The sequence below is a fragment of the Rana temporaria genome, chromosome 13 (genome assembly GCF_905171775.1).
Source record: "Rana temporaria chromosome 13, aRanTem1.1, whole genome shotgun sequence".
NCBI lineage: Eukaryota > Metazoa > Chordata > Amphibia > Anura > Ranidae > Rana > Rana temporaria.
Genome location: NC_053501.1, coordinates 82,383,925 through 82,456,013, shown reverse-complemented (window position 1 = coordinate 82,456,013; position 72,089 = coordinate 82,383,925). Strand labels below are relative to the sequence as shown.

The window sequence follows — 72,089 nt, the reverse complement described above, 5'->3', positions numbered from 1 at the left end:
ACCCGTTATGCCCAAGCATTTCCTACTAGAGACCAGCAAGCAACCACAGTAGCAAAGACTCTCGTAGAAAAGTTCTTCGTCCATTATGGCTTACCTCAACGGATACATTCGGACCAAGGAAGGGACTTTGAGAGCAAATTAATAAAAAGACTGTTGGATCTACTAGGCATACAAAAGTCCAGGACTACTCCTTATCACCCACAAGGGGACCCTCAACCGGAAAGGTTCAACAGGACTCTCCTGAATATGTTGGGGACATTGACTGCAGAACAGAAACCCCATTGGAGTAAACACATTACTGCACTGGTTCATGCCTACAACAGTACCAAAAGTGACGCCACTGGGTATTCACCTTACAGATTGATGTTCGGCCGTGAAGCCCGATTACCAGTGGACCTGGCTTTTGGTTCCTCCTTGGATCACACATCAGAGACCTCCCATAGAGGGTATGTGGACAGGCTGCGGAGGAGCCTGAAGATAGCTTACGAACAGGCTCAAGCCACCTCGAACTCCAGAGTCAACAGGAACAAGAGAAACTTTGACCTGAAAGTAAGAGTTCAGGATCTTCAACCAGGTGACCGGGTTTTGCTGAGGAATCTAGGCATCCCAGGCAAGCATAAGTTGGCTGATCGTTGGAGATCACAGCCTTATGTTGTGTGTAGGAAGCTTCCAGGGCTCCCAGTGTATGAAATCAAGCCAGAAGGAAACACTGGGCCAATAAAAACCTGGCATCGGAATCACCTTTTACCTCTCACTGAGGCAGTCAGGATAAGCACAGAGCAGGAATTCCCATCCACATCCACCGATGTGTGTAGACCAATAACCAGATCTCAGCTTGCACCCTCTATAGATGAAGATGAGGAAGTGGAGATGAGTTGGCTGTGGCCTCCGGAAACTTCAGAAACAGACGCTGATATCTCTTCAGAAGTAGAGGAGGATAATAACGGAACTCTCAGGGCAGAGGCCCCAGAATTTGTGCCGGCAACTCATCTTGCAGAAGAGCCCAGTACTCTTATTTACTCTCCATTTTTAGTCACTGAGAGGAGGGATGACGACATTTGTCAAAAAGGAATGGATACCCCGAAAGTGCAAAGAGCAAAGAGAGACATTCGCCCAATACGCAGACTGACTTATGATACATTGGGCGAATGCTCTGAAGCATCTCAGTTTGTCAGCAAATGAAACCTTGAACTGTCTGGTCCCTCTACTTTTGATTCAGTAAGCGACAACCCCACCTCACCCCTTGGCACATCTGTACCAGACACAGTAGTATCAGCTGTGAGTGCACAGGATAGCTCCCCATCATATGACAATTGGTGGGAAGCTCCTCTGTCTGTATTGTATAACCGTATAGAGGCTAAAATGCAGAATAGAGTTAGCAATTTGAACCTCTTTGGAGGACCAAAGAGATAAAGTAGGGGGAGTGTGTAGCGCTGAAATTCTTGTATATTGATGTGTGTTTGCATACTTTAATACAACGTCTATGGACATTGCTATGTTTAAGTATTTGGAGCCATCTAGTGACCAAATACTGGTAATGCAGAGAGATGTTTTGTTTAGGATTTTGGTTGCCTTGGAGACGAGGAGAGACCCAAATACTGGTAATGCAGAGAGATGTTTTGTGGAGGGTTTTTTGGTTGCCTTGGAGACGAGGGGAGACAGGAGTGTAAACAAAAAGGCTTCTGGATGCTGATGCCGAGCTGCTGGGGAGCGAAGGCTGAGCTCGGAGAGCTAGAGGACAGTGGCCGGATTGCAGAGACAGAGAGAGACTCATCCGAGCATCAGAAAACCGGATCCATCCAGCGGAGCTGAACAGAGCTGACGGAGAAGAAAGTTGCAGTCACAGGACCCTGAACAAAAGTTACTACCCGGAGCTCCGATCCAGTGGGTGAGCGGGTCACGACCCACAGTTTGCTAAGTTTACACGCAGGTAGACTCATATACAGGCCTCACTGGGATTTATAGTTCCACAGAGGAGCAGAGGAACTGAAACTGAGAAGGCTTGAAGCCTATCTAATTTGACGTTTCAAGCGATTTTAAAATAGTTGTTGCAGTTACACCAGGAGCATTTTCACTTCAATTTGACTCATCAAAACTGTGGATTACAAATCATTTTAGCTAGCGAAGAAAATAAGATCCAAGACCAAGTACTTTAAGTGAGATCTCACGCATAGCTAATAAAGTAGGGGGAGCTCCCAGGTATAAAATGTTTATGTATACTGTTTTCAAATAGCTTATGTTTAAATCAATTGTGCTGTCGTCTTACGTTGGGATGACAGCACAATTACTGTAATCACTTCTTTGCATATTTCACAGTAAAATATATCTCTGGTTAAGTATCCAGTTGTTGTGGCGTACTGTTTTTCTCACTCCAAGTGCAGTCAGTGGATCCTGGGGTTATAATACAGGTATTTTGTATTGTCTTACATTGTATTGTATTGCATTGCATCACAGCTGTGCCAAGGGGATTGAGCCAAGTTAGTGGGGTTTATTGGTAGAGTGCAGGCCCAAATTAAACCAGCAGCTCCTTCGGGGGTCAGTGCTACACTATTGTCGCCAGAAAGAGTCCCTGTGGGTTTTAAAATTCGCCTGCCCATTGAAGTCTATGGCGGTTCGCCCGGTTCGCGAACTTTTGCGGAAGTTCGCGTTCGCCGTTAGCGAACCGAAAATTTTAGGTTCGCGACATCACTAATCGTTACCTGTTTACCTGAACCTGATCCTGTCCCTCCTGTTACACTGTTATCCTGCATCCCTGCCCTGCAGCCTGATTCCATCCACCTTCTCCCTGTCCTGTCTTGTTCCTAGCCCCCATCTGCTGATCTCCTGTGTATGATCCCAGCCTGGCTACATTTTATGATTCCGGAACTCCCCATCTTCTGTATATAGTTATTTGTTATTTGTGGGTCACTGTTTGGTTTGTTGTCACTGTTTAGAATTGGAGGTTTTTGTGTATTTATATATCACTAATCTTAATAAACCTAAATATTCAATTACATACAGTTTGGTTTTCTCTGTTGCAGTCCACACGGTTCTGGTCACACCTGTTCGTGACAGTAAGTAAAGACTCCATCTTGAATTTTTCCTTTCGGGATGAAGTGGTTGAGATGTGCCGTTCTTTTTATGTACCATTAACAGAGGAGAATACATGCCCTTGCCTCGTTCGCCATCTGGAACAGGGATGGCTGCACCTTGCTCCGATAAAGAGTTTACATAAGCTAACAGGATCTGCTTTTTTTTTCTGAACATGGAAGAGTCGTAGGTATGAATCTGAGTTTGGGGATCTCGATGAAGACCCAAGTGTGACCTGATGGTCCAGAAGTCCTGGATTGAGGCCGCCCAGACATGCCTAAAGCAGAGAAGACAAGCTCCCACCTGGCATGCCTGAGCGGACCCAATCTCAAAAAGACTTAGTGGAATCCTGGTTGCCAATAACAGCTGATCACGTGATGTAAACAAAAGTATGGAAGAACCACTTTTCGTGGGTCTCTTAAATGAGGACTGCCTGGCTTTCCAGTATCTTGTTAACTCCCGGCCAGGCCTGTAACTGCGCACTTCTCTTGCGCAATCAGTTTTCTGTCTTCTCGGGAAAGTGCGTCTCTGGCTCTGTAAGCACTGAATCCGACGTACCACCCGTGGCCCAGTCTATGGCGATGTGAAGTTTATTGCTGAAAAGAGATGTGCCTTCAAAGCGAATTCTGCACCAAACTTGCTTGGAAACCGGAACCGACAACCACGGACGGAGCAATAAGGCACGACAGGCTGTGACTGCCGCCAGCATAATCCAAGCCACCAGATGGATGACATCAATGAAAGCCTCCCCCAGAAAGGCGGATGCCAGCCTGATTTCTTGAATAGGCGAGCTTTTGGCCACTTCACTGGAGATACCTCTGAAGGTCTCATCAAAGTTGTCCAACCAAAATTCCAAGGCTTTAGGTACTGCGGCTAAGGCCAGGGCTGGTTTACAGGCCATGCCCGCTGTTAAAGGGGTTGTAAAGGTTTGTTTTTTATTTTCTAAATAGGTTCATTTTAGCTAGTGCATTGTTGGTTCACTTACCTTTTCCTTTGATTTCCCTTCTAAATGTTTTTTTTTCTTTGTCTGAATTACTCAGTTGCTGTTTGTCATCAGTAAACTTGCCACCATCATCCGAGCGGTGGTTAGTCCGCCAGAACAGTTTACTGAACAGCTTACTGAGGAGTAACCTTTACAACCCCTTTAAGTAAATCCACTTCAGATCGTAATCGATTCATCTTTCCAAGGGATCTTTGAAGGAGACCATGTCTTCCAGAGGAAGAGTCACATACCTAACTAGTTTTATCAGTGTCCACCAAGGGAGCTGACTCAAGATGCTTAACCTCTTCCTCCCTGAACGGATATAGCTTTAGAATTTTAGACTGCATGGAACTCTTCTTGTCCATTTTGCCCCATTCGTCAGAGATGATGTCACCCACTTCAGTGAGGAAAGGAAAATATTGACCCTCCTTATTGAGCTGCTTGAAAAACTTCCTCTGCTTAGGAGGAGAAGTTATAGGATCCTCCCAATTCAGAGTTTCCCTTACCGCTCTCACCAATGAGGGAACCAGGGCGTACTCAAAGCTCATCCCTGGATCTTCTGCATCCAATTCGCTTTCCGAGGGAGGAAGGGATGGGTGGCTTGGCTGGGAAGACTCCCATGTCTCGTGGGCCTGCCCCTCTCCCGAAGGAGAGCATAGAGGCTCCGGAGGGGGTTCACGAGGCTTGCTAGCCTCTACCTCCTGCAGAGATTCTCTCACGACATGTTTGACTAATGATTTGAGGTGCTGGTCAGCACCCTCCCTCTCATAGTCTCCTTTGGAGAAACAGCGATCACAGGGAGACTTGCTGGCAGGGACCGGTGCCCTACATCCCCAACATGACTTCTCTGCCCCCTTGCTGGGATGAGATGAGGGAGGATCTCTACTGTGGTGTCTGAACTTAGAAGAAGATCCGGGGGGCGTGGTTTGGCGTGCAGTGTGAATGGCTGCTGTGTAAGAGAGCTCCGGCAACCAGGGAGATCTACACTGCAAAATGACCCATGCCCGTGACAATAATGCCTACACGTTCAAGAAGGGATCGCACAACAGATCGCTGCATTAAACGGGCACACCAAAGGCTAAAATATCGCCCGCTAACCTTAACAAATTCCGTTTCAACGGCGGGAGCGGGAGCGGGATCTCCAAGATGGCGCCGACCAGGAGAGCGGAGGTAGAGGATATAATTGAAGACGATGAGATCTCCCTCCCTGCCTCAGAGGACTCGTCTAGAGGTAATATACCTAACGATCTTCCCCTGACTTATGCGATGATGACTGACATTGCTGCTGACATTAAAAGCTCCTTTGCAGAAGCAATCACTGACATTAAATCGGAGCTCATGAGGCTTTGAGAGCAGATGGCGGTTACGGAGAGAGCAGGCAAAAGAAGAGATAGAGCCCTGATCAGATTGAATGACATTGTAATCGATCACTCTAATCACTTGATCGATATGAATAGACACTTGGAGTACCTCGATAACAGGGGACGGAGACACAATATCAGGGTACAGGGTATCCCAGAATCCGTCCACCCGGAGCAGATCAGGCCTACTCTAACCTCCATTTTCAATGGCCTAATGGATAGGCCTGAAGCCTCGCCTATCGAGTTTGACAGAGCTCACAGGGCTCTTAGACCCAAAGCCCCTGATAATACCCCTCCTAGGGACATCATCTGCTGTCTCCCTAATTTCACTCTCAAGGAAGAGATATTACAAAAAGCACGACTGGAAGATCGTATTACTTTTAATGAGGCTGAAGTACAGCTATATCAGGATCTTTCACCCATTACACTGAAAAATAGAAGGGCCCTGCGTCCACTCCTAGAGGCTCTAAAAAACAAAGGCATAACATACAGATGGAAGTTCCCATTTGCCTTGCAGGCATCTTTTAACAGCAGACAATTCACACTGAAAATACCTGAAGAGCTTTAGAAGTTCTGTGAATCTTTGCAGATAGCCCCGATATAACTACCGGAGTGGTATGCGGAATTCCGCCTTCCTCCTGAAGTGAATAATATGTAGACATGTGCAATTCGTTTTATTTCTAATTCGTTTTTTTAAGGAAAATTCGGAAATTCATTAATTACGAATTTTCGTATTTACGAATTTTTTTATTTACGAATTTTCAGACTTCCGAAAATTTAGAATTTATGAATCTTCGTATTTCCGAAAATTGGAATTTACGAATTTAAGAATTTTCGTTTTTCCGTTTTTTTTTACGAATTTCTGAAATTCGGATTTTCGGAAATTCGGAAATACAAAATTTTTCGGAAATTCGAAATTTTCGAATTTTTCCATTTTCGAATTTTTCCATTTTCGAATTTTTCAAGTTTCGAATTTTTCAGATTTTGAATTTTTCAAATTTAGAATTTTTCAATTTTCGAATTTTCGTATTTCCGAATTTTCGAAATTTGTAAATACGAAAATTCGGAAATACGAAAATTCGAAAATTGAAAAATTTTAAATTTGAAAAATTCAAAATCTGGGAAAATGGGAAAATTCGAAAATTGAACAATTCGAAGATTGAAAAATTCGAAATTCGAAAATTGAAAATTTTCGAAATTTCGAATTTTCGAAATTCGGAAATACGAAAAATCGAAATGTGAAAAATTCGAAATTTGAATATTGAAAAATTCGAAAATCGAAATGTCAAAAATTCGAAAATAGAAAAATTCGAATTTTCGAATTTTTCAATTTTCGAATTTTCGAATTTTTCACTTTTACAATTTCGAATTTTTCAGAAATTTCGAAATTTGAATTTTCGTATTTCCGAATTTCGAAAATTGAAAAATTCGAAAACTGAAAAAATCGAAAATTGAAAAAAATGTTTCAAATTTAGAATTTTTCAATTTCCGAATTTTCGTATTTACGAATTTAGAAAATTTCAATTTTCGAAATTTCGAATTTTGAATGTTTCAATTTTCGAAAATTTGAAATTTCGTATTTCCGAATTTTCGTATTTCCGAATATTTTCGTATTTCCGAATATTTTCGTTTTTCGAAATTGAAAAATTTGAAAATCGAAAATTCGAAAACTGAAAAAATCGAAAATTGAAAAATTCGAAAATTGAAAAATTCGAAAATTGAAAAATTCGAAAACTGAAAAATTCGAAAACTGAAAAATTCGAAATACAAAAACGAAAATGTAAAAATTCGAAATTCAAAAATTTAAAAATTCGAAATGTCAAAAATTCGAAATTTCGAAATTTGAAAAATTCAAAATTCGAAATTTCGAAAATTGAAAAATTCGAAATTCGAAAATTCGAAATTTCGAAAATTCCGAAAATTCTTTTTTTTTTATTTCATTCGTTTTTTTTTTAGTTTCATTCGTTTTTTGCTTTTTCGGAAATCCAAAAATTTCCCGAATTTACGAATTTACGAAAAAAGAAAAAAAAAAAAAATTCCGAAAAAATAAAAAAAAACAAATGAAACAAAAACGGGAAAAACTAATTTTTCTAATTTCCCGAATTTTCGAATTTACGAAAAAATTAAAAAAACGAAAATAACATAAACGAAAAAAACTTTTTTTGGCAGTGCACATGTCTAATGCCGACCAAACAAGGCCCATCGCCAGCAAAATCCCCTTTTCAGCAGAACCGTACCCACAGAAACAACTATGGGAGCAACTATAACTCTCCTGCTGCGAAAAACCCGAGGTTTGGAGACACAAGATAGATGATTCCTGTCCCAACCACATATGATCATACTCTGACATTTGCACTGCCCTTTCCTGATTACGGATTGTTCCTGCTATCGCTGACGCACAGTGCATTTTCATATTTTGATTGTTTTACATTTTATTTTACTATATTTTTTCTCCTTCTTGCCATCCGCTTCGCACCTCGATGATACGGGAGATACCAACGCAGTTTCTCTGCGCGCTCAGCAATATCTAGCTTCCTCTTACACCTGAACTCTCTACCAAGGTCCGCAGTAGAAGGGAAGGCAGTGACCAGGAAGTGGAGCAAGGAATCTTCGGATCGAATCTGTTTCACCCAAGGTACTGTTTTCTTTTTTTTTTTAAATGTTTATTTATACACAGCAAGAAACTGGTCCACATGGACCCCAACATTAACATTACAGTCATTGTATCATTACATTCAAAGATGTTGAATAACGTGGAAAAGAACAGAGATTTGGGATACAGGAAAGGACATCTTTGCTGGGTTAATACCTGGCGTAAATATCTAGGTCATCTTACCCGGTTATGTCCCCCCGGTCTCCCATCCCTATATCCCCATCCGCTCCACCCCCGCTCAGCTCCTGGCTAGAGTCCAGAGCCGATGGGGCGCAACAAGCCAGTGAGGTCCAGCGAACACAGCTCTCCCCATTTTCCGTTTTCTAAGTGTGAGTAAGTAAAAGAGAGCGAGAAAGTAGAGTGCAAAAGTCGCACAGAAAGCATCTAGAGCAGGGGTGGGCAATTATTTTTTCGATGGGGCCACATGAGAAACTAAAAATATTTTGGAGGGCCAGGCCAAAAGGCTAAACTCAATACTGCATAAAATCAATTGTATTTCTTTATAAAAAGCAGTAAATATCATTGTTGGAAAACTGGGGGACAGAGGCTGGGGACATGGCACAGGAGGGGGACAGAGGCTGGGGACATGGCACAGGAGGGGGACAGAGGCTGGGGACATGGCACAGGAGGGGGACAGAGGCTGGGGACATGACACAGGAGGGGGACAGAGGCTGGGGACATGACACAGGAGGGGGACAGAGGCTGGGGACATGACACAGGAGGGGGACAGAGGCTGGGGACATGGCACAGGAGGGGGACAGAGGCTGGGGACATGGCACAGGAGGGGGACAGAGTCTGGGGACATGACACAGGAGGGGGACAGAGGCTGGGGACATGGCACAGGAGGGGGACAGAGGCTGGGGACATGACACAGGAGGGGGATAGAGGCTGGGGACATGACACAGGAGGGGGACAGACGCTGGGGACATGACACAGGAGGGAGACAGACGCTGGGGACATGACACAGGAGGGGGACAGACGCTGGGGACATGACACAGGAGGGGGACAGACGCTGGGGACATGACACAGGAGGGGGAAAGACGCTGGGGACATGACACAGGAGGGGGACAGAGGCTGGGGACATGACACAGGAGGGGGACAGACGCTGGGGACATGACACAGGAGGGGGACAGAGGCTGGGGACAGGCAGCCACTGTTTAATCAATAACAATTGATTAAACAGTGGCTGCATGTGATGGCACAGTGGCTGCGTGTGATGGCACAGTGGTTGCGTTTGATGGGCACAGTGGTGACAATTGATGGCACAGTGGCTGCGTGTGATGGGCACAGTGGCAACAATTGATGGCACAGTGACTGCGTGTGTTGGCACAGTGGCTGCATGTGATGGCACAGTGGCTGCGTTTGATGGGCACAGTGGCTGCGTGTGATTGGCACAGTGGCTGCGTTTGATGGGCAGAGTGGATGCGTGTTATTGGCACAGTGGCTGCGTGTGATTGGCACAGTGGCTGCGTGTGATTGGCACAGTGGCTGCATGTGATTGGCACAGTGGCTGCATGTGATTGGCTCAGTGGCTGTGTTTGGGAACAGTGGCAACAATTGATTGCACAGTGGCTGCGTGTGATTGGCACAGTGGCTGCGTGTGATTGGCACAGTGGCTACGTGTGATTGGCACAGTGGCTGCGTGTGATTGGCACAGTGGCGACAATTTATGGTGGCGAAGTGGCTGCGTGTGTTGGCACAAGTGGCTGCGTGTGTTGGCACAAGTGGCTGCATGTGTTGGCACAAGTGGCTGCGTGTGATGGGCACAGTGACCCCTCCCGGCCCTGCCTACTGTTATCACCGCGGCGGGGAACATAACAGACAGCGTTCGTTTGAACAGCTGTTTTCCCCGCCGCGCATAGACACTCCCCCTTGGACGGATCTGTCCAATCGCGAGCAAGGGGGAGTCACATAGACACTCGCGATTGGACAGATCCGTCCAAGGGGGAGTGTCTATGGCATAGACACTTCCCCTTGGACGGATCTGTCCAATCGCGAGCAAGGGGGAGTCCCATAGACACTCCCCCTTGCTCGCGATTGGACAGATCCGTCCAAGGGGGAGTGTCTATGCGCGGGGAACATAACAGACAGCGTTCGTTTGAACAGCTGTTTTCCCCGCTGCGCATAGACACTCCCCCTTGGACGGATCTGTCCAATCGCGAGCAAGGGGGAGTGTCTATGCGACTCCCCCTTGCTCGCGATTGGACAGATCCGTCCAAGGGGGAGTGTCTATGCGCGGCGGGGAAAACAGCTGTTCAAACGAACGCTGTCTGTTATGTTCCCCGCCGCGGTGATAACAGTAGGCTGCGGAGGGAGCTGCGGTGGCTCAACGCGATTGGCACTGCGCTGACAAGTCATTCACCTCTGCAGCTAGAGGTTCGGATCCCGGTCTCGGCTTCATGTGAATTGAGTTTGGTGGTCTCAGCCCGGCTCCCGGTGGGTGTGCTATGCAAGGTAAGCCTGTGCTTAGTACGCCCACCCCCCTCCCACAAAAACCACCACACCTACACACGCACTCTAAATTGGGTTAACACACGCACATTGACCACGCGGTCTCTAAAGAGAGGCGAAGGACTAATGGGGCTGGTTGAGCGGGCTAATCCTCTCACTCCCTTATAGGGAGTCCCTCTGCCCCGTTGGGCTTCAAAGCGGAGCAGGTAGGGCGGGCTGTGTGGGAGGACCCCCTCACACACCCGCCATTGCCACCCGGGGCATGGAGAAAGGTGGCAGATTGCCTCTGGGGGAGGCCTGCCTACTCCCAACTCCTGCAGTCCGGCTCCTCTCTCGAGTACACGCACACAAAAAAAAAAAAAAAAAAAAATAAAATAACAGTAGGCTGCGGCGGCGGGGGTGGGCCGGATTAAAAGGTCCGCCGGGCCGTATGCGGCCCGCGGGCCGTAGTTTGCCCAGGTCTGATCTAGAGAGTGTAAAGATAAGGGTGTACAGCAAAGAAGCTGTACTGGAAAGGGGAGGGTAGGGTGGGAGGGGGGGAGTCACGAGCATGGCCTTCTCAATGTTGGGTTCCCACCGGGCTTCAGTGGCCCTCTCCAGGAGTTCATTCCAACCGTTCGCTTGTCATCCCGTCCGATTCTAGTCACCGATCGTCACCCTCTAGGGGTTCCCCCTGAGGGATTGGCCCTCTTCAGAGTACTTAAAAGAGTTCCACAGTCTCCACGTCTGAGTGTACAGTTCAGTCTTGTCTTGTTTTGTCAGTATCAAGTCTTCCATTGTGTTAATGTCGTCTACCTTCTGTATCCACATGGCAACCGACGGTGGGTATGGGGATCGCCAACAGAGTGGTATGCACGCCTTTGCTGCATTCAGTAGGTGGCGAACTATCGATTTTTTGTATATCCGAGTCGGGGTATCGTTCACGTGCAGGAGGAAATACGCCGGAGCATTCGGGACCGTACGATCCGAGAACATTTGCGTTATTCGCCTAATTTCGCTCCAGTATGTCTGTAGGCGTGGGCACGACCAAAATATGTGCAGTAAGGTGCCCCTGTCTGCCTGACACCTCCAACAGGTGTCCGGCACCGACGGAAACAGACGGTGTATTAGGTCTGGGGTCCTATACCATCTCGTCAGCAACTTAAAGTTAGTCTCCTGTGTTTTTGCACAGATCGACGACTTGTGTGTGAATCTAAGTATGCGTTGCGTCTGAGCCGGTGTAAAGTGGCATTCCAGATCCCTTTCCCATTTACCCAGGCTCGGGATCCGGTAGTCATCCGACGGTGTAATCAAAATCGTGTGCATCAACGATAAAGCGTGCGGTAGCGGCTCTGACTCCGAGCATATCTCCTCCAAGGACGTAAGTACACGTCCAACTTCGGAGGGTGGTGTTAGCGTTCGTAGGAAATGACTCAGCTGTTCAGTTCTCAGGAAGTCCAGTCCATACTGGCCCGTAGGGTCCATCAGCTCAGCCGTCGTTTTCCATCGGCCTGCGCCGCTAAAGTGTGAGGCCTGGAACAGGCCCGAGTCTCTCAGTTCGCGAAACCTGGGGTCTGTCAGGCCCGGAGTAAATGATGGGTTGCCCAAAATAGGGCGCAGGGGGGAGGCCTCCGATGATAGGCGGAACCGCGCCAGGAGCCCAGAACACACCGTGATAGTGTTACTAATAAGTGGGTGTCTGTTCACGTCGCTTGGTTTCATGTCTTGGCACCACGGGGCCGACCTCAGCTGTACGTCGCATTGCGCCTGCTCCAACCGCGGCCAGAGCTTAGTCTGTCCATGGCGGCACCAGTCCACCAGTCGGTTCAGCTGGGCCGCGTAGTAGTACATCCTAACATTGGGCGCTGCGAGGCCCCCGTAGTTCTTGGGCATGGCGAGTATAGTCCTGCTAATTCTGGGGTGTCTGCCCGCCCACAGGAATGTCCCAAACATAGACTGGACTCGTCTAAAATAGGCGGCCGGTATATGTATAGGGAGGGCCTGTAGGAGATACGTAAATTTAGGTAGTATTGTCATCTTAAGGATACTACACCTCCCGAACCATGAGTGAAGGCCCGTGGTCCATTGATCTAGCTGTTTCTGTACCTTTTGGAGTAGTGGGGGGAAGTTGAGCTTAAAGATGTCAGTTATTTTGGGCGGTATGCGGGTCCCGAGATATGTCAGGGCTGTGCTTGTCCATTTCAGACCAAAGCGTTGTTTAAGGGACTGTAAGTGCGCTTGGGGGATCCCCACCGCCCCAAGGTACTGTTTTCTAGTAGCACACCTGAGGTGTCATTCCCCTTGCGACTCTCCGAGGTCTAATATTGCCACAGCTCCCTGTTAGAGGATTGGAACGAGTTTGTTGACCTCATGGTCTATCCCAATCTCATCTCCCCCACTTCTCCTTTGGACCTGTCACAATTGTTCCTGATTGACAGGCGCTCTAACTGTGTCATACACGTGTAACCCCCCCTTCCACGCTGCACCCTTCCACGATCCCCCAAGAGTCGCACTGGGTGTTCAGACAAGAACACCTTTTAAGCTCTGCGCTTCTCATAGCGGTATCCAGAGCCTAGACTCATTTTTTTTTGTGCTCACGCATTACATTTCTTTTGCTATCTTCTGACTTTCCTATTCCTTTCTTCTGTCTACTGATACCCGTCCTTCTTCTCTTCCCTACCTTCCCCTCCCCTCCCCATCCACCACCCTACATCAACATGGCATACTCGCACCTAGGCAGTTCCCCAGCTGTAATTTCACACAATGTCAATGGACTTAACGTCCCTGAGAAAGAACCAAACTCCTGAGGGAACTCAAGAAAGTTAACCCTTCTGTGCTCTTCCTGCAGGAGACGCACTTTAAGGGCCAAAATATTCCTAAAATCACGGATAAGCATTTCACCAAAGCCTATCACGCTACAAACCCACTGGCAAAAACTAAAGGGACTTCTATCCTTCTTAATAAGCACGCCCCATTTGAACTCTTGCAGCAACTAGCAGACCCGGAAGGGCGTTATATTTTCCTTAAAGGCACTTGGGACGGCTCCCCTATTACGCTAGCTAATGTCTATTTCCCCAATAAATCCCACATTACGTTCTGCAACAAAATTATCTCGGAACTAAAATGGTTTGCTGAAGGCTGTGTAATACTAGGTGGGGATTTTAATATCCCTCTCTCCCCAACTCATGATACCTCTAATGGCCACTCGCACGTTTCATATAAAATTCTGAAACGCATCAAAGCCCTGTTGCACTCCATGTTGCTGGTAGACACCTGGAGAACCCTGCATACTTCTGGAAAAGACTATTCCTTCTTTTCCTCTCCCCACAAAAAGTACTCCAGAATAGATCTTATCTTCATTTCCTAAAGGAACCTCAAAGCCCTTTACCAAGCTGAGATTGGCATCATTGCTTTATCAGATCATGCTCCTGTGGCAGTGAAAGTATCGCTAGGTCCGTCCCAGAAGTCTTCCTTTAACTCAAGACTAAATTCAGCACTTCTAACTGATTCATGACGATATCCTTGACTCCATCAAGTCCTTTTTTTCACTGAACCTTGACGCTGATACTAACCCACTTAACAACTGGGAGGCCCACAAAAGTGTAGTACGAGGAGACCTGATAAAATGGGGGGCCAGAAGGAAGAAAGAGAGGGCTAAAGAGATCTCTGCCCTGTCCAATACCATAGCACAGTTATAGATGCAACACAAAAAATCCCTTTCCGACACAGTAGCTGATGACCTCTCCCGACATATGAAGTCTCTAAAACAAATGTTGGATTTTCAAACCCAGAAATCCCTGTTCTTCAAGAAAAGGTTTTTTTATGAGCAGGGAGACAAATGCGGCAAACAGCTAGCCAGAGCCCTAAAAGATGCCACTCTGGCAAACTTCCTGAAAGAGAGCAAACTGCCGTCTCTCCCCATGGAAGATCTGGCAGCTCTAGAAACTCCCATCACACCTGGAGAACTCCAATTAGCAATTAAAGACTTGAAAACTGGTAAAAGCCCTGGCCCAGACGGCTTTACATCACAATATTATAAGACTTTCACTTCCCTGTTGACAGACCCCCTACTTAAAGCCTTGAACTACCTTGCCAAAAATAGACATTGTTCTAAATCACTTCTGTCTGCACACATAGCTATAGTCCCTAAACCAGACAAGGATCCCCTAAATTGTGCGAATATCCGGCCCATTTCACTTCTGAACATTGACATAAAGCTCTTAGCGAAGATCCTGGAAATTAATTCTACCCTTTCATCTCCTATACCTATTTCAAACGGAACGCGCCAAGGTTGCCCGCTATCCCCTTTGCTTTTTATTCTATCCCTTGAACCCCTTATTAGATCTGTTAATTTATCCCGTGATGTCCGGGGCTTCAGGGTATCAGACAGGGAATACAAGATATTCGCATACGCGGACGATCTTTTGTTTTTCATTACTCAACCACATATCTCCATCCCCAACCTCACAATTTTTTTTAGGACATTCGGCTTCATCTCCAATTTTAAAGTCAATCATACCAAGTCTGAAGCTTTGAACCTCTCCCTTCCCCCGAATACATATGACTCCCTTAAAAATAACCACAGCTTCAAATGGGAACAGGTATCCCTAAAATATTTAGGAATCAAGCTGACAGCGGACACCGACTCCCTGTATAAGACCAATTTTATACCAATGTTAGATACTATTACTAAGGACATGAAGAAATGGACCCCCAAGCTTTTCTCCTGGTTTGGGAGGGCGGCTATCCTAAAAACGGAGACCCTTCCCAGACTTTTATATCTTTTTAATGCACGTCCAATACGGATTCCTAACTCATTTTTCTTTAAACTTCAATCCGCCATGCGAAAATTCCTTTGGGCAAACAAAAAACCCAGGATATCTCTAGAAACACTCTTTCTTCCTAAACGTCGAGGGGGTATTGGGATACCAAATTATAAAAAGTATTATCAGGCCTCACATATCACAAGAGTTATCGACTGGCACTGCCATGGCATAAATAAGGATTGGGTGTACCTGGAACTCAATGACCCCAAACAACAAATTCTATTCTACCCGTGGACCCAACACTCTAAATTCCCCAAACATATCTCTAATCCTTTAGTGGTTAACACCCTTGGGCCGTGTACACACGGGCAAACATGTACGATGAAACCGTCGTACAGAAATCGTACAGAAATCATCATCGTACAGAAATCCGCGCGTAAACAATACGCGGGGCGTGTCCGCGGTGTCGCCGCGACGATGACGCGGCAACGTAGGCGGGCCTGCTAGTTAAATGCTTCCACACATGCGTCGAAGTCATTCGACGCATGCGAGGGATGGCGGGCGCTCGGACATGTACGGTAGGTCTGTACAGACGACCGAACATGTCCGAGCGGGCAGAATTCCAGCGGACTGTTTTGAAACAAGTCCAGGAATATTTGCCCGCTGGGAAAAGGCCCGGCGGGCAAATGTTTGCTGGAATCCTGCACGCTCGGGCCTACACACGACCAAACATGTCTGCTGAAACTGGCACGCGGACCAGTTTCAGCAGACATGTTTGGTCGTGTGTACGGGGCCTTAGGGTTTGGCATTCAATTGCTCGTCACCACAATCTAGCCTCCATTCCGGGACCCCTAACCCCAATAGGTGGGAATCCCGATTCAAAGGAATCTTCAAGCCCCTGATCCTGCACTTAAACTTTTGGCTACTCATTACCTGGTGGGTGGCAGGATTAAACCCCTTGTTGTCCTCCAAAGTGAGCTGGGGGATTTATTTCCGGGATTTTGGTTCTATTTTCAGTTGCGTGATTTCCTTACCAATAGTAAGCACAAACATAGGTATTCTCAAAAATTGTCAAACCTAGAAAGCATTTGTTTAACCACTTGCTTACTGGGCACATAAACCCCCTTCATTCCCAGGCGAAATTTCAGCTTCCGGCACTGCGTCGCTTTAACTAACATTTGCGCGGTCGTGCGACGTGGCTCCCAAACAAAATTGACGCCCTTTTTTCCCCACAAATAGAGCTTTATTTTGGTGGTATTTGATCACCTCTGCGGTTTTTATTTTTTGCGCTATAAACAAAAAAAGAGCGTCAATTTAAAAAAAATATATATATTTTTTACTTGTTGCTATAATAAATATCCCAATTTAAAAAAAAAAAAAAAAAAAATTTCTCTCAGTTAAGGCCGATACGTATTTTGACGTATTTTTGTAAAAAAAAAAAAAAAAAAAACACGCAATAAGCGACTGGTTTGCGCAAAAGTTATAGCGCCTACAAAATAGGGGACAGAATTATTATTATTTTTTTATTATTTTTTTTTTACTAGTAATGGCGGCGATCTGCGATCTGCGATCGGACACTTTTGACACAAATTTGGGACCATTCACATTTATACAGCATTCAGTGCTATAAAAATGCACTAATTACTGTATAAATGTGACTGGCAGTGAAGGGGTTAACACTAGGGGGTGAGGAAGGGGTTAAATGTGTATCCTAGGTGTGTTCTAACTGTGTGGGGGGAGGGGGTGACTGGGGGAGGTGACCGATGCTGTGTCCCTATGTACAAGGGACACAGATCGGTCTCCTCTCCTCTGACAGCACGTGGAGCTCTGTGTTTACACACAGAGCTCCACGTCCCTGCTGTGTTACCGACGATCGCGTGTACCCGGCGGACATCGCGGCCACCAGGTACACGCATCAGGCTTCCCAGCGATGCGCCGGGACAGTGTTTACCCGCTGCACGCCCCCCAGAGGCGCGCGCGGGTAATGCACTTCAAAAGACGTCCAGTTGGCACCTGAGAGCCGCGCTGTTGACGTCTTTTGTCAATAGCGCGGGTCTCAAGTGGTTAAAGGGATCTGCAGTGTCAAAGACGACATCCTTGGCTTACACATGGCTGAATGCCCTGATTTCTGATAAAGAGACCCAACATAAATCCAGATGGGAAAAAGACCTGGGACACTCGATCAGTACCTCCCAATGGGAGAAAGCATGCATTCTCGCTCATAAGTGTTATTTAAGTACAAAATACCAAGAAACATCATACAAATTACTTACACAATGGTACATCACTCCACAGAAAGCAAAGAATTGGTCTTCCTCAGTCTCTGACGCTTGTTGGCGCTGTAATGCAGATATTGGTACATTCCTACACATTTGGTGGGAGTGTCCCTTGATTCATGTTTTTTGGGAGGAAGTCACTGTTAGATATAATCTTTCAGGGGCTAAACAAAGTACAAGCAGACAGTCTGGTGTTTCTCTGGTAAAACTGTGACACGAGCAGGAACTCTTTTATTACTTATAAGGCATAGACAAAACATGAACTCACAAACGTAACACTGCCATCTAGTGATCATACAATATAGTAGGCACACAGCAATGACATATAATGGTTGTTGCTCATTAAATACAAACCTTGTATGCTAACACCCCCACTCAACAACTACTATCTATGTCAATCCCATTTCTGATCTAAGATCAACAAATCTGTTTCTAGCTAGTGGCTTTGTCAAAGCATCAGCAATCATTTTTTCCGACTCACAATACACAAGTTCAATCACTTTCTGATCAACTAAGTCATGAATGTAATGATGTCTGACATCGATGTGCTTGGTTCTTCCATTAATCTTCTCACTTGTTGCAAGCTTAATGCAACCCCGATTGTCCTCAAATAAGACGGTAGGTTCTGATGTTGCTTCTCCAAGATCCTTGAGTAATTGCTGTAACCACACAACTTCTTGACTGGCATAAGCTGCAGATATGTATTCGGCTTCTGTAGAGGACAATGCCACTGACATCTGTTTCTTGCTGGACCATGATATAGGACTGTCTCCCAATTTAATAAGTAACCACTTGTGGATTTGCGTGTGCTGTGATCACCTGCCCAATCGGAGTCCACATATCCCACGAGGTTTAAATCACCACTTGCTGACAGTTTCAAATGTAAGTCTTTTGTCTGTTTCAGATATCTCATAACTCTTTTGATCGCATTCCAGTCTCTTTGACGTGGTTTATCAACTCGCCTGCAAAGAAGAGACATGCTGGCTGCAATGTCTGGATGTGTAGTGGTTGCAATGTAGAGAAGTGCCCCCACTGCTTGTCTGTATTGTTCATTGGATGTGAGAAGATCATCTTCTCCTTCTAACTTTGGATAGGCTGTATCCATAGGTGTGCTTGCTCCTTTTGCCTCTGTCATGTTGAATTGCTGAAGAATAGATTCAATTTTTGCACTCTGATTCAACAGGAAACTTCCATCTTTCTCACGCTGGATGTCAATTCCAAGATAATATGTCACTTCACCTAGGTCTTTAGTTTCAAAGTGCTCGTTGAGTACTCCTGTTAACTTTGCAATTTCATTGTTGTTTTTGTGAGCAATGATCAGGTCATCTACATAAATTAGCAGATACATCCACTCAGTGTCTACTTGTTTAGCATATAGGCACGGATCAGCTTTGCTTCTTGTAAATCCTTCATTTAGTAGAACTTGATTAATCTTCAGGTTCCATGCTCGAGCTGATTGTTTAAGGCCATAAAGAGATTTATTCAACTTGCAGACAAGATGCTCTTGTCCCTTTTTCAAATATCCTTCTGGCTGTGACATATAAATTTCTTCTTCAATATCACCATTAAGAAAAGCTGTCTTAATATCGTGATGTTTCACAATCATTGTACGCATGGCAGCCACTGTCATTAGTGTTCTGAAAGTACTTTGTTTAGCAACTGGAGCAAAAGTAGCATCATAGTCCTCACCGAACTTCTGTGAGTAACCTTTAGCAACCAGCCTTGCCTTGTACCGACAGACTTTCCCTTCAGAGTTACATTTGGTTTTAAAAACCCATTTACATCCTATGGCATGTTTACCTTGAGGTAGCTCTGAAAGTGTCCATGTCTGGAGATCTTCGAGTGATGTCATTTCTTCATCAGCGGCTTTATTCCATACTTGTTTCTCATGCATTGGCAGTTTCTGCATCTCTTTCCATGAACCTGGTTCAGTTTGAACAGCTCTGCGAGCTATGTAAGATAAACGTTCAGCTGGAACACCTTTATTGATTCTGGTTGATTTTCTGACTGAAGGTATTTCTGGTTCAGATTCAGGTTTTGATTCTTCTGCAGTAATTTCTATTTCTGTATCACTTTCCTTATTTTCTTGAGTGACTGATGTTGATTATTTCTCAGTTTGAATAGTTTGTGTCTGTTGTTCAAACTTTGAGCACATAGAAGTTTCATCAATAATCACACTTCTGCTGACTGTTACCTTGTTCGTGTCTTGATGTAAAATCCTGTATCCTTTTTGAGATTCACTGTACCCCACAAGTACACCTTCTTTTGCACATGCATCCCCATATTGTACGTTTTTCTTTTGGAATGTGTACATAAGCTTTACTTCCAAAAATTCTGATGTGTCTTAAATCTGGTTTCCTTTTGTTCCACAGTTCATATGGAGTTTTTGTTGTTGCTTTTCCCGGCAAGCGATTTTGAAGATAACATGCAGTTGTGATAGCTTCTCCCCAGTATGTAGTTGGCATATCAGCATCAAATAGCATGCTCCTCCCACTTTCACACAGTGTGCGGTTCATTATCTCTGCAACTCCATTTTGCTCCGGGTTATATGGAACTGTTGTCTGGAACATAATTCCATGCTTCCTGAGAATGGCTTGTGTTTTACCACTTGTATATTCTGAGCCATTATCTGTTCGTAGTACTCTGGGCATTCCGCCAAAAATATTATTTACTTGAGCGAGATACTCTTCTAATTTCTCTGGCACTTCATCCTTATTGTGAAGTAGAAATACTGTGGTATATCTGGAGTAATCATCAATGAAGGTCAGGAAGTACTTTTTCTTTCCTGGAGTCATAGTTTTCATTGGACCACAAAGATCTGAATGTATTAAGTCCAGAGGTTTTTGAGCTTTGCTGTTGGTCTGCTTGGGAAAAGGTGTCCTTGCCATTTTTCCTTTAATACAGCTGGTACAAATCATTATGTGATCACATCGATTAATCTTAATACCACTTGCATAGTTATTCTCAACTATTTTCTTTATTGTATCAGAATTTCTGTGCCCCAATCGTCTGTGCCAAGTGTGGATGCAGTTTGAATGTTTATCCTCTTTGGCTATTTTAACCATTTCACTGCAGTTCAGCTGATATAGTTCATCTATGATATTAGCCTTTGCAAGCAAGCAATCCCCTTTTGTTATGACACAACTGTCACCCTGAAATGTGACTACATTGCCTTGGTTAGTGAGTTTCTTTACTGACAAAAGGTTGCTTTCAAGATCTGGCACATACAGAACATTCCTCATATGGATCTTTTTAGTGATATCTGGAAAGATAGGACAGTATAGAAAGCCATCTCCTATTCCCACTGATTTCATGAATTGTCCATTAGCTGTAGTTATCCCTTCTGTTTTGCTTTCATCAAGCTGAGCGAAGAAACTTCGGTCATTTGTCATGTGACTTGTAGCACCTGAGTCCACACACCATGCTTGCACAGAGGTGACACCATTTTTGGATCCGAATGCATACTCCTTTGTTTCTATGACATTCTTAGCTTGTTGCAATGCACTTTGTTTTTGCATTCTAGCTTTCCAGATTCTACAATCTGCTTTTAGGTGTCCTGGTTTCTTGCACACAAAGCATTCCCGCTTTTCTAGCTGCACGTTACTGTGTTTATTTTTGTATTTCGTCTTTAAAGCCGTCTCTGAACACACACTCACATTACTCATGCTTTCAGTTTTGCGCTTGTATTCATCCACAAGCTTGCCTTTAACATATTCCAGTGTCAGATCATCATCTGAAAGTGCATCTAGTGCTGTTACAAGTGTTTCATAACTTTCAGGAAGTCCACTTAATAATAGCGCTGCAACATGGAAATCTTTTATCTCTTCTCCAATCCTTCGCAGTCTCTCCACCATCTCTAAGGTCTGTTTTATATAGTCCTGCATGTCCTGGTCTTTCTGTAGCTTAGTCTGATAGAGCTTTCTGATTAAATACAGTTTATTGCTGAGATTAACTCTTTCATGTGCTTTCTGTAACTCTTCCCACATGTCTTTTGCAGTCTGACAGTTACATATATGTATGATTTGATCATCATCTATGCAAAGGGAGATTGTGCTCTGCGTCTTCTGATCTCTGTCTAACCACTCCTCTGTGGGCTGTGCAGGTCTTGGTTCATTTATACATTTCCACGTACCTTCTCTTATAAGCAGCATTTTCATCTTGAATTTCCAAGATTGGTAGTTCTGATTCGTCAGATTTGCAATGGAGAACTTTGCTGAGGGGATGGCAGCAGCCATTTCTGCTGTTTGTCTTTCTGTTGCTGTCTCCTGCACTCAATTGCTCTAGCTCACTGTATCTGGCTATATCCAGGGGTAATCTGTATTATATCCTGGGCTTCTGTAACATGTCCTGGGCCCATAACCTGTTAGATATAATCTTTCAGGGGCTAAACAAAGTACAAGCAGACAGTCTGATGTTTCTCTGGTAAAACTGCGACACGAGCAGGAACTCTTTTATTACTTATAAGGCATAGACAAAACATGAACTCACAAACGTAACACTGCCATCTAGTGATCATACAATATAGTAGGCACACAGCAATGACATATAATGGTTGTTGCTCATTAAATACAAACCTTGTATGCTAACAGTCACCAAGTGGATTAAGCACATCACAGAGACGAAGATCACCCTGAATGCTGCTGCATGTTTGCTTCACATTAATTCCTTCCCACTTCATAAATACAAGAAAACTCTAACTAGACATCTGCTTAACGCGGCAAAAACGCTGATACTATTACACTGGAAAACCAGTAGGATACCAAGCGTCAGAGACTGGCTAGACAGAGTAGAGTTTATTTATAAAATGGAAGAACTAACTGCCATGAAAAATTAACATAGTGCTTGCTTTATTGAAACCTGGCGACCCTGGGTTATTTTCATTTACTCCACTAAATATAAATCTCTTGCTGTGTGATGATACCTTCTTTTCTAATGCTTGTATTTGTTCCAGGCCTTTTTGTCAGGTTCGCCTGCCAGAAAGAATCACTATATTGCTAACTGTATGCACTTGAGGTAAATTAATGTAAACCAAGGTAAATGCTTGATCTGAATCCTGTCCGTTCGGTCTATCCTTATTGCTGTGGTATGGGAAAGTAACTATGCCTGCACTCCTACCTTCCCCCTTCCTCCCCCCCTTTTTTCCCTATCCCACTCTCTTTCTCCTTTCCCTCCTTCTCACATTCCTTTCACATTTTCTCTTATTTCTTTATTATGACATTCATTTTATTTTTGTCTATATTGCAAACATGCGATGATTACCTAACTCTATCGTAAGATATATGTCTATTTCATTTTTCTTTTCTCCATATGAAAATTGATACATGTGTTTACTGTGCATATGATTTAGACTTTTGTTATTCATGTGTTTTAATTTTCTACCAATAAAACCTGGATTGTGAAAAAAAAAGAAAAAATAAGAAGATCCGTGGTGTCTGGAACCAGAGGAAGAGTGCCGGTGGTGTGATTGAGAAGACCCGCTCCTTCCGCGGGAACTGCGCTGTGGATCAGACCTGGAAGGGCTGTGGGAAAGAAAAAAGTAAGAGGAAAAAAAGACAAAATATTAAAGCTAATGCCCTGAATTAACCCCCCCTCCCCTGCAGGCAGAACACTGGAATAGTCCCATATTCATACCTGCTGCAAGAGGGATAGTCACCAGGAGGCAATGAAGGATCCATGATATTCCAGGTAGAACACTGCAGGTAGGAAATAAAAAAAAAACAGATAGGGTTTAGACAATCCCCTGAAGGACATGAATTTACCTGGGGTAGCTGCAACAGATGCCTGGGGAAGTCACCGCAAGAGCCCACGATCATTCCCGAGGCTCTGCAGGCTTTCCCCGATTTTTAAAAGTGGCGCTGCGTGATGTCACGGCAGTGCCAGGCACGAGATGCTTTCATGCATGTGCAAACCAGGCCTTGTTTTCGTTCCTGAAATTGAGTGGTGGATAAATACCACCAAGCTTTATCTGTTTAAAGATGATCTAAAATTAATTTGGCTACAGGTTGCATTACTGAGTAATTCCAAGTGTGACAGAGCTAAAATCTGAAAAATGCCAAGAGCAGGAAGGGGAGTTTACCGTTGCAGTTTTGAAGTGGTTAATTATCCTATACATAAGTCACAGAACAATGTCACAGAATAAATTCATCAGCTTTGGCTCTATGCATTGCTCCTTTGTCGTTAATATTAGTTTGTGGTCGATTTGTAGGCAGCAGTCACTTTTTAGCTGCTCTCATTCCATTGCAAACCTTTGCAAAATGTGGACTTGTGTTTTAAAGTCCAGTATTTGGGGTTTTTAATTTATTTGTGTGTGGTATATTGTTGGAACGGCCTTTTTTTTACTTTTGTGGTGCTTGCCCTGCGTTCCTGTTAAATCTCTTTAGTTCATTGAAAGATGAGGGGACACAAAGCAATTTGTTAGATGATCTTTTATGATTTAGTAAACTTGCTGTTAATGACATTGCCAAAAATGTCTTTTAACATTCGACAGAGCTGCCTTTTTAAACCCTGTTTAAGCTTATTTATGGACAAAGTATAGCTCCACTTGGAGTAATTTTACTTGTATCTAAACCTTGCCTCACAGTTTTATGTCAGTAAAAATCATTGTTCTGAGACAGGCCCTGCATTCCTGGCATTCCTCTGACCCCCTACCAAGTTCTCTAGAAGTAGCCAGTGACAATAATTGAAAAGCAATTTAACAAAAATGTGTACTGGTAGGAGACATAACATACAAAAGTGTGGAAAGTTCATTAAATTCAGTAGTTCACATTACTGGCAATAATGTCCAGGCTTATTTTTTTAACAGAGGCTCTGTTAATTTTTTTATTAGCTTGCTAATTTAAAACAGTTACTGAAATACTGAAAAGTTAAACTCAGAAGCTTATCATGTTTAAAGCAGCATCTTAAGCTAGGCACACACAAGGCATTTTGGTCATCTGTATTTGATTCTAATTTAAATTATTAATATATTATGATTTGTGGGCCAGATCCTCAGCCAGCGGTGCAAATTTAGTTTGTCCTAACTTATGTGATTTAAGTTACGTTGCCCTAAGTTGGTGTCGTAAGTGCCGTATCCACAGCGCATTTGCGTCTAAATGTGCGCCAGCGTAACTTAAATTCAGAGGCGTAAGGCGGGGTTTTTGCAAGTGGGAAGGAAGTGGGCGTGCTTCATTGTAATGAGCCGTGACCCCATGCAAATGAGGCGCCGGCCGTACTGCGCATGCGCGCACGAATCGGGACCTCACTGGGCATGTGCAGAACTGATCTCGGCGCAATCAGTGAGATAGGTAAAAGGCCAAGTGTACTTAGTTTGAGGATCGCCCTGTGTCTAAAAAGCACCACACACACACACTTCCCTTGCTAAAGTATATCCCATTGTTCCCCTTCCATGAGCAATTTGCTTCTGCTCTGTTTGTTTGTGTGTTGGTAAGTTGTGTTTGTGAGAAAAGTGTTTGAGGAGTTGGAGAGTCTAGTTGTTGTTTGTGTTTGAGAAGTGTATTTATTTAATTTGTTTGTTATTGTTTTTGCTGATTGTTTTTTGGTGTTTGTTTTTTGGTGTTTGTTTTTTGGTGTTTGTTTTTTGTTTGTTTGTTGGTGCGTGTTTCTTTTTGAATTACTATTAGCTGTGTCCTTGTGTGTTTAGATTTTCTTTATTTTTTTGTGGTATAGATTTTTGTCAGGTTTTTGGGTGTGTATTGTCGATTGTTTGTCGGGTGTGTTTGTTGTTGCTGGGTGGTGTATGAGATGCCCCCTAAACGCAGGAAGCTTAATTTCACCCTGGGAGAGAAGCAAATTCTTGCTCGGGGCATTGTGAAATATGGGCGATTTCTGCATGGCCCTGAGAGCCAGAACACCACCCCGGCCAGGAGGAGGCAGCTTCTTAAAAAGATCACGGACCAGATCAATGCGGCGGGGGGGGGGAGACTAGGACCCCCGCTGGCATACAGAAAAAAATAAACGATCTGAGAAGCGTCGTCCGGACTAAGATGGCAAGGATCGACGCCCATACCAGGGGCACTGGAGGAGGGGGACCCTGCCCAGTCAGACTGACGGAGGAGGAATGGGCAGTGGCCCAGTGTTTCCACCCACAGCAGGTGGTGGGCCTGCCTGGCTATACGTCAGATGTTCCTAGGAGGACAGGTAGGTTTTTTGGTTTATTCTCTGTTGATTAGCATGTGTGGGTGGGGGAAGGGAAGATGTGCCAAGTGTGTGGTTCCTCAAACATGTGATTGTTTTGTGTCCTCCACAGATGGCCAGGAGGTTCCACGCCAGGAGGTTGGAGGCCAGGAGGTTGGAGGCCAGGAGGTTGGAGGCCAGGAGGTTGCAGGCCCATCGGGCCAGGCTGCAGCACCACCCCCAAGACAGGCAGATGATGAGTCCCAAGAAGGGCAGGATTCCCCAGGGGAGGGGATTGGCCAAACCTCCACTCATGAGGAGGTTGAGGGGGAGGAGGTTGAGGTTGAGTGGGAGGAGGATGATGAGGGGGAGGAGGAGGAAAATATGCAGATTGGCCGGGAAGTCCTCCTGGCCACTGATATGATGACCTTTGAGTCTTCCCCTGAGACTACCCCTGAGGCTGGCACCAGTCAGGCCACCATCAGGGGTAGCCCCTCCCACTTCTCCCCCAACAGGCCTCCAGTCACCAGGGTCACTCTCTCCCCTCCTCCAGGCCCGCAAGACTCAGCGGCAGCCAGGGGGACAACCCAGGAGACCGTGGCTGTGGGCGAGCGTCTGTCGGCCAGTGTGGTGAAGGACAATGCCCGGCAGACCCGCATTCTTGGAAAAATTCTGGAAAAACTGACGCAGATGGAGCACAGCCAGGGTGAAATGATGGAGGCACTCGGTGATGTGGCCACCAACTCAACGGCGGTCATAACATGTTTGAATGACATACAGACCGCCACAACGCGCGTGGCCCATGAGCTGAGTGCCCTGACCCAGGCTGTGCAGGACAATACAAGGTCTGGCCAGGCCAATGCGGCTGCCCTCACTGCCTGTCTCACTCGCATTGCAGGGGCCATGGAGGGCAGGCCAGCAGGGGCGGCTCCTCCTTCCCCAGCTCAACCCCCCCAGGAGGCTCCTCCTTCCCCAGCTCAACCCCCCCAGGAGGCTCCTCCTTCCCCAGCTCAACCCCCCCAGGAGGCTCCTCCTTCCCCAGCTCAACACCCCCCCAATGGACATCCTCCGCGACGGCGTGGCCGTGGCCGTGGCCGTGCCCCTGCCCGTGCCCGTGCCCCTGCCTGTGCCCCTGCCCGTGCCCCTGCCCAGCCAAGGCGTAGCAATCGCCGCCGCTAATAAATTTGCTGGGATACTTGTTTTTTTTTTTTATGCATTTTTTTTTTTTTTAAATTTGGTCTTCTGTACTTATGATTTGGTTTATGTGTGTGAATGATGTGTGAATGTGGGGGGGTGGCATTCCTAAGAAATTAAGGTTGTCACCCTCAGTTTTGGTGGAGAAGGGATCCCCAGGACCAGGGAGAAGTGCAATCCCAGGTTCCTGAATGGTGTATGAATGCACAGTGACATAATTGGAGCCGTGGCGTGGCGTTACTGCTCCCAAGTCCCAAGGGGGGGGGGGGGGACTTGGATCTAATCCAATTCGATGTGCATGTGATGTGTCTGTGCAAGGAACCACAGTGGTGTGCATTCATGCATTATCATTGTGACTTTATTGATGTGCATTTACAGTGAAAAAATACATACTTATTGTGACATTAATCATGTGCATTTACAGTGAAAAAATACATACTTATTGTGACATTAATCATGTACATTTACTGGGAAAAAATGCCTTCTGCAAGGCGTCTCCTAGCTGTTGTGCCCTCAGCAGACCGGGTAGAGTTGGTTGGGATAGTATTGCCTGGGTCAGGGGTCAGGTCATTACATAAGTCAATATGCAGTCCCCTTCTGAGGGCAAAGTTATGGAGTATGCAACATGCCCCAATTATTTGACACACAAAGTCAGGGGAATACAGCAGGGTACCCCCAGACTTATCCAGGCATCTGAAGCGGGACTTCAGAATCCCAAAGGTCCGTTCAACCACTCCCCGGGTTCGTATGTGCGCCTGGTTGTAGCGTTGCTCTCCTGGGGTTTGGGGGTTCCTAAATGGGGTCATTAGATGAGGTCCCAAGGCATATCCTGAGTCACCTGTAAGGGAAAAGACAGGAGGATATTAGTCATGCATGTGCCCCTTGTGATGTCAGCATCATGGGGGGGACATACCTGACACACATGTCACTCACCAATCAGCCAGCTGTCTCCATACATGTTCTGGTCAAAATCTCTTGAGATCTGTGTCTGCCGGTAAATGTAACTATCATGGCAGGATCCAGGAAATTTAGCACAGACGTGCCAGATGAGGCCATGGGCATCGACGATGACTTGCACATTAATGGAATGCCAGCCTTTACGATTCCGGAACATGTGCTCAGTATCATGGGGTGGTTGTAGTGCCACATGGGTACAATCAATGGCCCCGATGGTGCGTGGAAATCTGGCAATGTTGTAAAAGTCGGTCATTGACTTTAAACGCTGATCCTCCTGGGTGGGTTTCTGAAACTGATTTCCCATGCGCAGCAGGATTGCAGGGACCACTTGGTGCACACACCTGCTGATGGAGGATTGTGCCATCCCAGCCACGCCTCCACTTGTGCGTTGGAATGAGCCAGTGGCCAGAAAATGCAAAGTGGCCAGTACTTTGGTGAGTGGCTGCAGGGCATGGGAGCGTTGGGTTGGGCTGGTAAGATCATCCTGAAGTATTGTTGTTAATTCCAGGATGGCCTCACGGGTAAATCTGTAGGTGCGGTAAACTTCACAAGCAGGCATGCCAAACAAATCTTGCCGTGGGCGGTAGACCCTCTCCTGTGCCCTCATCCTCCTCCTCTGTGCCCTCCTCCTTCTTTGTGTCTCTATATCAACTAATGCAGCTAGTATCATTGCTGGTCCTGGCATTTTGGCAGAGAGATTTCAGTCCTGAACGTGTGTGTGCTGAGCTCTTCCTGAATGGTGTTGCTTCAGCAGACATTCAGACGGCATGTGTAAAATTAGGGCTGCTTTTATAATGTGTAAAATCCCACCAAAAAACTAACAGGTGCGCACAGGGCGTAATCTACGGCGCACACACTTAATTCTGTGGATCGCCCTATCTCCCTCATTTGCATCTTTGCCTATCAAATAAAGCGGCGTGCCTAGCGTAATTTGCGCACGAGAATGCGCCGGCGTAATATTTTTAGGTAGGACGGAAAAGCCCGAATTTCAGGCGCTTCTCGTTTTGAGGATCGGGCGCAAAGATACACGCCGTGTAAATTTAGAAAAATCGAGTTAAGTCGGCGTATCTCTTTTGTGGATCTGGCCCTATATCCATAGCAAAGAGTTCAAAAAATAAAGTCAGACAGGGATCTGCATTGCAGGGCAACATGATTGATAATGGATATACATTGTGGGACTTTTTTTTGTTTGTTTCTAAATAAAGAAATTGTAAAAATATCTGTAGCGGGATATCACCCTTTATGTGATATGAGAGACTACCATCTGCTGATCAAGAAGGATCTCAGCTCCCTCCGGTGGCCGAGTTGTGTTAGTCACCTGCTGTTTACTTCTTGTCCTTGCCGCAGAGAATGTTGGGGAATTGAGTACAGGGAGAAAAGAGACTCTATTGCCCTGGGTTATTTATAAACCACAACACCCAGAGTGCAACTGTAAAACCCCGGAATAGTTTGCTTCCCGCGCAGTCTGCTGGGGGAGGTAATTTAAGGAGGAGGGCGTTGTTGACGCGCTCTCTCCGGACCGCCTCTTCGACCGAGGAGGACACCTGTGCATGGTGTCTCCACAGAAGTCTAGACCGGAGTTGAGGCCTACATACGCCTGGGCGGAGCGCCATTAAGGAAGAGCCTCTGACGGAGTGATCAGACGGTGTTCCAGTGCAGTAGTGACCTGTTCGAGAACCGGAGATCGTGGACGGAGTGTTTCGAAAAGGACAAGGCCTGAACTGGTTGGGTGAGACGGGCATCTGCCCAAGACCTATTGACTGTTGTTGGAAGGTGGATCACCCACATTAGCCATTGCAATTTGACCATTCGGATCTCTTCCGCCCATTTCACTTGTTTCCCTATTGGATTACAAATTACCCCTTGTGCGCCACCGCATACCAACGCATCAGTGCACAGACTTTTGGGATAATTTGAACTTAGGTTTGGTCTGATCAAACAAACCACATTAGTTGTGTTACTTAAAGACTGCCTATTTAGTTATTGGAGACTGTTGTTGTCTATCTTCATACTTTTTTAATTGAGTAATTGGTTCCATTACACTGAGTAGTATCGTTAATATTCAGAGCTGGGTGAGGCTTGGCAAGGAGGTGCTTCAGTACAGACGCCTTATTGAGGGAATCTCCTTGCTCCATGCTTACACAGGTCTGCATAGTCATTATAATTCAACATGTATTTATTTGTTATCACTGTTTCTGACTCTCGCAGGGCTCTGCAAGAAGTATTTTACGGTTTTACCTTTGTTCCTTTTTCTTTATCTTATCAAGTAAAGTGTTACATTGGTTAAGCTGAAATTTGTGTCCAGTTTATCTGTCATCCTGTGGACCAATACAACTCAAGGTAATCAATAATTTACATAATTTACTGTGGTGTGACAAGATATTGTGTCCTCCAAGAAGTCATCGGGGTTCACAATTCCCATTATACCAGTTGTGCCAAGGGAGGGTTTGAGACAATTTCAGGGGTTGGTAGCCAGAGAGTGTAGACCCAAAACAAACCAGCAGCTCTTTCAGGGGTAGTGCTATACGTGGGGGCTCGTCCGGGATTTCTACGGCTCTGGCAGTCAACCTCCCCCTAGACAAACCCTGCTAACACCACAATGAATCCTGCTGTTGCCGCCAAGTGGTGTAAGGAAGAGAATGCCTCTCCTGACGCCTGTCTAGTGATTAAAATAAAAAGGGAGGCTTGGACAGAAGAGAAATTGACTTCAGTCCTGAGAGCACTGTTCCCAGATAGAAAGCCATGGGTAATTGATGTGAAGATAGACACTCTGGGTCCACACACTTATGCTTTATGTGAATGGAGGAAAGGGATCCTTGACCAATTCAAAGGTCCCAGTGTGAAAACACCTGATCAGGTTGAGCTTTTTCTAACATGTCCAAACCTATCCAGAGGGGGTCCTACATCCACTAGTCAAGTGGCCTTTGATTCAAGTGGGGCCAGTCCAAGTGTGGGATCAAAACCCTCGTCCTAAGCTTCCCTCAGCCCTGAATTATGTGCTGTCCTTGGGGAAATTATCGCCAAATGCAAGAAAGACCCTTTCCGACTACGTGATGGCTGGTTACCAAAAGCTCAGAATCTTCTAGGTAAGGCAGCCAGTACCTTCAGCGGAAGACGGGTTCGAAGAGTGGTTGGATTGTGCCACTCAGGCTTTGGAGGAATGGGAAGTTCCTGAACCACAAAAGAAACAAAAGGTAATAGAGAGCCTGAGGGGCCCTGCCCTGGAGATCATACGCAATTTAAAGCTCAGTAAGACAAATTGTACTGCACAAGACTACCTGAGTGCCCTTCAAGATGTGTACGGTCGTACTGAAAAGGTCACTGAACTCCTTTATCAATTGAAACACTTTTACCAGAAGGAGGGGGAGAAGATGTCAGAATTCATAAGACGTTTGGACCGGATCATATACCAGATTCTATTAAAGAAGGGCATGGATCCTGTGTCGGCTAAGTTTATATCTAACTTAAATGATTAATGATACATAAAAATGATTGGTTAAAAACCTGTTGTCTACATAAAATTAAAGCAAACGAGCGGTACGAAAAGAGAAAATAATTAGTTTATTATACAATAAAAGAAACTTGTATTAATCCAATATCTACAACCATAACATAAATGATATCACTTGTTAAAACAGAGAGGATACCGCTGATACACATACAAGTAGTGTTATAACATATAAGATACAAATAAGGATATGGCTGTAAAGGATTCAACAGTATGTTAAGACAAGCAGTAAGGAAGAAAAAAAGATTATAGAAGAGAATAAGGAAATTAAAGAGGCATATTTACAGAGTACTTCACCAGGCTTCTTGTATCAGATCATAATTCAGTCTGCCCACCAGTCAACCTAGGACTGGTTTTATACCCCTCAGATTTCATTTTCCCGCTCTAAGAATTCAAAAACCCTCTGATATGATTGGTTGAATATGTGTCATTTCAGAATGACACATAAGGACCCCCCACCCAGTAACCCCCTGTTTTCACATCCTCTTGACATAGGAACTGTCTTGGAGTTTGCATATTTATCAACAACAAACTTCTCTTGTGATCTCTAACTCATCCAGTTCCCACACTTAGCATATCACAGGACCCCTGGCTTATGGAGACACATTGTCTGGCCGAGCTTTATACACACACCTGGTATAATTGCACATTTCTAATTAACCCATGCAATCTAAATGTGGTCTTTATCCAGACAGGAGATGACAGGAACTTATTTTAATACAATGGGGGGGGGGACTTCCTATCAAAAACATTTATTGTAACTGTAAAATCATATACAGCTACATTTGACCACATATATATTTCAAATATACATGTGTGCATATATACATATACATGCGCACACACACATGTTATATATATATATATATAACAAGGCCAGTATGCTGGCCTGAATTTATGGGAGGAGCCCGGGGGTATTTAACCAGCCCACTCACCTGTGGTCATTGTTGGTTTCCTGTGAGCGATACCACACATCACTGGGCTGACTTTTCCCAGCTCACCTCACGTTTGTGAGTCCTGGCATTTTGATCGCAGGTGCATTTCGGCTTCTTCGTTCGTGCTCTTCGTCGGCGGTTCCCGCTCACTGTTGCAGGTACTTTCTGAATCTTTCGCATCATGTGCGATCTTGCAATTTGTTATGCTACCTGTCCCGCATCCTTTCGTTAAAAAAAAAAAAGCCTGCTTCTGAGTTGTGGTCTGCCAAACATATGTTAATTTATAATTCCAAGCCTCTGAGTCGCGGTCGGTCGTTGTCCGATATCACTCGCTGTAGATTTCACTGGATATAAAGATTCACTGTCCCTGGGTTTGCCGTCTCTTCCATTAGAGACAAGCATGTATTGTTTGTACAGGTTTCTGTGGCTGATTGAGTTGATAATTAGGCCCACCTGATGCCTTCTCTGCACTGGGTTAGCCTGGGGGGAGGGGTGGTTGGTTGGTTTTCAGAGTAAGGGGTGACATACACTCTACAACCAATTCATGTCAGATTAATTTAATCCTTCTGATTCGTATCGGATTCATTTCATATATTTATATTTACAAACTCATTCGGGTCACATACATTGCATACTTTCTGCCGTTGCCATTCGTTGTTTTCCCCCATGCCGTGTGTTTTAGTTCCTGCTTACAAATCGTTTGCACACGTTTCTCTCTTTGTTTACCAAACCAAAGTAATTTTTTGTGCGTCATCCACGGGGCAACACCATGCTCTTCAGATGTCTTGCACACCCACCGTGCTTTTCGTAGATCGAGTCTTTTTTTCAAACTGTCGCTGGTAGGATTTGTACAAATTCTTTGTTTCACGCACCGTTTCGCCAGATAACCCGTGCCATCAAAACCCCACTGTGGAACTTGCGAGTCATTCGTCAAGTCTCCGTATGCAGCCTCATTTGAGGTTTGTGCAAGACCACGGTCTTGTTGTGCAATTCATGAGCACATGCCACGTAGTAGGCCCATGTCACTTAGAATTGCACTGTCTATCATTCCAGTTATTTTACTTTACCCTCCGGTCGAATTTAGTCACATCAGCGACTCGCCGGTTCATCCCTGCTTTTTTTTTTTCTCTTTCCAGCTCATTTACTGAGCCCTGGTTCACATTGATGCTACTTTGAAATCGCACTGCTTCACTTGATATAGCAAGTAGCAAGGTCAGTGCGATTTCAGGTGCTAGTTAGTGCTAGGAGAGACATTTGTGTGGCTTCATTCTCAGATGACTATTGAAGTAATGCAGGAACTACTTTGCAAATCAGTGCGGTGCCGCAAAATCTGTGTAGCACCGATTGGAACAGTGCCATTGCCTCCAATTAGGGTTGCCACCTCATCCCTTTAAAAAGGAACACATCTGAATTACACAGGTTCTGTGGCTGATTAAGGTGGTAATTAAACTCACTTGGTGCCTTATCTGCGTTAAATTAGCCTCAGAATCTGTGTAATTCAGATGTGTTCCTTTTTAAAGGGATGAGGTGGCAACCCTACCTCCAATATGCTGCGACTTGTCATGCGAGCGATTTGATCTCTCAAATCGCAGTACAGATCGCTCCAATGTGAACCTATGCTGGCAGTAATTTAATTTGTCACATTTTGTTTTCCCTTCACTCCAATTCAAATCCAGTTCCGTCTGCGATACACTGATTCATGTCAACTTGTGCTAGTCATTCTGGCTCATGCATCTCATGCTCCACAGTCAGGTCCGTTATCAGTCGCAAATTGCAGCACACCTGTTAGCGCCACTGTTATGGCAAACATTTCAGTCGTTCGATTCACTTACCCTTCAATCTGATTCGAATCCAAGTGGCATCCGATGCACCGATTCGTCCCGGCGTGCCCCAGTTGTTTGTTGGCCTCATTTCAGTACATGCTCCAGAGTTCGCTCATTGTTAGTTGCACCCGCGGTGCACCGACTCGCGCCTCTGTCATGGGAAATTTCTGTCACTCATTTCACTGTCACGCACCTGATTTGAATCCACACGCATTCTCATGTGCAGGTTTATCTCAAGCGTGCCCTAGTTGTTGTTGGCCTTATTTCAGTACATGCTCCAGAGTTACTTGTTGTCAGTCGCATCCGCAGCACAGCGATTTATGCCTCTGTCATGGAAATTTCTGTCACTCATTTTACCAAAACGCATCTGATTTGAAATCACGCACGTTCTCACATGCTCCAGTCGCATCCTCATGCACCAATTTGTCCCAGCGTGCCCCAGTTGTTTTTCAGCATAATTTCAGTACATGCTCCAGAGTTGCTTGTTGTCAGTCGCATCTGCGGTGCAGCGATTCGTGCCTCTGTCATGGAAATTTCTGTCACTCATTTTACTGTCACGCATCTGATTTGAATCCACACGCATTCTCATGTGCAGGTTTATCTCAAGCGTGCCCTAGTTGTTGTTGGCCTCATTTCAGTACATGCTCCAGAGTTGCTCGCTGTCAGTAGCATCCGCGGCACAGCGATTCGTGCCTCTGTCATGGGAATTTCTGTCACCCAATTTCACCAAAAAGCATCCAAATTGAAACCACGCACATTCTCACGTGCTCCAATCGCATCCTCATGCACCAATTCATCTTGGCGTGCCCCAGTTGCTTTTCGGCCTTATTTCAGTACATGCGCCAGAGTCCGGTTCATTCTCAGTCGCAACCACGGCCCAACCAATCCGCGCCTCTGTTGTAGCAATAATTTCATTAAACTGTCACATACCGCACTCTGATTTAAATCTAGTTGCATCCGTGATGCACCAATTCGTCCAGGTGTGCCCCAGTTGTTTGGCCTCATTTCAGTACATGCTCCAGAGTCCGCTCGTTAACAGTCGCACGTGCGGCACACTGATTCATGCCTCTGTCATGGCAAAACATTTCACTGTCATGTATCATGTTCTGATTCTAATCCGGTTGCATCCTAATGCATCGATTCGTCTCAGCATATTCCAAAAAAAAAAAAAAGCCCAAGCACTCACGAACAGCCGATCTGAATCTAGTCGCAACGTCGGCCCTATGATTCGGATCCTCAGTTACCACAAACCCCTTCAACCACTAACACCATCAGCCGATCCGAGTCTAGTCATATCATCGGTGCAATGACTTGGATCCGGCACACAAGCCCCCCCGTCACCTTACATCCACAGCCCATCCGAATCCAATCGCATCATCGGCGCAACGATTCGGATCCTCGGCAATACAAACTTCACCAACCGACCTGAGTACAGTCGCAGCACAGATCATTCACAAAACAACCCCACACCTCGAACTATTCGCATCGGCGATACGAATACAGTGGTAATACGATTCAGATCCTGGGCCTTACGTTTGTTGTCAAGCATACACATTTGCATCTCACTCCATCTGTATTTACAGTATTGTGCATGGTCATTCCTACATACTCCAAATTTCCGCTAAACTTTGTTTTCACCTTTCTAATAAAGCTGCTTAATTGCAATTGTGGCTCAAATCGGTCACTCATCTCCAGTAGCAACTCGGCTGCTCACCTATTTTCTGTCGCGCTCACGCAAACTAGCTTTCACTACGCCTATTGTTTCTTCAACTTGACCCGCATCAGGCCAGTGCTCCAAGACTTCACCCGCACAAGGGGTGTACTAAGAAGCAGCTTCAATCTCTCCCGGGGATGCTCAATTTGCAGTTAGGATCATTCCCCAGGGTCGATCTTTTGTATCATGCCTCCTGGTCTTCCTCTCCCAGTCACAGGACACTGATCAGATCCTTAACTAAGACACCCCGGCAGTAGCGGACCTGTCAATATGAGAGGAGTTCCTTACTACGAGAAACAGTATCAACGTTATACCATCAATATCGCCCCCATCACCGCAGCTAGTGACGGATGTCGCAGCCTTCACAGGCTTCGCTGCAATTTTTGCCCACTATTGGTTTGCAGGACCATGGCCTCCAGAGATGTTCTTAATCCCAGGGTTTGGCCGGACTTCCTCCGTGTTTGAACAATTCCCGATTGTGGCAGCCGCTCAGCTCTGGGGTCATATCTGGACAGGACGAACCGCGGCCTTCACCACCGACAACCAGGCCACAGCCAACATTATTAGTAAAGGCAAGTCTAAGTTATGTCCTTCCTACGCAGGCCCATACAACTATCCCCACAGCACCAGTCAATGTCCACTATCTTGGCTAGATCCCCATTTGGCTTTCTCCCCCGCCTGGTCATTCAAGCAACCGTCTACTCGGCCTTCCACGGGTACTTGCGGCCTAGCGAGTTCACCCGCACCTACTCCGCCAGCCTAGTTCTACATAGACCTCACTTGGCTCGCTTCCACGACCACTTCATTCTCCACCTGGCACTATCCAAAACCCAGCGATCAGGCACTGGGGTAGACATCCAACTCTAAAGCAAACAATGTCCGGTGTGCAGTAACCATACTCGATCGCCTTCTGTCACTCCTACCTGAACAGTCAAACTCGTATCCCCTAATACCTTTCCCGATGAAACCCTTGAGTGCCTGCCAGTTCATCAAACACGTCAGAATTCATCGGGGCACAACCAACCATAGAAAGTTGATCCAGGGTTCACCCGATCGCCTTTTGGGGGATCAGGAAGGAATTTTCTCCCCTGCTGTAGCAATTGGCCTAAGCTCGGCTGGGGTTTTCGCCTTCCTCTGGATCAACGGGGGGGCGGTTAGGTCAATTTGGGTCCTGTCACCTTCACACTTGCTCACTCACTCTTCCACGCTACCTACACCTCAACCCCAGTCAGTGCTCCAGTCGCTCTTATCGTATTGGAGTGTCCTCGGCCACATCCCGGTGTGGGATCCCAGATCATGACAATTAAGAGACTTGACGGGTGGAAGTCTGCCTGCTTCGCCCAGCACATCCCCTAATCCACAGGTGGAAATGGCACAAGTGTTCACCAAACTTGCTCAATGAATAAAGCTAAAACCAATAAAACTACACCCCTACCTGAATGTTTTTGCCCCCTTATCTTGGCCTACCGTACATCAGATCTGGGCACACTTCAGGTCTCTTTCATGTGGTAAGTCTTATGTTAAGTCTATCTATCTTGTTCATATCCGTATCGGACATAGGGCTTCGACCATAAGTAACAAGGCCAGTATGCTGGCCTGAATTTATGGGAGGAGCCCGGGGGTATTTAACTAGCCCACTCACCTGTGGTCATTGTTGGTTTCCTGTGAGCGATACCCACCCTCCCATCCCTTTTTTAGGGCATTTCTCAAATAAATTTCTCCCCACAAAATAATCATCTCTAATCTTGGGTATGCCCCCTTATCTTGGCCTACCGTACATCAGATCAGGGCACACTTCAGGTCTTTTTCATGTGGTAAGTCTTATGTTAAGTCTATCTATCTTGTTCATATCCATATCGGACATAGGGCTTCGACCATAAATATACACCCGCACACATTCATCAGGGATATGGTGGTTGAATTCAAGATATGAATATGAAGATGTTCAACATATCCATTACAATCCAAAAAGGGTCGATGAGGTCCGTACACAACAAGTTATATGGGGTGCCCAACCTTTAGACCCCATTGCCCTTGTGCTGCGAACCCGCCCGGCTGGGTGTACCCTAGAATACCCTGACCTAATCTGGTTAGTAAGGGAAGAAGAAATCATGCTGGACAACAAAAGACAACCCCAGAAGCCCGAGCCCACTGCTAAAGTCAGAACAATCGGCGCTGATGAGGGAGACAACCAGGTGGAACTTTTGAAGGCCCGGGTGTCTCAGTTGATAGAGTTGGTGGCTGCCCTGACGAGCCAAACAACCATGTCACCTAGCAGAAATGCTCCAGCAGGACCCAAGAAACCTCCTAGTTTCAACACAGACATTTCACCAAAGAAACTGTGGAAGTTACCAATTTGCTTCAACTGTGGAGGAGTTGGACATGTCAGGGAAGTATGTCCAAGCCCAGAAAAGGCTGCAGCACAGTACCGCCAGCCGGTGGAAAACTTCAGAGGGCCCCGATGAAGGAGTCAACCGGGTGTCCGTGGGTCTCAGCTGACTCCAAGACATTCCCTAGCAAGAGAGGACAGTGTCAAGGGTGCAAGTCCTTGCTGAGCGCCCCCGTTGTTGCCTCTGGGTGATCAAATGCATTCCGTCCCACGACCCAAACTACTCAAGGAGTCGGCAAGATGTGGCGGTTGGATAAAAGGGAAAGATTACTGAAGCCAGGAGAAGTGACCTGCCTGAAGGCCTCTGTCAAGCTCACCTGGGAGCAGCCGGGCCCCTTTGTTGTCCTCGTAGCAGATCCACAGAGGAAGAGAGGGTTAAGGTGATCCCTGAAGTGGTTTCATTGAAGGCACTCTGGAGGAACCATGGGAAGGTCTCAGTGAGCATCAGAAACACTATGACCACACCTGTGAAGGTACCAGCCAGAATGCTGCTAGGTCATGTGAACCCAGCCACCCCTGTTGCCCCATCTGATTGGAAGAAGGAAGAGGGGGGCGAAGCAGCAGTAAAAAAAGCTCTGTATAGGAGACATGGCCCTCCCACCGGAATGGATAGAAGGGGCCAGAGCTCAGTTGGCCAGATGGCAGAAAATGTTCTCCAAGGATGAATATGATGTGGGGTGTGCGAGGAGTGCCTTTCACACGTTCCGCTTAGAGAAAGACAAACCGTTTAGGGAAAGAGTCAGACGGGTCCCTCTAGGCGACTTAGAAGTTTTGCGTGAACAGCTGGCGGAACTTAAGAGGACAGGAATGATCAGAGAATCTAGAAGTCATTATGCCTCCCCAATCATGGTACTTCGAAAGAAGAATGAATCCCTAAGACTATGTATTGACTACCGAACATTGAACCGAAGAACTATCCCTGACCAATATACTACCCCCAGGATAGAAGATGCTCTGCAGAGTCTGTCGGGGGCCAAGTGGTTCAGTGTGATGGATCTGAAGAGTGGGTACTATCAAATTCCCATGCATCCTGAAGACAGGGAAGAGACTGCTTTTATTACTCCAGTGGGGTTCTTCAAGTTCAACGCATGCCTCAGGGTCTGTCAGGGGCCCCAGCCACTTTCCAGAGACGGATGGAGAGAACAGTGGGGGACATGAACCTGATAGAACTCCGATCGTTCCTGGGTTTCTGCTCCTACTATAGAAGATTTGTGGAGCGGTTTGCCAAGATAGCCAGACCCCTGAATGAGTTGTTGAAGTTCGAGGGATAAGATGATGTCCCAGAAACGGTTAGGCCTGTAAAGCTTGCTACGGGACTTAGGAAGCCCAAGGAGTCCATCCAGGATCAGTGTGAAGCGGCATTTATCCAGTTGAAAAAGAGACTGACCACTGCCCCTGTCTTGGCCTATGCAGACCCCAAGAAACCCTATGAACTGCACGTCGATGCCAGTCGAGATGGATTAGGTGGGGTGTTGTACCAGGAGTACGATGGTCATCTGCGACCTGTCGCATATGTGAGTAGGAGCCTGGTCCCTGCCGAGAAGAATTACCCAACACACAAACTCGAATTCCTGGCCCTAAAGTGGACTGTTGTGGACAAGTTGAAAGACTATTTATATGGGGCCGAGTTCGTGGCGAGATCTGATAACAATCCACTCACCTATCTTCTCACTACAGCCAAGCTGGATGCTACAGGATATCGATGGCTGGCTGCTCTTTCAGGATATACTTTCAGCCTGAAATACCGGCCAGGCGTTGGGAACAGAGACGCAGATGCCCTATCCAGAAGGCCACATGGTCTCGGTGACCCTACTGAGGAATGGACTCAACTGGCCCCAGAAGGAGTACGAGCCCTTTACCAGGGGGCTGAACTCCAAGCCAAAGGAGGGTCCAGAGCTGAAGAAGTTGGAGTCTTGCCTGCTGGGGTACCTAAATGCTATTGTAACGTAACCCAGGTGAGAGAAGAAGGCCTCCCAAAGCTGTCGAAGAAGAAACTAAGGAGAGATCAACAGGAAGAGATTAGTATTGAAGGCTCTGGAAGAACAATGCCCAGAGGTGCTTCTCACAGACTCTCCTAAAAAGGCTTGATTGGTGCATAAGGAATGGGATCGGTTGCAGTTACATCAGGGGGTGGTCTATCAAAGGGGCCCCTCCGATGGTTTGGAGGAAAAATGTCAGCTGTTCCTGCCCTCCAAGCACAGAGAGATAGCTTTAAACGCCCTTCATGACAGTCATGGTCATCTAGGATCTGAAAGGACCTTCCATTTAGTCGGACAGGTTTTACTGGCCCCACATGCGGGCTGAAGTTGAAGGCTACTGTCACTCCTGCATGCGGTGTATCCAGAGGAAGACCTTACCACATCGAATTGCCCCACTGGGCTATCTTCAAAGCCAAGGGCCCATGGAACCGGTGTGCATTGATTTCCTTTGCCTGGAGCCTGATCTGAGTGGACTGGGGAATGTCTTGGTGGTAACTGATCCCTTCACGCGATACGCCCAAGCATTCCCAACCAAGGACCAACAAGCCTCTACAGTGGCGAAAGTGTTAGTAGAAAAGTTCTTTGTTCATTATGGATTGCTCCAACGCATACATTCAGATCAGGGAAGAGACTTTGAGAGCAATCTCATTAGAAAACTGTTAGATTTGTTGGGCATAAAAAAGTCCAGGACCACTCCTTATCACCCCCAGGGAGATGCTCAGTCTGAGCGATTTAATCGTAAGCTTTTGGATAAGCTTGGAACTTTGAGTACTGAGAAGAAGCAGAAGTGGAGTAAACACATAACCGCCATCGTGTATGCCTACAATAGCACTACAAGCGATGCAACAGGATACTCCCTAACCGGTTGATGTTCAGGAGAGAAGCCTGGCTCCCAGTGGATCTGGCCTTTGGTATATCCCTTGACAATGCTTCAGCCACTTCCCATAAGGGATATGTAGACAGGCTGACGAGAAGTCTGAAAACGGCCTATGAGAAAGCTCAAGCTACCTCAGACCAAAGAGGACAGGGGAATAAGTGGAACTATGATTTGAAGGGGCCAAGACCTGCAGCCAGGAGACAGAGTATTGCTGAGGAATTTGGGTATTCCTGAAAAACATAAGCTGGCCGACCGCTGCAAATCTCAGCCATACATTATCTGCAAGCAGCGACCGGGTCTCCCAGTGTATCAGGTTAGGCCAGAAGGGAGTACGGGGCCATTAAAAACCTGGCACCGGAACCATTTATTACCTCTCTCCGAAGCAGTTTGTCTACCTCCCATATCGGATCCACCAGTGACCCCTTCAACCTCTCAAGGGTCAGGGCCAGTTACCAGATCTCAGTCATTTCCCCAAGATCAAGAGGACAAAGACTGAGAGGAGGAAGGGATGGAATCAGATTGGCTATGGCTGTCCCAGTCTCAAAAGACCACCAACTCCTCTCCATCCCCTGCTGCAATGACTGACAATGGGGCTGTCTGACCTGGGGCTCCTGAATTTGTGCCTTGTGCTATGCTCTTTGAGGACCTGGAAGACAAACAGGATCCATCGCTAATAGGAGACCCCGAGGAGTTTTCATATCTTTCTGAAGAAGCTTCAGATAAAAAAGAAGTTCCAGAAGTAGGAGTTCCAGAAGAAGTAGTTTCAGAGGAAGAAGTCCCAGAGGAAGAAGTCCCAGAGGAAGAAGTCCCAGAGGAAGAAGTCCCAGAGGAGGAAATCCCAGAGGAGGAAGTCCTAGAGGAAGAAGTCCCAGAGGAAGAATTTCCAGAGGAAGAAGTTCCAGAAGTAGAAGTTACAGAAGAGGAAGTTGAGCTCTGTGTGCCTGAGCAAGAGGGAAAGGGAAAAAGAGTTAGTCACCCTCCAAAGAAGCTAACTTACAGCCAGCTGGGTGAATGCTCTGAAGAGGCAATTTTTACTTCTAAAAGGACAGTTGACATGCCTGGTCCCTCCACTGTACATTTAGAGGAGGGCAACCCTAGCTCACTCCCCAGCACATCTGGTCAGGCCGTACAAGTACAGGTGGCCCCCCTTCCAATGACAATTGGTTGGAGGTTCCTCTGTCAGCTCTGTGTTATGATACGAGCTGCCTAAGTTTGGGCTCCTCATATGGAAATGTAGATTGTCTATTGTCATGTGTGCATTAACCAAATTTTCTCCGCGTCTAATTGAGAAGGCATGTACCAGGTTACAAACTGTTACTATCTTTGAAGGACCAAAGATTTTCGAGAGGGGAGAGTGTGTAGCGGGATATCACCCTTTATGTGATATGAGAGACTACCATCTGCTGATCAAGAAGGATATAAGCTCCCTCCGGTGGTCGAGTTGTGATATAGTCACCTGCTGTTTACTTGTCCTTGCCGCAGAGAATGTTCAGGAATTGAGTACAGGGAGAAAAGAGACTTCATTGCCCTGGGTTATTTATAAACCACAACACCCAGAGTGCAACTGTACAACCCCGGAATGCTTTTCTTCCCGTGCAGCCTGTTGGGGGTGGTAATTTAATGAGGAGGGCGTTCTTGGCGCGCTCTCTCCGGACTGCCTCTTCGACCCAGGAGGACACCTGTGCGTGGTGTCTCCACAGAAGTCTAGGCCGGAGTTGAGGCCTACATACGCCCGGGCGGAGCGCCATTGAGGAAGAAAGACAGAACCTCTGACGGAGTGATCAGATGGTGTTCCAGTGCAGTAGTGACCTGTTCGAGAACCGGAGACGTTCATCCTGAAAGATTGTGACCGGAGATCGTGGACGGAGTGTTTCGGAAGGACAAGGCCTGAACTGGTTGGGTGAGATGGGCACCTGCCCAAGGCCTATTGACTGTGTTGTTGGAAGGTGGATCGCCCACATTAGCCATTGCAATGTGACCATTCGGATCTTTTCCACCCAATTCACTTGTTTCCCTATTGGATTACAAATTACCCCTTGTGCGCCACCGCATGCCAACGCATCAGTGCACAAACTTTTGGGATAATTTGAACTAAGGTTTGGTCTGATCAACCAAACCACATTAGTTAGGTGTGTTACTTAAAGACTGCCTATTTAGTTATTGCAAACTGTTGATGTCTATCTTCATACTTTTTTTAAGACCCTTCAGGTCTGGTATGGATATTAAGGGGAACCTCGCCGTAAAAAAAAAAATGACGTGGGGTTCCCCTAAATATCAATACCAGGCCCTTCAGGTCTGGTGTGGATTTTAAGGGGAACTACACCCCAAATTTAAAAAAAAATGGCGTGGAGTTCCCCCAAAAATCCACACCAGACCCCTTATCCGAGCACGTAACCTGGCCGGCCGCAGAAAAGAGGGGGGGACAGAGTGCGCCCCCCCCTCTCCTGAACCTTCCCAGGCCACATGCCCTCAACATGGGGAGGATGTCCCCATGTTGATGGGGTCAAGGGCCTCATCCCCCACAACCCTTGCCCGGTGGTTGTGGGGGTCTGCGGGCAGGGGGCTTATCGAAATCTGGAAGACCCCTTTAACAAAGGGGACCCCCAGATCCCGGCCCTCCCCCTGTGTGAAATGGTAATAGGGTACATTGTACCTCTACCATTTCACCCAAAAAAGTGTCAAAAATAAGAAAAATTACAATAGCCGGTTTTTGACAATTCCTTTATTAATATCTTCTTTCCGCGCTTCTTCTTCTTCTTCTTTCATTCGGGTTTCTTCCTCCATCTTCCTCTGCTTCTTTCTTGGATCTTCTCGTCCGCATCTTGACCGGTGTATTCTTCCATCTTCTTCTCCTTCCGTCGGCCTTCTCGTCCCGCATCTAGAGATGTACAGAACTGTTCGCTGGCGAAAAATTTGCGGCGATTTTTGCGCATTCGCATTCGCCGATGCGCGCGAACATATGCGCTGTTCGATCCACCTCCTATTAATTATCATTGAGCAAACTTTGACCCTCTATCTCACAGTCAGCAGACACATTCCAGCCAATCAGCAGCATACCCTCCCTCCCTGACCCTCCCACCTCTAGGGCAGCATCCATTTTAGATTCATTCGGAACCTGCATTCTTAGTGAGAGGAGGGATAGTGTTGCTGGTGCTGAATTGATAGGGAAAGCATAGCTAGGCTAGTGTTTTCAGTGTCCTGAAAGACTCATCTGATCTCTGCTGTAAGGACAGCACCCCAAAAAGTCATTTTTAGGGCTAGTAACCCCAAAAAGCCCTTTTTAGGGCTGGTATATCAGTCTGCTTTTTTTTCCCTGTAATCTAATTGCAGTTGCCTGCTAGGAAGGCAGCCTGCGTGTGTCAGGATCACAGCGTACACTGTGCCCAGGGCCATACACCACTCATCTATCTTGGTGGCACAGTCGATAACATTTAAAAAAATATATATATATTACTGCAATATAATTGTAGTCAGTTGACTGGCTGCCAGCGTGTGTCAGGGTACAGCGTACACTGTGCCCAGTGCCATACACCACTCATCTATCTTGGTGGCACAGTTGATAACATTTAAAAAAAAAAAAATTATTACTTCAATATAATTGAAGTCAGTTGCCTGGCTGCCAGCGTGTGTCAGGGTACAGCGTACACTGTGCCCAGTGGTACCCACCACCCATCTATCTTGGTGGCACAGTCGATAACATTTAAAAAAAAAAAAATATTACTTCAATATAATAGTAGTCAGTTGCCTGGCTGCCAGAGTGTGTCAGGGTACAGTGTACACTGTGCCCAGTGCCACCCACCACTCATCTATCTTGGTGGCACAGTACATAACATTTAACCCCTTCCCGACCGCCGCATGTATATGTACGTCCACATCGGGACCCCCCCGCTACATGCGGCGGTCGGGTTCCCTCGGGGAGCGATCCAGGACGACGGCGCGGCTATTCGTTTATAGCCGCTCCGTCGCGATCGCTCCCCGAGGCTGAAGCACGGGGAGAGCCGTATGTAAACACGGCTTCCCCGTGCTTCACTGTGGCGGCGTATCGATCGAGTGATCCCTTTTATAAAGGGAGACTCGATCGATGACGTCAGTCCTACAGCCACACCCCCCTACAGTTGTAAACACACACTAAGTGAACACTAACCCCTACAGCGCCCCCTGTGGTTAACTCCCAAACTGCAACTGTCATTTTCACAATAAACAATGCAATTTAAATGCATTTTTTGCTGTGAAAATGACAATGGTCCCAAAAATGTGTCAAAATTGTCCGAAGTGTCCGCCATAATGTCGCAGTCACGAAAAAAATCGCTGATCGCCGCCAATAGTAGTAAAAAAAAGATAATTAATAAAAATGCAATAAAACTATCCCCTATTTTGTAAACGCTATAAATTTTGCGCAAACCAATCGATAAACGCTTATTGCGATTTTTTACCAAAAATAGGAAGAAGAATACGTATCGGCCTAAACTGAGGAAAACATTTTTTTTATATATGTTTTTGGGGGGATATTTATTATAGCAAAAAGTAAAACATATTGCATTTTTTTCAAAATTGTCGCTCTATTTTTGTTTATAGCGCAAAAAATAAAAACCGCAGAGGTGATCAAATACCACCAAAAGAAAGCTCTATTTGTGGGGAAAAAAGGACTCCAATTTTGTTTGGGAGCCACGTTGCACGACCGCGCAATTGTCTGTTAAAGCGACGCAGTGCCGAATCCCAAAACCTGGCCTGGGCATTTAGCTGCAAAATGGTCCGGGGCTTAAGTGGTTAAAAACCAAAAACCAAAAATATTATTGCAATATAATTGTAGTTAGTTGCCTGGCTGCCAGCGTGTGTCAGGGGTACAGCGTACACTGTGCCCAGTGCCACCCACCACTCATCTATCTTGGTGGCACAGTACATAACATTTAAAAAACCCCAAAAATTTACTGCAATAGAATAGTAGTCAGTTGCCAGCGTGTGTCAGGCTCATAGTGTAAACTGTGCCCACTTGCCCAGTGCCACCACTCATATATCTGGTGGCATAGTATATTAAATTTAAAAAGAACAAACACAATTTTGACTGCAATAGAATAGCAGTTAGTTGTCTGTAGGCGTGTGTCAGGCCTACAGCGTCTACTCTGCCAACTTCTGCCAGTGCACAGTGCCACTCATATCTGGTGTCACAGTAGCTTGCACGTATAGTACAACTAAACAAATAAGAAAAAATTACTGGCAGAGGCAGGCCACCCCGCAGGGGCTGTCGTGGTCATGGTGCTGTGATTCCCTTTGGCCCTAGAATAACACCCAGTGTTCAGAGGCCACGTACCCTGAACTCCAAAAGTTCTGAGGACATAGTTGACTGGCTAACACAGGACACCCAATCTTCTACAGCTTCCGCTCATAACCTTGACACACCATCTTCCTCCAGCTCAGCTTCGGGCACCTCTTAAGTTACCACTTGCCCGCATGCCGCCACCACCAACACTAGCATCACAGCTGCTTCACTTGATCTGTCAGAGGAGTTATTTACACATCAGTTGGAAGAAATGAGTGATGCGCAACCATTATTGCCAGAGGTTGTAGATAAAAGGGATATGATTCAGTCAGGCAGCATTACACACATGGACGTATGGTGTGATGATGATGTACCCGCTGCTGCTTCCTTTGCTGAGTTGTCAGATACAAGTGAAGCGGTTGATGATGACGATGTGTCCGGGGATGTCACGTGGGTGCCCGCTTGAAGAGAAGAAGAAGAGGGGGAAAGTTCAGATGGGGAGACAGAGAGGAGGAGGAGATGAGTTGGAAGCAGGGGGAGGTCGTCGCAAGGAGCTAGTGGCACAGTCAGACAGCATGTATCGGCACCCGGGGTCAGCCAGACAGCACGCCAATCAACGCATGCTGTTGCCACCACCAGAATGCCGGCATTGCAAAGCTCAGCAGTGTGGCATTTTTTTTGTGTGTCTGCCTCTGATAACAGTGATGCCATTTGCAACCTGTGCCAAAAGAAACTGAGTCGTGGGAAATCCAACACCCACCTAGGTACAACTGCTTTGCGAAGGCACATGATCGCACATCACAAACGCCTATGGGATCAACACATGATGACGAGTACAAGCAGCACACAAGCTCAAAGCCACCATCCTCCTCCTGGTGCAGCATCTTCAGTCACGTCAACCACTGCTGTCCTCCTTGCCCCCTCTCAACCATCCGCCACTGCATCTCTCACCTTGAGCAGTTCCTGCTCATCTTCTCCCCACAGTCAGATGTCTGTCAAGGACATGTTTGAGCGTAAGAAGCCAATGTCACAGAGTCACCCCCTTGCCCGGCGTCTGACAGCTGGCTTGTCGGAACTCTTAGCCCGCCAGCTTTTACCATACAAGCTGGTGGAGTCTGAGGCCTTCAAAAAATTTGTAGCTATTGGGACACCGCAGTGGAAGGTACCCGGCCGAAATTTCTTTTCACAAAAGACAATCCCCAACCTGTACTCTATTGTGCAAAAGGAAGTCATGGCATCCCTGGCACACAGTGTTGAGGCAAGGGTCCATCTGACCACTGATACCTGGTCTGCAAAGCACGGTCAGGGCAGGTATATCACCTACACTGCGCATTGGGTAAACCTGCTGATGGCTGACAAGCATGTAATGCGTGGCTCTGCAGAGGAGTTGGTGACACCGCCACGACTTGCAGGCAGGTCTGCTGCCACCTCCTCTACTCCTCCTACTGCATCCTCTTTGATAACCTCCTCGGCTGAGTCCTCTTCTGCTGCTGCGTCTTGCTCCACATCAACTGCACCCCCCCCAGCTCCCCAGGGGCTATTCCACATCACGGATATGACAGTGTCACGCTGTCTTGGGGTTGACTTGCCTGAAAGCAGAGAGTCACACCGGACCAGCACTCCTGTCCGCCCTGAACACACAGGTGGATCAGTGGCTGACTCTGCACCAACTGGAGATCGGCAAAGTGGTGTGTGACAACGGAAGCAATTTGTTGGCAGCATTGAATTTGGGCAAGTTGACACATGTCCCGTGCATGGCACATGTGATGAATCTGATTGTACAACGCTTTGTGCATAAGTACCCAGACTTACAGGACGTCCTCAAGCAGGCCAGGAAGGTGTGTGGCCATTTCAAGCATTCCTACACGGCCATGGCGCACTTTTCAGATATCCAGCGGCGAAACAACATGCCAGTGAAGCGACTGATTTGCGACAGCCCGACACGTTGGAATTCAACACTCCTAATGTTCGACCGCCTGCTCCAACAAGAAAAAGCCGTCAACGAGTATTTGTATGAACGGGGTGCTAGGACAGCCTCTGCGCAGCTGGGATTTTTTTTGCCACGTTACTGGGCGCTCATGCGCAATGCCTGTAGGCTCATGCGTCCTTTTGAGGAGGTGACAAACCTAGTCAGTCGCACTGAAGGCAGCATCAGCGACATCATCCCATTTGTTTTCTTCCTGGAACGTGCCCTGCGAAGAGTGCTGGATCAGGCCGTAGATGAGCGTGAAGAGGAAGAGGAAGAGTTGTGGTCACCATCACCACCACCAGAAACAGCCTTATCAGCATCGCTTGCTGGACCTGCAGAAACGCTGGAAGAGGAGTGTGAGGAAGAGGAGTCAGAGAAGGAATGTGGCTTTGAGGAGGAGGAAGACCAACCACAGCAGGCAACCCAGGGTGCTCGTTGTCACCTATCTGGTACCCGTGGTGTTGTACGTGGCTGGGAGGAAGAACAGACCTTTAGTGAGATCAGTGAGGATGAGGAACGGGACATGAGTAGCTCGGCATCCAACCTTGTGCAAATGGGGTCTTTCATGCTGTTGTGCCTGTTGAGGGACCCTTGTATAAAAAGACTGAAGGAGAATGACCTGTACTGAGTGGCCACGCTACTAGACCCCCGGTATAAGCAGAAAGTGCCTGAAATGTTACCAAATTACCGGAAGTCGGAAAGGATGCAGCAGTTCCAAAATAAATTAAAAAGTATGCTTTACACAGCATACAAGGGTGATGTCACAGCACAACGGGAATCTAACAGTGGAAGAGGTGAAAGTATTCCTCCTCCTACCATGACCACGCTGGCAAGGACAGGACGCTTTACAGACGTGTTGTTGATGGAGGACGTGCAGAGCTTTTTCAGCCCTACGCGTCGCCACAGCCTTTCGGGGTCAACCCTCAGAGAACGACTAGACCAACAGGTAGCAGACTACCTCGCCTTAACTGCAGATATCGACACTCTGAGGAGCGATGAACCCCTTGACTATTGGGTTTGCAGGCTTGACCTGTGGCCTGAGCTATCCAAATTTGCGATAGAACTTCTGGCCTGCCCCGCTTCAAGTGTCCTTTCAGAAAGGACCTTCAGTGCAGCAGGAGGTATTGTCACTGAGAAGAGAAGTCGCCTAGGTCAAAAAAGTCTAGATTACCTCACCTTTATTAAGATGAATGAGGCATGGATCCCGAAGGGACTGACAGTGGGCGATACATTTGACTGAAGGCCTGATGAGATGAGCTGCCTTGGGCTACAAATGGTCCACACGCTGCTGTATTTTATGTCTGCATGCCGGATGACTTGCGTGACTTATCCGCCACCAACTAGGGTTCAAGCCTCAATGTTTTAGTGCACTTTCTGCCTGGAAAACATAATTTTTTCTGGCCTCTGCTACAGCAGCAGCTGCAACAATACCTAATTTTTCAGACATGTGTATATGCCTATTTTTTCTGGCCTCTGGTGCTGCTGCACTGTGGCTGCAAAAACAAAACCAAACAAAAAGGCACATACATGTGTCAAATTCCCCTTCGTGATCGTTACCTTGTTGTGGTGAAGGTGCTTGCGTATCACAATGAAGCGACCACCTCTATGAGTGTGTTGACAATAGCAATGTTGGCACACCCCAGATGATAAGATCATCTGGTTGCTTCATTGTGATCAGACCAAAAGCGATCGGCTGGATAATTTTGCATAGAAAAAACATTAATTTTCTTTGTGATCATTAAAGCCTACTAGGCCAACAATGGGCCCACACTGCAGAATCATTGTTTTCTGGGTCACTTAACTGTCAATGAACTACCTCAGCACGACCATAGGCTTTGAAAAACCCCCATCACCTGCAATCTCCAAAACGTTCATTGATGTCAGTGAGGACAAGGAACAGGACATAGCTAGCTTGGTATACAACCTTGTGTAAATGGGGAGTTTGCGGTTGTGCAAATGGACTGTTTGCAGGTGTTTGCAGTGCGTTAAACGAGGAGTTTGATCTGTCAGAGTTTGGTCTGTCACTGTGAACCCTAACCCTATTACAGACAGGGTTAGGGTTACAGATAGGGTTAGGGTTACAGATAGGGTTAGGGATACAGATAGGGTTAGGGTTACAGATGGGGTTAGGGTTAGGGTTACAGACTGTAACCCTAACCCTATCTGTAACCCTAACCCTGGTCTGTAACCCAAACCCTAACCCTACCCTAACCCTAATGCTATCTGTTACCCTAACCCTATCTCTAACCCTAACCCAAACCCTACCCTAACCCTAATGCTATCTGTTATCCTAACCCTATCTCTAACCCTAACCCTATCTGTTACCCTAACCCTATCTGTAACCCTAACCCTACCCTAACCCTAATGCTATCTGTTATCCTAACCCTATCTCTAACCCTAACCCTATCTCTAACCCTAACCCTATCTGTAATCCTAACCGTAACCCTAACCCTAACCCTAAGCTACACTACCTGATCGATATAACATCATACTTAATGTTTTAGAGCACGTTATTCCAAACAATTTATGAATGTTAGGTGATTTATGCCCTTTATGGATTAAAAACGGACTCTGCGACAACTACGTAATTTTCCATGGGAGTTTTGCCATGGATCCCCCTCCGGCATGCCACAGTCCAGGTGTTAGTCCCCTTGAAACAACTTTTCCATCATTATTGTGGCTGGAAAGAGTCCCTGTGCGTTTTAAAATTCGCCTGCCCATTGAAGTCTATGGCGATTCGTCCAGTTCGCGCATTTGCGAACATATGCGCAAGTTCGCAATCGCCATTCGCGAACGCGAAATTTTAGGTTTGTGACATCACTACCCGCATCTTCTTCTTCCTCTGCTTCTTTCTTGGGTCTTCTCGTCCGCATCTTGACCGGCGTATTCTTCCATCTTCTTCTCCTTCCGTCGGCCTTCTCGTCCCCCATATTCTTCTTCTTCCCCGGACGCTGCGCTTGAAATTGAATTCCCCGCCGTGTGATGCTCCTGGGACCCCGCCCCCCTCTGACGCCACAGGTAAACTCATAAGAAAGTCCCTGTGTGGTACATGTGCATCAGAAGGGGGCGGGGTCACAGGAGCGTCACACGGCGGGGAATTCAATTTCAAGCGCAGCGTCTGGGGAAGAAGAAGCCGCGCAAGATGTGGACGAGCTTCCATTTGAAGTTCCCACTGTGTGACGCTCCTGTGACCCCACCCCCCTCTGACGCACATATACCACACGCGGACTTTCTTATGAGTTTACCCGTGGCGTCAGAGGGGGGTGGGGTCACATGAGCGTCACGCAGCTCGGGGATTAAATTTCAAGCGCAGCATCCGGGGAGGAAGAAGATGCGTGACGAGAAGGCTGACGGAATGAGAAGAAGATGGAAGAATACGCCGGTCAAGCTGCGGACGAGAAGACCCAAGAAAGAAGCAGAGGAAGATGGAGGAAGAAACCCAAATGAAAGAAGAAAAGAAGAAGAAGAAGAAGGAAGAAGAAGAAGCGTGGAAAGAAGATATTAATGAAGGAATTGTCAAAAACCAGCTATTGTAACTTTTTACATTTTTGACACTTTTTTGGGTGAAATGGTAGAGGTACAATGTACCCCATTACCATTTCACACAGGGGGGGCGGGATCTCGGGGTCCCCTTTGTTAAAGGGGTCTTCCAGATTTCGATAAGCCCCCTGCCCGCAGACCCCCACAACCACTGGCCAGGGTTGTGGGGATGAGGCCCTTGTCCCCATCAACATGGGGACAAGGTGCTTTGGGGGGGACCCCAAAGCACCCTCCCCATGTTGAGGGCATGTGGCCTGGTACGGTTTAGGAGAGGGGGGCGCACTCTGTCCCCCTCTTTTCTGCGGCCGGCCAGGTTAACATGCTCGGATAAGGGTCTGGTGTGGATTTTTGGGGGGACTTCAAGCCATTTTTTTTTAAAATTTGGGGTGGAGTTCCCCTTAAAATCCATACCAGACCTGAAGGGCCTGGTAATTGATTTTGGGGGGACCCCCACATTTTTTTTTTAATGAGCAATGACTGTATTCTTTATAACCATGATTACTTTTAAATTACTTTTTTTTTCACTTCAGAAATTACATCTTGTACAGGGACAGTTCTAAGCACGGGAAACATGCGCTACTTCACAGGCATGTTATACCCCCCCCGTATGAAATTTAAAGGAATATTTCACTTTTATTGTTTCACTTTAACCACTTCCATACCACGCCTATTCTGGCACTTCTCTCCTTCATGTAAAAATGATATTTTGTTCCTGGAAAATTACTCAGGACCCCCAAACATTATATATATTTTATTAGCAGACACCCTAGGGAATAATGTGGCGGTCATTATTTTTTTTTATTTCCAACAATATTTGAGCAATCATTTTTCAAACGGCCTTTTTTTTTGCCCAAAAAAACTGTTTCATGAATTAAAAAATAACAAAGCAGTAAAGTTATCCCGATTCTTAGGGATAATGTGAAAGACGATGTTACACCGAGTAAATTGATACCTAACTTGTCACGCTTTAATATTGCGCACACTCATGGAATGGCGCCAAACTTCGAGACTTAAAAATCTCCATAGGCGACGCTTGAATTTTTTTTAAGGATACCAGTTTAGAGTTACAGAGGAGGTCTAGTGCTAAAATTATTGCTCTCGCTCTAACGCATGTGTCAATACCTCACATGTGTGGTTTGAACGGCGTTTACATATGTGGGCGGGACTTACATGCGTGTTCGCTTCTGAGTGCGAGCTACTAGGGACAGGGGCGTTTTAATTTTTTTATTTTTTTGTTCTTTTTTTTTTTTACGGAATATTTTTCTTTTTGCACTTTTTTTACCCTTTTTTTTGTATCACTTTTATTCCTATGAATAAACATGAGTAAACATCTCTTGTAATAGAACTAGTGTGTGACAGGTCCTCTTTATGGAGAGAGGCGGGGTCAATAAGACCCCACATCTGTCCTCCAGGCTCGAAAGCATGAGATCAGAAAAAAAAACACTGGCCCAGATTCAGGTAGATTTGCCCATTAGTTGCACATGTGAAGAGCAGCTGATTTGCTCTGCGCTGAGGCAAATTGGAAAGATTGCCACCTGATTCAGGATTCCCTTTGTCTGCTAACTTGCTCCTTTGTAAGGCAAAAATCAGGGCGTAAGGCAGTGCAAGTGAAAGTGGGTGTGCCCTATGCAAATGATCTTTTTTCCACTCAGCAGTGGTTTGTGCCTATTTTCAGGGCAAATTCTGCCCAGCTGCTTGCACTGAGCAAATAAATAGGGCAGACCTGCGCAGGTCCTGTGCAAAATTACATCCTGCTTTTCCCACCCCCCCCCCCCCCCCCTGAGCAAGGTAATTTTGCCCTTTTTGCTGATATGGCACCTCCTCATGAAAAAAAAAAAAAAAAAGCTAATTTTATAGCTTCAGAGATGGAGATACTTCTTGCGGCACTCACGCGCCATAGTGATGTGCTGTATGGTGCCCAGCGGCAGCACTCCATTGTAGCCCAAAGGAGGGCTATCTATGATGGCATTACCCTGGACATAAATGCCCTGGGTAATGAAGAAAGGACGTGGGAGGACATTCAAAGGAAGTTGAATGACATGCGGCGTAGGGTCCGGGATAAGCTTGTGCTTATCCGTAAGCATACGAGTGGCACGGGAGGAGGACCACCCTGCAAGATCCGTCTAAATCCTGATGAGGAGGTGATTGCGCAAAGTCTAGCGCTGGAGCAGGTGGAGGGAGTCCCAGGCTACGACTCCACTGTTGGGGACTTGGGGACTGGTTTTCCTAAATGTACAGAATATAACTGAGTACTAAGATTTGTAGGTATAGTTGATCCAGGGTAAATCCGATTGCCTCTCGGGGGATCAGGAAGGAATTTTTTCCCCTGCTGTAGCAAATTGGATCATGCTCCGCTGGGGTTTTTTGCCTTCCTCTGGATCAACTGTGGGTATGGAGTTGGGTGTATAGGATTTTACTGTGTTTTTTTATTTTGTTTTTTGTGGTTGAACTGGATGGACTTGTGTCTTTTTTCAACCTGACTAACTATGTAACTAACTATGTAACTGGTAAGTTTTCTGTTTTCATATTTGCTGTGTATCATGGGAGGGGGTAGAAGTGAACATATGAGGGGGTAGAAGGGAACATGTAACAAGTTTTTGTTTCTCATATCTGCTGTGTATCATGGGAGGGGGTAGAAGGGAACATATGGTAAGTGTGTTGCTTCAGCAACATTTTTGTTTTGTGTCATCCACAGATGTCGATGATGAGGCTGGGCCGTCGTCGGCTGTAGGGCGACCCACGCCATCCCCAGAACATCATGGGGTGCAGTCAGGCCCTCTGCAGATCCTGGGCATGTTGGTGGAGGAGGATATCGGCCAGAGTCCATCTAGGGAGGAGGAAGTGGTGGAGGAGGCCGTTATCCTCAATCTGGAGGAAGCAGTGTCCCTCCAGGAGGATCCCACCATCCCTGACCGACCCACCACCCCCCCGACCATAACATCATCCCCCTCCAGGGCAAGCCCCTCCAGTGTCCCTCCCTCCAGTGTCCCTCCCTCCAGTGTCCCCCCTCCAGTGTCCCTCCCTCCAGTGTGGCCCACTCCCCTTCTTCTCCCTCAGTTCATGCCCCAGCCTCTCCTCCAAGGAAGGCTCTATGTAAAACGAGGGGTGTACCCTCCAGCCTCTGTGAAGGTCTGCAGGAGGAGCAGGCCCGGCAGACCCGCCATATAGGGGACATGGTGGGAGACTTGAGGCGGGTGGCGGACAGCCTGGCATCCTCCTCCTCCTCTCTGCAGCAGGCCCTCACCCTGCATGCTGACCGGGGGATACGAGATACTGAGATCTTGGAGGAAGTCAGTGCCATGGTCACCTGCATGGTCGAGCAGCAGGGCGCCATCGCTTTGCTAACAGCGGAGGTGAGCAGGTTGGCAGGTGCAGTGCGGTGGACCCCCAACACTGCTGCTGTGCGGGAGGAGGGGAGATTAACCCGGCGGCAGCAGAGGACCAATACCACCCGGCTGCTGCGGATGTTGGCCCAAACCAACAGCGTGCTCACCCGCCTGGCCAACGCCATGGAGGGCATGCAGGCACCACCTGCTAGGAGTGAGGAAGTAGGGGTTGATGCTCCCCCCCCCTCCATCCCCACCACAGGCTCCATCCCCACCACAGGCTCAACCACGCCGACTGAGGAGCCAGAGCCGGGGGACCCTTGGCACAAGGATGTCCAAAAAAAAAATTATTTTCCTTTTATTTTTTGTATTTTTTACCTATCCCTTGCTGCTCATATAATGAGCTTTTTCTATTTATTTTGATTATGCTTATATTTTTTTTTTTTGGGGATATTTTTTTTTTGCTCAGATTAGGAGCTTTTCTATATTTAGTTTATGCTCAAAGTTTTTTTTTTTTGTTTTTGTTTGTAGTCCCTACACACGGTGAGGAGTGCTGTAGTTGCTCTCCAGCTGACCTGTGGCCATCTGTTGCTAACTTGCCCCTGCTTTTATAAAGTGCAAATTTGCCCCGGCCAAACAGCTTGCGTGCTTTGGGAGCAAAATGCTCCTCACACGCGCAAGTTTATGAATCAGTGGCAGTTCCTCATTTGCATATTTGCTGAGGGAAAACCATGAGAGCGCAAGTTGCTCTCTGAGCAAAATTGCGCTGGGGCAGAGAAACTGCCTCCGTGCAAAAATGGCACATTTCAGGCTTAGCTTGCTTTCTGGGTCACCCGCAAATTTGCCTGGGAGCAAATCCGTACTTGCGCGGCGCAAATCACACTTGCTCCCGCGCAAGTCGTACCTGAATCTGGGCCACTGATCTCATGCTCTCAGCTGCGATCATGTTCGTTCAGCACAGTGGTGTAGTGGATAGCACTTTCACCTAGCAGCAAAAAGGGTCGCTGGTTCGAATTCCGCCCATGACACCATCTGCCTGGAGTTTGCATGTTCTCCCTGTGCCTACGTGGGTTTCTTCCCACGATCTAAAAACATGCTGACTAAATAAGCCCTAATATGCAGTGGTATATTTATGTTTTGTGCTGCCCTAGGCCTGACTAAACTTCTGCACCTCCTAATAGAAAAATGACCCACCCTTCCTGTCATGGCCACACCCTGTTTTTTTATGACCCGCCCAGAAATTTTCAGGGGACACACACACACACTAGTTCTGGGGGGGAGGGGGGCACTGGATTCCCTTGATTTGCATAGTTTTTCTATCACTTCATGTTTGGCTATGGGGCAGGAAGTGAAGGCAAATCTCCCCAATTGGACAGGGATGGTACAAAATAAACTGACAGGGCCTATATTGAGGAAAGGACTAATAAGTTGGGCTTTAAGGGCACACAGTACCAATGGATGTAGAAAACTAAAAGTTTATTTAGTATGAAATATCATAAAAGTGGAATGACATAAAATCAAAGAAATTAACGAAATTAGGTCAGCAACTAATACCACAACTGTGATTACAACACTATACAATCATATCATATATAGGCTTCATTTAGAGAGCACAGTTACAGGTACAATGTTGAGTTGCATATCCAGTGTAGTATTCCAAAGATTTGGTGAAGAGCTTGCTCTACATGTTACGCGCTTAGCGCTTCCTCAGGAGCATAAGATATTGCATCTACTGAAACATATATACAAGAAAACAATGAGTTCACAAGTATACATATATGAAAAAAGGGTACAGTAAAAAATATATACATAAGTAAATAAAAAAAAAAACCAAATACAGTTTATAGAACTAAGAAAGTTATTTATGTCTATCAGTGCGGGTGCGGTGCAGCAGAGGGGGTGGTGGTATGTCACCCAAAGCCCATCAAGAGAGAGTATAGATAAGAAAAGAGACGAGGAAAGAGAGGAAAAGAGGGGAGAGCGTCATATAGAGTTAGCATACGGCATAGGTGTGCGCAGCCTATTGCATTAGGGTGTGCACCCCAAAGATCAAACACATAGTACCAGTCACTCACGATGAAAGGGGCTGGTTAAGTTACATATTTACCGGCTCCTTCCCCCACTCTTTCTAAAACATCCCGCAGCAACAGCTGGAGGGAGAGATGAGCCGGAGGTGCTGCTGGGGAAGGAGGGGGGGACCAGGGCAGAAGTGGGAATCTGTGCTGCACAGGGTGATTAGGGTGTGCCTGGGCACACCTGGCACACTCTGTGCGCACGCCTATGGCATACGGATAGAAAGGGGAAGGGGAAAAAAGAAATATAAATATATTGAATATGTAACAACAAAGGAACATAACTTACAAAAATAGGTCGCATTGGGGGTAGACAAGCGACAATAGCGTGTTAGCCCCACAATGGCTGGGCGGACAGATTATATCAAGCCAGCCAGATGCGGGGAAATATTCTGTAAATAATATAGAATTGGACTTTAAACATAGATCAGTGTATTGTTTATCTGGAACACAATAAGGGGGGGGGGCGGAAAAAAGGGGAAAAAAGAAGGATTGATAAAGAGCAGCCACCGCCGGCATGGATAAACGCTTACTCACCAACAACACTGATTTGTAAGCATACAGGTGTTCAGACAGTCAAGTGCTAGTAGGCACTAAAAATTCGGATCCAGGGATCTATAGCATGCGGTAATTCAAAATTTCCAGTGCTGGGCTAGACAGGATAGATCATAGGCGTGCGCACGGGGTGTGCCGGGTGTGCCTGGGCACACCCTAATCACCCCGTGCTGTCTCCAGAGATCTCCCCAGAAATGCTATATCCATGAGAGTGTGTACCCTCCGCTGCCTGTGAAACAGTTTCACAGGCAGCAGATCGTGAGAATTGCCAGAGCTTTTCAGATAAGCTGTCAGATAATGACACTACATGCAGGGAATATCACCAGCTGTCAAGATGATGTCGGGCGTGGGCGGGACTAAACAGCCATCAAACACCAGCCAATGGGATGGGTCTGGGCGGGCCGCTACATTTATGTGGCTCCGCCCGCTCTGTGAAGCAGCTCATTCATTGGCTGGTGTTGATGGCGCTTGGTCCCACCCACCCCCGACATCGCGGCTGAGTTGTAAGTCATCACAACTCAGCCGCGATGTCGGGGGTGGGCGGGACCAAGCGCCATCAACACCAGCCAATGATTCGCTGCTTCAGAGAGGGGGCGGAGCCAGAGAAATGTAGCGGCCCGCCCAGACCCATCCCATTGGCTGGTTTTTGATGGCTGTTTAGTCCCGCCCACGCCCGACATCATTTTGACAGCTGGTGACTTTCCCTGCATGTAGTGTCATTATCTGACAGCTTCTTACACTGAACAGCTCTGGCAATTTTCACAATATCCTGAATATGAAACTCCCCCTCTCCCCTATCAGTGTGCCAACCAGTTCTGCCTATCTGTGCCAACCAATTCTGCCAATCAGTGCACTGCCAACCAATGCTGCCTATCCGTGCCAACCAATGCTGCCTATCAGTGCCCACCAGTTCTGCCTATCTGTGCCAACCAATTCTGCCAATCAGTGCACTGTCAACCAATGCTGCCTATCCGTGCCAACCAATGCTGCCTCTGTGCCAACCAGTTCTGCCTATCCGTGCCAACCAATGCTTCCAATCAATGCACTGCCAACCAAAGCTGCCTATCTGTGCCAACCAGTGCTGCCTATCTGTGCCAACCAGTTCTGCCTATCTGTGCCAACCAGTTCTGCCTATCTGTGCCAACCAGTTCTGCCTATCTGTGCCAACCAGTGCTGCCAATCAGTGCCAACCAGTGCTGCCAATCAGTGCCAACCAGTGCCAACCAATGCTTCCAATCAATGCACTGCCAACCAAAGCTGCCTATCTGTGCCAACCAATGCTGCCTATCCGTGCCAACCAGTTCTGCCTATCTGTGCCAACCAGTGCCAACCAATGCTTCCAATCAATGCACTGCCAACCAAAGCTGCCTATCTGCCTATTAGTGCCAACCAGTACTGCCTATTAGTGCCAACCAGTACTGCCTATCAGTGCCAACCAGTACTGCTTATCAGTGCCAACCAATGCTGCCTATCCATGCCAACCAATGCTGCCAATCAGTGCCAGTGTTGCTTATCCATGCCAACCAATGCTACCTATCCATGCCAACCAATGCTGCCTATCCGTGCCAACCAATGCTGCCTATCCGTGCCAGTGCTGCTTATCAATGCCAACCAGTTCTGCCTATCAGTGCCAACCAGTGCTGCCTATCAGTGCCAACCAGTGCTGTCTATCAGTGCCAACCAGTGCTGCCTATCAGTGCCAACCAGCGCTACCTATCAATGCCAGTGCTGCTTTTCAGTGCCAACCAATGCAGCCTATCACTGCCACTTTGCCAGTGCTGCTCATCAGTGCCAACCAGTGCTGCCTATCAGTGACAATCAATGCTGCCTATCAGTGCCAACCAAAGCTGTAAATCAGTGCCAACCAATGCTGTCAGTGCCAGCCAATGCTGTCAATCAGCGCCCATCAGTGCTGCCAATCAGAGCCCATCAGTGCTGCATATGAGTGCCCATTAGTGCTGCATATGAGTGCCCATCAGTGATGCCAGTCAGTGCCCAGTGATTCCAGTCAGTGTACATAAGTGCAACCAATCAGAGCCCATCAGTGCCGCCTATCAGTGCCAATCAGTGCTGCCTATCTGTGCCACATATCAGTGCTACCAATTAGTGTCCATCAATGCTGCTAATCAGTGCCTACCAGTGCTGCCTTAGCAGGGATGGTGGAAACCCCTCTACAGATAATTGCAATACAAATTACCTTCAAGTGCAACAACTTTTTAGTTGGAAGCTTCACACCATTATAGCACTTTGGAATTTACATTTTTTAGATTGTTACACATAATTGTATATGTTTTAGTCGCGCTTATAATATGAATTATTGCTTTTGAAGTTAATTTTCCACCACCCTGCTAAGTCCATGTCTTTATGGACCTTGCTATGTGCACTGGTGTGCAGTCATGTTGGAACAGGAAGGTGCCGTCCCCCAAACTGTTCCCACAAAGTTGGGAGCATGAAATTGTCCAAGATTTCTTGGTATACTGATGCCTTAAGAGTTCCATTCACTGGAACCAAGGGGCCAACCCAACCCCTGGAAAACAACCCCATACCATATTATTTGGACCAGTGCACAAAGCAAGGTCCATAAAGACATGGATGAGCGAGTTTGGGGTGGAGAAACTTGACTGGCCTGCACAGAGTCCTGACCTCAACCCGATAGAACACCTTTGGGATGAATTAGAGTGGAGACCGCAAGCCGGGCCTTCTCGTCCAACATCAGTGCCTGATCTCACAAATGCTCTTCTGGAAGAATGGTCAAACCTTCCCATAGACACTCTCCTAAATCTTGTGGACGGCCTTCCCAGAAGAGGTGAAGCTGTTATAGCTGCAAAGGGCGGGGCCAACTCAATATTGAACCCTACAGACTAAGACTGGGATGCCAATAAAAGTTATGTGTGTGTAAAGGCCGGCGTACTAATACTTTTGAATATATATATATATATATATATATATATATATATATATATATATACACACACACATACACACACACACACACATATACATACACACACATACGTATGTGTGTTTGATCTTTTGGGTGCACACCCTAATGCAATAGGCTGCGCACGCCTATGGGATAGATATTAGCATATGATAGGGCAATCCAAAAGGTCCTGGGTATATAAACCCAAGAGTATTATATAGGATTCCCAGAGCTAGTTCCTACAAAGAAACAGATAACACCAGGGTAAGTCCAAGCAGAGAAGAAGATACCATGGGTAGAAAATAAATAGTACTGTTACAGCCCTAATATTCAAGTCTGTAACAATTTGGTATACCTGCAGCCTGATCAGCAAAGTGACTACCACATGTGTCCCCAGGGAAACGATGACGCCGATACATTTGTAAGGTGTGCTGTGTCAGTTTTATATCTCCTTACCTGATTGTTGATAAGCTAGGTCAGCTGGATCGGCGTGGCCCGTCGCCCCCGTGATGACATCATCATCGATCGCTCATCACATGACCAACTCATAGCCTAAAGTGTCTTCAGAGTTGGTTGATGATGGGGGCGGGTGCGACAAGCATCGCGCCCAATAGGAGGCCTGAAGGATCGAGTGGGAGGGCAAAGTACTGCCTCGAGATGTGAGGATGGATGTACATCACATGGTTGTCCCCACGTGGGTTACGATGGGGACGCCCAATGGCGTCACACAGTACACTTAGACGGACCAGCAAAGGATCCGCCCAATAGGGCGGACACACCGCCAGAGCCCACCAATGGACAATCCTGCAGGGGAAGAGGAGGGGAGGGGAACTCTATAGCCGACAGGAAACATACACATAGAATACAGGCTTCCCTTGTCGGCTTAGTGGATCTTTATCTAGATTAGTGTTGTGAACAGGAAAAAGAGAAAAAGGTTGTAAAGATGACAGCTCAAGTGGGGAATTTGGGAGACAAAGGTTCAAAGAACCATAACGCAGCCCAATGCTGCACCGCACTGGCCTGGCAGACATTGTTACTATGAATACACATAGCGCATAATCCCTGATGTCAGGAATACTGCGCTAAATAAAGAATTAAAACATTCATCTCAATCATAAACAAAGAAGAATTAAAAAGTTTCTCATATTTCAAAAATAATAGCTAGAAAATATACATTTTTGACTTATTTGACACCGGTCAGATATTCATTACATTAACATATCAAACAATAGTATATAGATATACATGCTTTTTTAGACCAATCACTATTCATTAATTTGTTTTTTAGGGGGTCATTGGTGTGAACAGATTTGTTAGTCGGAGACTCACAGTATAGTTGTTTTTTGAGGGGCTGTACAGAGGTGAATAGGTAGGGAACAGGGAGGATTTATTGAAACAGATTGTTCATCTATAGTATATTATATTATTTGGGTCTAAGTACATACCATATATAGATAAGGTGATATTGAGGTGAAAAAAGAAAAAGAAAATTCGTGAATAAATAATATAGGTGTCGGAATTGTGTCATAAAGGGTCAATATGCCTCATATGAGATCAATTATGTGAACATAACACATGGAATGCTTAGTATGGCTAGAAAAAGAGGGGGGGGGGGGGCGGGGGGGGGGGGGGAGGGATGGTCACAGCAAAAACAATCAATGGAAAAAACGTAATAAACAAGTAATTTTAAAGTAGTATATTATTTAGCAGAATTAGGGGATATTACCCATGTCACCTAGAAACTTGGGTATCCATAGATTTTCATTATGTTCTATATTAGAACTGGGTGATTTCATAGGTGCAAACCAAAATATTCATCAGTGGTTAGAGTGCCCAAATAAAACTACAGGAAGGGTTTGTACGATTGTGTTTCATTTAATCCAGGGGATTGGGTAGCATTAAGCCTCTCGATCCAAATAGTCTCCCTTTGAAGAACAAATCTGTCCCATTCACCTCCTCTTGGGTTCTGGGGAATGACAGCCAGGGCAATGAAATTAATACAGGATGTATCAAAATGGTGATACAAATCCAAGTGTCTGCTAATGGGAGTTAGCATTTTGCCGTTCCCTGAACAGTATACATGATCATTGATTCTTTGGCGGAATTGCCCGACTGTCTTCCCTACGTAAAAGGCCCCACAATTACATGTCATCAGATATACTAAGCCCTGTGTGCGGCAGTTGGCAGAGAATTTTGGTGTCAGAGTTTCACCTTTGGGGAGCTTGGCAGTTTTACACGGAACTATCCATTTGCAAAAAGAGCAAGCACCACAGCGAGAGGTCCCCAAAGGAGGGGGAAGGCAATCTATAGTTGGTCTGGTATAGTAGCTTTTAACTAGTTTATCACGAATAGACGATGCTCGTCTGAATATTATCTGTGGGTGAATACCCACATATTTCATCAGAGTCACATCCTCTCGTAGTAAGTGCCAGTGGGTTTCCAGAATAGACTTGATACTGTCATGCTGGGAACAGAATTTGGTAATAAATTTGACTGTGGTATTGGGTGCTCTAATTTTGTTTGTAAATAGCAAGGCGTTTCTAGTTTGATTAAGTGCTTTGTTGTATGCCTGACACAACAATTTCTTGCTATATCCCCGAGCCAGTAAGCGGGTCTGGAGCAATTTGGATTGGCTTTGAAAGTCCGACAGTAGGGTACAGTTACGTCTTAAGCGGATGTATTGTGCATAGGGTATGCTACGTATTAGAGCTGGGGAATGTGAGCTAGATGCATGTAACAAAGTGTTACCGGCAGTCTTCTTACGATATAAGTCAGCTGCTAGGGAATCATCCCCATTGCGAAACACGGTTACGTCAAGAAAGTTGGTTTTGTTGGTATTGCATTCAAAGGTAAATTTCAAGTTAAATGTATTTGAGTTCAACTTCCGGACAAAGTCATCCAGCCTTTCCCTGGTATCTGTCCATACAAAAAAGACGTCATCAATATATCGCATCCAGCAAGGGATGCGATCAGTGTATTGTGACATGGTATCATCAGAGAAGAGCTTCCTCTCCCACCCCCCCAGATACAAGTTGGCGTAGGCTGGGGCACAGCAGGTGCCCATAGCCACGCCTTGTATCTGGAGGTAGTGGGAGAGGTTGAAGCTAAACCAATTGTGAGTGAGGATGAATCCCAGCAGGCGGATAATAAATTCATTATAGGGCCAATGGTGATGGTCTTCTTCCATCAGGAAGGTGCGTGCCATCCCAACTCCCCCCTCGTGAGGGATGCTAGAGTATAGTGCCTCGACATCCAATGTCACGAGGAGGGCGTTGGGAGGGACCACCATACCATCGATTTGCCTAAGAAAGGCCAAAGTATCCTTGGTATAGGAGGGCAATGCTAAGACATGGGGCATTAGTACCGAATCGACCAGCCGGCTAGCATTTTCAGTGAGACATCCGATCCCTGAAACAATCGGTCTCCCAGGGGGCAACACGGAATTCTTACTCACTTTGGGGAGTGCATAGAATGTTGCCACCCTGGGAGACCGAGTGTTCAGGTAATCGTAGAGTTCTTGATCAATGAGGCCTTTGGAATAGGCGTCATTAATGATGTCAAGAAACTCGTTCTTAAATCTAGTATTCTGACTCGAGGAGATAGAGCGATACCAATCCTTGTTCTGGAGAATTTTGAGGCACATGTCCTCGTAAAATACTCTCGTCATCAGAACAATATTTCCACCCTTATCAGCCGCCTTGGCGACGACGTCAGGGTGGCTCTGTATTTTCAGAATGGTTTGACGCTCATCTCGTGTGAGATTATCATTTGTGGGTAAGATTTTCAGACGCTTGATATCACTGATAATGTTACATAAAAATGCCCAAGCTTTAGGGCTAGTGGTGAGGTCAGGAAATTTTTTTGATTTGAGTTTAAATTTCTTTATTGGTTTTGAAATTTGAACTAAATTTTCTCCATTAACTGTATTGCTTTCATTTTCCTCTAGTAGGAATATTAGGTCACGAAGTGCCCTAAATTCTTCCATCTTAAAGTGTTTTATTTTTTCCGAAAATTCCCTTTCCTCTCTCACTCTAGAGCGATCTTGGTCAAAAATAAATTTGAACGTAAGATTTCTAATGAACATGTAGATGTCTTTAATTACTTCATATTTATCAATCCGTTCTGAGGGGCAAAAACTCAGGCCGTATCTCAAAACTTTTAATTCATTGGTGGAAAAGTGGTAAGGGGTCAAATTCAGAATGTCTTGTTCTATGTTGGAGGTGGGGGAATCCCCAGTGAAGGAAAATTTAGTATTTGCGAGCTGTTCGTATTTATGTGACAATCTAATGTGCTCTGTTTCCTACATGTTTGTAATTGGGCTGTAGGATGTGGGTTTGGTGTATTGGGTATGTTAGGTAATCGGCTTTGGGGGTCGGTATCCCCGGAATAGGTTGGTAATTGTATATTAATAGGGCCTAAACCTGAGGGATACAGGTTTGTGTTGGTGGGTTGTTGCTTGGATCCATTTAATATTTGTAACGCCTGTTGCGCTGTTGCTCCTATATATTTGTTTTGTGGGACATCCCCATTTGGGTTGATGGGTAAGGGAGTGTGACGTGATGGTGCATCAAAAGATCTTATCTCACGGTTATCTGATTTTTTCTTTGGATAGGGTGTGTAGTGCCCATCACCATGTGCTCTCTTACGTCTACCGTTGTGCGCCGTAGTATCGCCACCATGTGCCGTATTGGATCCTCGTCCTTGTGAAAACTGTAGGGAGGAAACAGAGATAGATGAGTCTGATTCTGTGTCTTCCTCAAACCCTCTTGTATCGTTACCACCCTGACTTTTTTGTTTTGTTTGTTCACTCGTCTTGGACCCCGCCCTTGAAGGGGATTCTGCCAACGATAGGCAAAGCCCTCAACAAAGGCTAGCCTATCTTTTGCCAGTTTGCTTTGTTTTTTTAAAATAATGTCTTTATTAATTTTAGTGATATAATCTTTAACCTCCTGCCATTTTTTATCAAATTGCACATGGCTTTTTAAGCTTTCACTAGTAGTCTGTAGAGATATAATTTCTACATCTAAACTGTTGAGTTCAGCTTGGTAGTGGGTAATCAGGAGTTTGATGAGTGCATTGCTGCTTTGATTTAATATATTCTCCCAGCAATTTTTTAGCTCAGTGCTGACATTTTGGAAAGAAGGAAATAGTTGAATCCTCAGCCCCAAGGGGCTGATGTTCTCATGGGCACAATGCGACCTATTTTTGTAAGTTATGTTCCTTTGTTGTTACATATTCAATATATTTATATTTCTTTTTTCCCCTTCCCCTTTCTATCCGTATGCTAACTCTATATGACGCTCTCCCCTCTTTTCCTCTCTTTCCTCGTCTCTTTTCTTATCTATACTCTCTCTTGATGGGCTTTGGGTGACATACCACCACCCCCTCTGCTGTACCGCACCCGCACTGATAGACATAAATAAATTTCTTAGTTCTATAAACTGTATTTTTTTTTTTTTTATTTACTTATGTATATATTTTTTACTGTACCCTTTTTTCATATATGTATACTTGTGAACTCATTGTTTTCTTGTATATATGTTTCAGTAGATGCAATATCTTATGCTCCTGAGGAAGCGCTAAGCGCGTAACATCAAATCTTCACCAAATCTTTGGAATACTACACTGGATATGCAACTCAACATTTTACCTGTAACTGTGCTCTCTAAATGAAGCCTATATATGATATGATTGTATAGTGTTGTAATCACAGTTGTGGTATTAGTTGCTGACCTAATTTCGTTAATTTCTTTGATTTTATGTCATTCCACTTTTATGATATTTCATACTAAATAAACTTTTAGTTTTCTACATCCATTGGTACTGTGTGCCCTTAAAGCCCAACTTATTAGTCCTTTCCTCAATTCTCGCTATTTCGGGGCGTTGGCACATTATATACTAGTGCATTCGCGGTGTCACCACGCGATGTATGCATATTAAATAGGTCTCTCTTTTACCAAATGACAGGGCCTATAACCCTCCCTCACTCTATCCAAAATGAAAGAAAAAAAAAGTGTTGATTATACAGTAGTTCTACTTTTAGCACAAATTTCTGATAATTTTATTGAGAGGACTAAGAAAATATAACCATGCCAGTAGGCCAGGATACAGCGTTGCTAATATGTATGAATGTGTGTTAGGGACCCCCACAAACACCACCCAATGTTAAATAAAAAAAAATCTTAATTTGCAAATAAGTATCATCTGCTCATTTTTTGGGGATGTCTGCACCCCTGATAGGGTGAAGACACCTCACAAATGTTGTCACTTTCTACTTCAAATTCCTTCACTTCCTGTCACATAGCCAAACAGGAAGTGAGGGTAAAACCTTACTAATGTCTCTTCTTGGGGACACACAGATCAATCTAAATAGTTTCCCATTATGTAAATTGCACTCTAGCATTTTGCTGTGTACACCCCAAATTATTAGGGATCTTGGACTTTGGGGTCCATTTACTAAAGGCAAATCCACTTTGCACTACAAGTGGACAAGCAAGGAAGAAAAGAACAAAACAATAAAATCTTTGCTTCTACAGGATTGGATGTTAAAACCATCAGTGCTTCCCCTCTGATTTTCAGAGACTACGCTTCTACTGCAGAGTGGCTTTGCCTTTACTAAACCCCAAACTAACTAATCATTTGGGGTGTACACAGCAGTGCTGGAGTGCAATTTGCTTAATGGGGACACTAGTTAGATTGACCTGTGTCCCCAAGAAAAGACATTGGTAGGGTTTTAACCTCACTTCCTGTTCAGCTGTGTGACAGGAAGTGAACCCTGTCACACAGCTTTTCCCTGTCATTTTGGGTATGCCCTGGCTAAAAGCCCATAATCCCCAGATTGACTGGGAGTCTGGAAAGATCCATTTCCCTTCCTCTTACTGCCGCCAATATTGCCTCCAGGAATCTGCAGTTACCTCGTCCCCCTTGCTGTGTTTAGAATCAGAAGAGGAGCAGAGACTTTACCTCCACACAGGTCCTATGACTGCCCGATTGAACTTCTCCCTGGTGCAGAAATCCCATTCGGAAGGATATTCCCCTTGACTGAATTGGAGTTGGGCACTCTAAAGTCCTATATTGATGAGAACCTTGAGAAGGGTTTCATACGCCCTTCCACATCCCCAGCGGGAGCTGGTATATTCTTCGTGGAGAAGAAGGACCATTCTCTACGCCCCTGCGTAGACTATCGGGATTTGAACAAAATCACAATTAAAAACAAGTATCCCCTTCCTCTTGTCCCCGAATTATTCCAGAGACTGGGAGCAGCCGTCATCTTCACCAAACTTGACCTCCGCAGGGCTTATAACCTTGTCCGCATTAGAGATGGCGACGAGTGGAAGACCGCGTTCTGCACCCGATTTGGGCATTTTGAATACCTAGTTATGCCCTTCGGTCTTTGCAACGCCCCCGCCACATTTCAACATTTTGTAAATGACATATTTAGAGACTGCCTCGATCTATTCGTCATTATCTATTTGGATGACATCCTGATCTTCTCTTCCTCCCTGTCAGATCATCGGAAGCATGTCCAAAAGGTTCTAGCTCGGCTCCGTCAACATAGCCTATACGCTAAAGCCGAGAAATGTGAGTTTGAGCGAGAGAGCATTCAGTTCCTGGGTCTAATAATTTCAATAGAAGGTGTCAAGATGGACCCTCAAAAAGTCACTGCTATTACAGATTGGCCCGCTCCCACCGATAAAAAAACGGTCCAGCGCTTTGTGGGATTTGCAAATTTTTATAGAAAATTCATTAAGGGCTTCTCCTCCATAATCGCTCCCATCACAAGTCTAACCAAGCAAGGCACCCGGTTCCAGTGGTCTCCCGAGGCCCAAGCTGCTTTCGTTACCTTGAAGGATCTATTCATCTCGGCCTCCATCCTGAAGCATCCTGACCCGGTCCTACCTTATATCTTGGAAGTGGACGCCTCCGAGGTGGCGGTCGGGGCAGTGCTCTCTCAGAGACAGGGGTCCAAATCTCTTCTACATCCAGTAGCTTTTTTCTCCCGCAAATTATCGGAAGCTGAGAGGAACTATGACGTTGGGGACAGGGAACTTTTAGCAATCAAAGCAGCCCTCGAATAATGGCGTACTTCCTGGAGGGTGCAGCACACCCTATTCTGATCTATACAGACCATAAAAATTTAGAGTATCTAAAGGTTGCCAAAAGACTGAAGCCATGTCAGGCCAGGTGGGCATTATTCTTCACCCGGTTTTCTTTTCATATAACCTACAGACCTGGATCAAAGAACACTAAGCCTGACGCACTTTCCTGGATGTTCAATGGGCCTGAAGCCCCTTCATCTCCAGATACCATCCTTTCCCCTGGCAATTTTCTCATGTTACAGGGAGATCTTCTCTCTCAAATTAAACAGGCCTCTTCAGGAATTTCCTTATCTCCAGACCCTACCTTACAGTTAAGAGACGACTTGCTATGGAACAAGGATAAGATCTTTGTGCCTCAACAGCTACGAATAGCAGTCCTCAAGTCCTGTCATGACCATGAGCTAGCCGGTCATTTTGGAATACGCAAGACATCTGAGCTCCTCCAGCGTACCTTCTGGTGGCCACAGCTACTTCAGGACTGTAAAAACTATGTAGAATCCTGTACCACCTGTATCCAACACAAGGGTAGCAGAACCAAAGCTTGGGGGCTACTTAAACCACTGCCTGTTCCGGAGAAACCATGGAGAATGATTTCAATGGACTTTATTGTTGAGTTACCTCCATCTGAAGATTATTCCACCATCTTTGTGGTGGTGGATAGGCTCTCGAAGATGGCGCACTTTCTACCAATGGTGGGGACACCTTCTGCTGCTGAAACAGCAAAAATATTCATCAAAGAGATAGTGAGACTTCATGGCATACCCGCTAATATCGTATCTGACCGTGGGGTGCAATTCACCTCAAGGTTTTGGAAAGCACTGAAGATTGACCTCTCCTTTTCATCTGCGTACCATCCGCAGACCAACGGCCAAACTGAGCGCACCAACCAGACGCTCGAGCAATATCTGCAGTGTTTCTCCAGTTTTTCACAGGATGATTGGGTCTCTCTGTTGCCTCTTGCAGAGTTCGCCTACAACAACTCAGTCCATTCAGCTACTAAACAGTCCCCATTTTTTGCCAATTACGGCTTTCACCCTCTATTTTTATCTAACAATATTCCGGAATGCACAGTACCAGCTGCCCAAGAAACCTTGGATTTTTTTCTCCACTAATAACAAATTACTTCAAGAGACAATGGCGAAAACCCAAGAACATAATAAGGAGGTGTTTGACAGGAGGAGGGGAGAACTTGACCTAGCACCGGGAGATCAAGTTTGGCTGTCCACTTTGAACCTAAAATTCGCCTGCCCATCCAAGAAACTAGGTTCCAAGTTTGTGGGTCCCTTCCAGATACTCAGAAGGATTAATGAAGTGGCCTACGAATTAAAATTACCTGCTTCCTTTCGGATTCACCCAGTCTTCCATGTGGCACTACTCAAGCCCACAGTCCCGGATCCCTTCACCAACCGGAATGTCGGTCCTCCCAAACCGGTACTCATCGACGGCGAGGAGGAATTCGAGGTGGAATCCATCCTGGATTGTTGGAAGAGACGTAACCAGGTACAATACCTGGTGAAGTGGAAGGGCTATGGTCCGGAAGAAAACTCCTGGGAACCAGAGGCCAACATTCACGCTCAGAGACTAATTCGGGCCTTTAAAAGGGCGCACCCAAGGAGGTTGGCCCAGTTGGGCATCCGGAGGCTGCCCGTAGAGGGGGGGCAATGTCATGATAGAAGATCCAGCAATTCTGCCATCAGTGGCAACGTCAGGAGAATCCAGTCCCGACGCATGCACATTGGCGCACGTTTGCGTGCGCATGCGCGCGGCCGTGTGCGCGATGCGCGCGGCGCACGCAGCGGGAGCGCACGCGCTGACTGCGTTTTGGCGCCAAGGAGTGCTATTTAAACTGTCCCAGTCCCTCACCTTCTTGCTGACCAGTGTACAGCGTTTCCTGAAAGAACCTGCACCTGCTACCTGTTACCTGACCCGGCTTCCTGTGACCTACCTCTGCCTACAGCCTGCCCTTGACCCCGGCTTGATCTGACCACCGACTCTGCTTAACCCCTGGCTCTGTCATCTGCCCGCCTGATATACCGACCCAGCCTGGACTTGATTAACCCTTTCGGATCTGCTCCGTTCTTCTGATCTGCTACCTGATCCAGTGTGTGCCTATCACTTGGTTCTTCATTAGCAAGTGCTACATCACTGTTCCTGTGTTCTGTGGTTTCCTGCCCGAACCCTGTCTACACTTGTCTACGTCCTCTTCCGGTCCGCTACCAGCTTACCACCAGGCGCTTGTGCCCCTCTAGACTCTTGACCCTCTGTCTGCTCTACCAGGGGCTCCTGAGTCAGAGGCTTACGAGAGGCCGCTCCCTGCACGTTGGGCTCCATAACCAGGTACGTGACACGGGGGTACTTGAGGACTGAGGCTGAGTCCCACTGCAGTAAAAAGGAAACAATACTTACCGTTCTGTATGTTTCATTTCCTGGTGATTAAGCATGACAGCAAACATTTCATGCATACACACCAGGAAAGGAGCTTCGAGAAAAATCACAACTGATTGGTTAAGCCAAACCTATTTCAGCTGCAGCTGTCAAAATCTGTAGCATGAAAAAGTAACAAAAAACAAACTTCAAAATTTGAAAGTAATTTTATTGGTCAACAAAACAAGGAAAGCAAAAACAAACAAACAAAAAAAAACAAACAAAAATAAATAAATAAATATAAAAAATAAAAATAAACATAGGTTCATTTGAGACAGTAAACAGCATATGGTTTATGCTTTGGAAATAACAGGATAGACCCACAGACACAGGTTTGAAACATTAGTCACAACATCTTAAGAAATATTTAGCAAAATAATGCAGCACAAATACATCAAAGTGAACACTGTTAAAAAAAACATACATTGCCAAAAAAAAACCTTGTTCAAAAACATATCTGTTTAGCAAAGACATTCTTGCCAGCCCCCCACACACAATGCCCTCTTCTCAGGGCAGCTAGCATATGCTCTAGACACGCTTTATATAACATAGGCTTGTGTGTGCTAATGATGCAATTGAAAACACATGGACAAAGTTCAGTCTCTACTTTGGGTGAACTGGTGGTGTGACAGGAAGTCAGGTAAATCTGGACCACATGCACTGCAGGGAAATGAGAAACCTTTATATAGAATGTGCTTAGATGGTAAAAATTTTGTGGTTGAGTTTCCATTCTCAGTATTAGCAGGGGAAACACCAGTCCCTAGGGAGGAGCCTGCTACCTCAGAAGAGGAACAGCGGCCGATAGGGTTTGATGACCTCGAGGTGCACAGAGAAAATTTTGTCACTGAGCAATTGAGGGACCCAACATTGCTAAGAGCCCGGGAGAATGTAGTGAAGAT

General features: G+C 46.1%; 1 long non-coding RNA gene across 1 annotated transcript; it reads right to left on the bottom strand.

Moving 5' to 3' along the window:
• Positions 1-56,578: 56,578 nt before the first annotated feature.
• On the bottom strand, positions 56,579-57,548 carry LOC120920831. Its single transcript, XR_005744783.1, has 2 exons — positions 57,479-57,548; positions 56,579-56,849 (listed from the first exon to the last, which is right to left on the bottom strand). It is a non-coding gene; the product is annotated as an uncharacterized LOC120920831 (long non-coding RNA).
• Between the last annotated feature and the right edge of the window lie 14,541 nt (positions 57,549-72,089).